A 62,025-nucleotide genomic window follows, 5' to 3' on the forward strand; every position below is an offset into this window, starting at 1 on the left:
CACGATCATTCATCTCTTGAGGGAGTCCCGGCCATCCCACCACCTATTGAGCTGCTCCTGCACACCCACTCAGACCTTTTCACGCCTCCAACAAGTCTTCCCCCTCTGCGGCCAATTGATCATCGTATCACCTTATTACTGGGCACCCACCTAGTGAATGTTGGCCCATATCATTACACTCATGCTTAGAAAGCGGAAATTGAACGATAGGTGGAGGACATGCTCGCTGCTAATGTTATTCGCCCCAACTCGAGCCCTTTTTCTTTCTCTGCTTTGTTGGTCCATAAGGAAAATTGCACTTGGTGATTTTGTGTGGACTACCGCGACCTTAATTTGATTACGGTCAAGTTCCTTTTTCCCGTCCCGATCAACGATGAGCTATTAGATGAACTTCCCGGTGCTACAGTTTTCTCCAAACTGGACCTTAGATTGGGTTTTCACCAAATCAGGATGTATGGCCCCGACATCCCCAAAACCTCATTTCACACACATGATGGATAATTTGAATTTTTAGTGATGTCGTTTGGGCTCTGCAATGCCCCTTCCATTTTTCAAGCCTTAATGAATTATATCTTCAAACCATTTTTATGGTAGTTTGTCCTGGTTTTCTTCGACGATATTCTCGTCTTTAGCCCGAACTTGCAGACTCACCTCACACATTTGGTCTTAATGCTTGAGGTCCTGCGTACTCACAACTTTAAAGTCAAGCATTCAAAATGCTATTTTGGACAAACCATAGTGGCATACCTTGGGCACATCATCTTGGTCGAGGGCGTGGCGGTCGATTCTCAGAAAGGCCAGTGCATTTTGGAGTGGCCTCACCCTCACACGCTTAAAGGATTAAGGGGATTTTTGGGTCTTGCAAGTTATTACCGCAAATTTGTATGTAATTTTGATTTGTATGGCAATTGTGTTTGCGGTACAAAAGTGGCACCCTTACTTGCTTGGGCACTCATTCAAAATTCTGACTGACCACTAAACCTTAAAGTACTTTCTCAACCAACGAATCACCTCCCACACCCAACATAAATGGCTTCTTAAATTGTTGAGCTACAACTACACACTTTAATAACGTTCAGGGTCTTCGAACATAGCTGTAGATGCATTATCTCGGCAACATGAGTACTTGGCCTTTATGGGTATTTCCCAACCCATCTTTGATAGTATTTCAGAGATTTAAGCCGAATATTCCCAAGATTCGGAGGCCTCTGCCATTCTTCAAGCCCTACAAAACTCTAGGCTGACGTGTTCCTATTTTTCTCTCTGAGGATGATCTCCTATATTACCAAGATGGCATTTTTATCGTGGCTTCTTCTCTACGGCGCCATCGCATTTTACAGGAATTCCATTCTTCCCCTATTATAGGCCACTCAGGATTCCTTTGCACTATAAACGAGTTTGCCGAAATTTCAATTGGCGGGGCTTAAAGAAGGCATCGACATGTGATACCTGCCAGGGCACCAACCATGAATCAATTAAGCCACTAGGGTTGCTTCAACCACTTCATATTCCATCTTAAATTTGGACCGACTATGGATTTTTTTGAAGGCTTTCCTTTTACCCAAGGACGCAATGCGATATTGGTGGTGGTCGATCGGCTTTCTAACTATGTGCACTTATCACCATCAAACACCCCTACTCGGTAGAAAATGTGGCTGATATTTTTCTCCGCGAGGTGTTCCGCCTCCACAGCATGCCCGCGACAATTGTCAGTGACCATGACCCTATTTTCATCAACTATTTCTGGGAATCTTTTTTCAAGCTACATAACTCTCAGCTTTGCCGCAGCTCGACTTACCACCCCCAATCGGATAGCTAAACTGAGGTCTTAAACCGTACCTTTAAGCACTACCTGCATAGCTTTGTAGGTGATAAACCCACCTCTTAGGTTGAATGGTTGTCATGGGTAGAATGGTGGTACAAAACAACTTTCCATTTGGCCACCCAAATGACTCCCTTTGAAGTCATCTATGAATACCCCTCAGCGCGTGTTTCCTCGTACTTGCCTTGGTCTTCACCAGTACACATCATGGACATCACACTTCGTGACCATGATGCTTTGCATTCCCTCATTCCTGAAATTTTGCAGCTCATTCAAGATCGCATGCGTCACTGTGCTAACAAGAAGCGCCATGAGTGCGAGTTCACAGTTTGCGATTGGGTCTTCCTCCACCTCCAACCTTATCGCCAATCTTCTGTCCACTACACCAACTACCCCAAGTTGGCACTCAGGTTTTACGGCTCCTACAAAGTCCTTGCTCATGTTGGGAAGGTTGCCTACACCTTGGACCTGCCTCCAGACTTCCGCATCCATCCCACCTTCCATGTTTCTCTTCTCAAGCCTAAGCTAGGCTCTAATATTGTTGCTTCCTTCGCATTTCCTCCTACGTCCGACAATGGACTGGTGGCTTGGACACTGAAAACAATTTTGCAGCACGACATGTTTAAGCGCGGGAACAATGTTGTCATGAGTTGGTTGACCAAATCGTTGGGTTTACCAGAACATGATGCTACTTGGGAGGATGCTGATGCCATTCTCGAACTCTTTTCGGATTTCAACGCTTGTGGGTAAGCTCCTTCTTAAAGGGTAGGATTGTTAGGACATGGGATTATTAGGCAGTTGCTAGTCTATCCTTTATGGTATGTTGTTTTATCCTTTTAAGTGTTGGTTTCATCCAACGGTAGGGAATGTGGTGATGTATTCTAATCGTGAGCACTTCCCCCTTTAGGGTTGTATATAAGCTTCATTTCACCATTTGGGTAAGGTATGAATGAAAATCAAATGTTTTACTTTATTCATTTTCCTTTTTTCTCCATACCCTTTGCACTGTTTCAACCTCTGGTCCTATCAGACATCGCATCTACCATGAGCCAATCTTTTTTTTTCTTTCTTTTTTCTTTCTTTTTTCTTCCTTTTTTTTTCTCTTTCTTTCTTTTTCCTTCATTCTTCACAGGACATCGAACACTTTTGGACAATGAAGTAAAACAACAATATCAACAGTGGGCAAGCGAGTTTGATGGCTTTGCGGCTTTAGGTTTTTAGAGAAACAACGACTTTGCGAAGAAGAAGAGCTTTTTTTTTCAAGTTGTTTTTTAATGACCTAGCCAAAACGACATCGTTTTGAGCTAGGTCAAATAAAAAGAAGGATATTTTTTTTTGTGGAATCAAGAAAATGTTGTCAATGAGACTGAGAAGTACACTATAACACCTCAACCAAAAAAGTTTATGTTGTAAACTTCTAGTTTAAGTGTGATTGTGTAAATCCTAGATTAGATTTGATTGTAGTTATTCTTTCCTATATGGAGTAATATTCCTTGGGGATGAAGGATTTTTTCTCCCCCTTATAGTTATTACTATAAATAAAGGCACTACGTAGGGGGAATAACACACACATTCCTCTACACAATTCCACAAGCACATCTTTCCACAATCTTTCTCTTTGCCGTAGGCCCCCTTCCCTTATCAGTTAAACATAGGCCACAACACGTTATCAACATGTTGCTACCGTTGCGCCTAGGATTCTGATGACAAGGTTTTTTGCATCAAACCAGTTTATCTATATCATCACGCAATCAGGTTCTGCCAAAACAACGGTTTTTATCTTGATATTTTGCAGCCCTAATATCATGAACATTCACCATAATACATGACCCAACTTTACGTTTTTTGAATTTTAGATTCTACATAAATTGTGTATGCATTATATTCAAAATTGTTGAATTGTGTGACTTTGATATTGCCATGAATTGCATCAAATATATGTCCATGCATTAAAATATTTGATTGAATATGCATGCAAATTGAATTAAATTTCATAATCTGGAATTACGAAAAATTATTAGGGTTTGTTAAAAACCTTCCTTGTCATATCAAGAACCGTCGGCTTCCGAGCCTCGCCATCGTGCAAGCTGCCAGCACCAGACCAATAGCCTGAGTTGGCTTGGCGAACCTAGCCCAACCACGAAAATCAAAGCTGTAAGCCCAGAACCAAACTGGTGTTTTTTAGGCATCATCGTCCTCGTCCCAACTCTAGGCCTGAAGCCCAGCTCCTCCTCGTCGATTTTGTGAGTTTTGTTTTTCAGATTCACTCAAATCTCTTCGGTTTTCACTTCCCGACGTTGCGATTCAACCTCCGTCGTCCAATCTTGGTTCTTCGATGAACCAAATGCTTGCACCAACCATGGAACACCGCCTGAAGTGGTGTAGTCAACCATCTCCGAAAGATCCTGACACCCAGCACCTTTGGGGTAGCCTGAAGATCCAACCCAAGCCCTAACAGGCCTCGGATCCTTTTGGTCCATACACACAACACCTTTGTTATTGGGCCTACTTGTGCCTAGAGCCTTGACCCACATCACCAGCCCTTTGGGCTTTAATGATAACCTGACCCGAGAACTAGTTAAGCCCTTTTGGGCTCCTGCTGTTTCTTTCATGCACCCGTGTATACATCACAGCTGATCAGTGCCCTTCACGGGCCCTTCTATTTTGTGCTTGTGCATGCCGCCCACCTATTTTGTGATGTTGAGCCTGTCTACATGCTAGGCTCAATCCTAACCTTGCCTAATATTTGGGCCTAGGCCGCATGGCTTCTATTTGATTAGTCCACCCATGGGTTTTGGCCCCTTATTTTGGACCCCAAATTTAATTGCCTAATTATTTTAGGCCCTATGGGTTTTATATTTTTTCACCCACACTTTAAATTTGGCTCGAAGTCTAAATAATTAATTGCATTATAATTATAGACCTGAAGTTCTATTTGCAGATTTTCGTGTTGCATATTTTCATGTATATTTGTGCTTGTTTGCAGGAACATATGAACCTGAAGTTCAATTATTTCGAAACCTGAAGTTTCTAGAAACATGCCTTGTCTGAAAACCTGAAATTTTCCTTAAAAACATCACCCATGAAAACCCGAAGTTTTTCATGCAAATTTAAACCAATACATGTCTATTAGAACCTAAATGTTCTATTCCTATGTGTATGGATTTTTTCTCCGTTACACTAACCGCCTATTTTGTGATAGAAACATGTTGAATTTGAACAAACTCGATTTTACCATTTTGGAGGTCTTTGGAAGGAACTACCTCAAGTGGGTCCAAGATGTGAAGCTCCACCTCACTACAAAGAATTTGCGTCTCGCCATTGAAGATGAGATGGACAACCCGGTTGGCGAAGCTGAGAAAGCCATTGCCATGATCTTCATCCGAAGACATATTCATGATGCCCTACAAACTGAGTACCTTGCTGAGGATGATCCATGAGCATTAGGGGTCACTTTGGCTGATCGTTTTGATCACAAAAAGGACATCTTCTTACCTGAAGCAAGACATAACTGGCAACATTTTTGCTTCCAAGACTTTAAGTCTGTGAATGAATATAATTCTGAAGTTTGTCGAATCCGATCACTTCTCAAGTTATGTAACTAGAATTTGACCGTATAGATCTCCTGGAGAAAACCTATTCGACCTTATATGCTACTAATATTGTCCTGCAGTTACTTCTTGCTGAAAAGCAAAATCAGTTGTTGATGAAAAATCATCAAGTTCGACCTACTAGGGTGATTGTTGTGCCTGAAGCACACTATAACACAAACCAACGCCCAAAACGCCAAAAAAGGTGTGGTAGGGGCAGCCAGAAGCCACCCAGTCAAGGTCAACAGAGTCAAGGCCCATCTAAGGGAGGAAACAAAGCCCAGAAGTGCCCTAACCTCACTCCCAAGGCCCCAAACTTCAAGAATAAGGGCAAAACACTTGAAACCATGGATGCAGACATGTGTTATGACTGTAGTTCAAAGGACCATTGGTCTCGTGTTTGCTGAGCTCCCTAGAAGGTTGTAGTTGAATATCATTCTCGTCGTAAGAAGTTTGAATCAAACTTTGTGCAAGTGGACGAACTGGAGAGTACGAAGATGAAGGTTTCTAACTTTCAAGAGGTCGTTACCCTTATGGAAGATTAGAATCTTTGACATAAACTATTTTTCTAGTTGAAATTTAGACATTGGGGCCAAATTCCACCTAGTGGCCAAACCCCCTTTGTGTTTTTGGTTAAATTTTGAACAATTTTCCTTTATGTTTGGATTATTTGTTGATGATTTGTTTTTTGGAATTAAGTTTTAATTAATTACCATCTCTAAATACTTAAATTATGTTGAATGGATATTTGTTTAAGAACTTTTACGCATGTGACCGATTTAAATTAATTTTTCATTCTAGGTATGACTATTGGGGAAGTTAGTTGTTTAGAAGATAGTGCAACCATGCACATCGTTTTGCGTGAACGCAACTAACTTCATACCTAAGAATACACCTCTAACAACCCTCTCAGGCCGATCCAACTTGATCGAAGGATACAGTAAGGCACGTATAATGTTGTCCAATGGTACAATTTTGACCATTGATGAGGGGCACTTTATTCTCCATGTTTCGGAAGAACATTGATGAGTTTCAAGGACATTAGAGATAATAATTACCATGCTGAAACCTATGACGAAAACGGAGTTAAACTTTTTGTGCATAATTTCCTATAAATATGGCCAAAATCGTATTTTAGATAAGATGGAGTGTATCCCTAGTGGTTTGTATACTACGACCATACGCCCTATAGAAAGTCACTATGTGGCCAGCCCTACATCTAGGACCGTGCACAAAATCACACTTTGGCATGATTGTTTAGGACACCCTGGATGAACAGCGATTCGCTGTATCCTTAAGTTGTCACACGGGCATCCACCAGGCTCGGCCTAGGCCCAGTGTTGCCAGAGCAACTGTCTGGGGCCCAAAATAATTGGGGACACCAAAATTATTAGGGTAATATATTTATATATGTTTTCATAAGAGTATATGTAACGCCCCGCCAAATTAGTTCAGAATTTATATTTAGTGGTAGGGCTAAAATGTCATTATTACCTTTTGTTAATAACCATTCTAATATTTCTTTCTTTGACGAATTCCCACTAAAATTTAATCTCGTTTATTTTACGATTGTATCTGACTTCTTGTTAGACTGCCTACGTACCCTCAATACAACTCCATCTATATCACATTCCGTTCAAGCCGAAAGACCTAACTACCCCAATCAATCAATCAATAGGACTTAACAAGCAAGAAATTATTAGATTTAGGGCTACATAAAAAACCCACATGACAAACAAAATTTCTAATCCATCCATCATAAAAATCATTGTGCTTCACATAACACCGCAATTCACAGTATGCAACATCTCAAAGAAACATTCAATGAAGCATAATGTTATTCTCTAACCACATTGGTCAACGAGTCTAATAATAATAATAACAATTCAATAGAAATCACATTTAATAAACCAGTATTACTCAATATGGTGCCAGTAATACATAAATCGAGACACACGTCATCATGATGAGCACATTAAGCTCCATGAAATCCCAACAACACTCTAAGATAAATGACACGTCAGAATGATTTGGCCTAGTTAACTAAAAAGTCAACTGTAAATCAAGGTCGAAGGTTGGGTCCACAACCCTAGTAATCTAATCCGGAAGATTAGCCTATCAGATTTCTGATCCGTAACTTCCCAAGGGTCCCTTTAATTTTCTAGAACAATATCTTAAAATTTTCAAAACAACCCAACGGTTGGATTTCTGCCAGTCGCTAAAATTACGTGGTAGCGGACGTTTAGTTTTACAAACTTAGGAAACCAATCCGGGAAGATCCGTACGCTAGATTCCTAATTCGTCAGTTCCTAATATCCTCAAATGTTATGTTCTATTACGTATTTAAGTTTAGTGCCAATCCAACGGTCAGATCGTCAAATCATATAATGTCTAAAAGGCGGTCTCTATCAAAACTATAGTAATACGACGTGATTTCATTAATCGGGCGTCACATATGGAATTAAGGTATCCAAATTAGTCCAGGAATTGAAGGTGGGGTTTTGGCCCATGCGGTGGCCGGCCGTCCTGACTCGCTAGAAAATTCAACTATTTCCAAAAATTACCAAATTTTACAGGCAAGTAGATCTCAGTGAAGGGAGAAATTTTCATACCTAGGCCGAAGAGCAATTTTGTCGAGAAATGCCTGAAATTACCCACGAACCACCGTAACCCTAAAATTAGGTGTGCTTTGATTTGACCTCCATACGTGTTTCGACGCCTCCACCACTATCTGGGCTTTGTTCCTTGGGTTAAGGGGAGCCTATTAGTGGTGGTAATTGGCTGAGTTAGCTTTAAGATTTGTCACATCCCAGTCTGGCTCAGCCATAGCACGATATTGTTCGCTTTGGGCTTACCATTCCCTCACGGTTTTGTTTCTGGGAACTTACGAGAACTTCTCAGTGGGTCACCTATCCGAGGAATGTTCTCGCCCAAACTCGCTTAATTTCAGAGTTCCGATAGAATCCGAAGCCAGTGAGTTCCCAAAATGCCTCGTGCTATAGGGAGAGGAGCATGTACATATAAGGCACATCACCCCTTTTCCGTTGGTTGATGTGGGATGTCACAATCCACCCCACTTAAGGGGAACCCGGCGTCCTCTCCGACACATCCGTACCGAATGGCAAAGTGGCTCTGATACCATTCTATCACATCCCAGTCCGACTCTGCCGTAGCACGATATTGTCTACTTTGGGCTTATCATTCCCTCACGATTTTGTTTCTTGGAACTCACAAGAACTTCCCAGTGGGTTAACCATCCTAGGAATGCTCTCGCCCAAACTCGCTTAACTTCGGAGTTTCGATGGAATCCGAAGCCAATGAGTTCCCATAAATAAAACCGCGACGGAATTGTAAGCCCAAAGCAGACAATATTGTGCTACAGCGGAGCCGTACTGGGATGTGATAGAATGGTATCACCGGTACAATTCCTGCGAATCCAAGGCCAAATTGTATGAATTTATGGGTGGAATTGGTAGAGGGAAGATTAAGGAGTATTTTTCAAGTGGTGTCTCGGCGTAGTTCGCCGGAATTTGGCTGGAAATCCATCGGGTTCCATGGTTTCCAATCAGGTCGGGTGACAAGGGGAATGGGCGGGTGATTCCATGCTTCTATCTTCTTTTCCTTCCTCTCCCAGCTCTCTCCTCTCATTGGTCCCTTCTTCTTCTCCATTCTCCCGATTCGGCCAAACCCTATTTATTTATTTATCCTTCTGTTCCCTCAGTTTCCTCTTTTCTTTCCTGCCACCACCTTCCTTTTTCCCCCTCCTTCCTCTTTTTCCCTTTTTTATTTTTTTTCCTTTCTCTTTAGCCACTCATGTGGCCTCCTTTTACCAAAACAAGGCTCTCACAAATCTGGAGCCTTACATATTCCTAGCAAAATGACTATTTTACCCCTACTTTCGTTCGTTTATAACTTTCGTTATAACTCCGTTTCACAAATGGTTTGCGCCTACGCATTCGTTAGATTGAGTGTCACATCCAAGACCAGCTCTGTCGTAGCACGATGTTGTCCGCTTTAGGCCCCGACTACACCCTTAAGGTTTTGTTTCTGGGAACTCACATGAGATCTTCCCAGTGGGTCACCCATCCTGGGAATGCTCTCGCCCAAACTCACTTAACTTCGGAGTTCCGATGGAATCCGAAGCCAATGAGTTCCCAAAAGGCCTCGTGCTTTATGGAGGTGGGCACATATAAGGCACATCACCCCCTCTCCATTGGTCGATGTAAGATGTTACATCTAGCTCCATCCAAATATGCCAAGATATACGATAGAATATATGAGGATAAAAATACGTCTTCGTATAATTATGTTAATCAAACTAGGGGCATTTACGACATAAATAATAATAAAATCCGGAAGCGAAATTTCACATTTTCCCCATTCGAAATTCATAACAATAAATCGATTTATTTTCGATTTTCTCCACATATTCATAATTATGAATATCAAATTCATATATTTAAAATTTTTAGGGTATTGCAGTATAAATTTAAAAAATTTGGTTCAATGATAAAGAAATTTAACTTGAATTGGTGGTTTTGTTGTTTGAAATTAATGAGGAGGTCTTGGGTTCAAAACACCATGTGTGCTTATTTACCTTTCAATTTTTTACAAATTTCTTTTCATAAGAGTATAAATATATAAAATTTGGTTAAATTATCAAGAAGTTTAATTAGAATCAATGATTTTTGTTGTTTAAAATTAACGAGAAGTCGTAAGTTCGAAATGCTAAGTGCATGTTTATTCCTTTCAATTTTTATGAATTTTTGTTTGGTTGTTAATTTATTTTTAATTAGTAGCTAGTGGCTATGTAGATTATTATTTTTAAACATTTGTTCCAATTCAAGTCTAATCTTCAACAAAGAGTAATGCGTTGACCAAATTGCAAATCATATAATGCGTCATCAAAAAGTTTAATTTAGTACCCATTTATTACTTATACATATCAATTAAGGACTTAAAAATATCATTATTTTTTTAATCCCATATTGACAAGGTTAGTAAATAAGAGAAAAAAAAACACCTCACGATTTATACAAAAACACTTTAAAAGTTTAGATGGAAAACAAAAGTCATATCTATATACTTGTAAACCCGAAGTTTTTTTTGTTTCCTTCTCACGATACAAAATAAATTAGTTTTTTTGTGTTTCTAAATTATTAAGTTTGAAGTGATTTTCTAAGTATAATTTTATCGATGTCTTACGTGTGAAAACAAATAATTTTTTTATATAAAGTGAGGGCACATCTTTTGGCGTTGCCCCGGGCCTCATAAATCTCTAGACCGGCCTGGCATCCACTAACCTGAAGTTTAAGCTCGATTTAAGGAATCGCATGTCAAACCTGTTCTATGGGAAAGCTTATTATTAAGTCTTCTTATGACAAGATTCGTTCAAATCCTCACATTTTTCTATAAAGAAGTCAAGGCGACATTTGTGGACTGATTCACCCTTCATGTGGACCATTTAGATATTTTATGGTTTTGGTTGACACTTACACACGTTTGTCACACGTGTGCTTTGTTGTCCACAAGAAACGCTGCATTCTCCAAACTATTGGCTCAGGTTATCAAGTTCACGGCTTACCACGCTTATTATCCGATCAAATATATTCGATTGGATAATGCTGGAGAATTCACATCTAAAGCTTTTTATGACTATTGCATGTCTGTTGGGGTTGAAGTTGAACATCCAGTACCCCATATTCACACCCAGAACGACCTGGCAGGGGCATTCATTAAGCGTTTACAAATGATTGCTCGATCGTTGGTCATACATACCAAGTTCCTAATCGCTGCTTAGGGCCATGAAATATTGCATGCAACCATGTTGGTTTGCTTGAGGCCTATTGCAACCCAACCAGATAACACCATTCAGTTGATTACTGGATACGAACCCGACGTATTGCATCTACGCGTTTTTTGTTATGCGGTCTATGTGTCGATTTCGCCGCCCTTACGTACATAATATGGCCTCAACGAAGGATGAGAATCTATGTCGGATATGATTCTCCTTCGATTATTCATTACTTAGAACCCTTGACAGGCGATTTGTTTACTGCTCGTTTCGCGGATTGTCACTTTTATGACACAATTTTCCTATCGTTAGGGGGAGATAAGAATGTCAACGTTCATTATAAATGATGCAAATTATTGTGGACGACTCCCACTTTGTCTCATTTAGATCCCTGCACTGCTCAGTCTAAAACTGAAGTGCAGTGCATGTTAGATCTCCAGAGCATAGCTCAGAGCATGCCAGATGCTTTCACCGATCTAGCACGAGTGACAAGATCACATATTCTAGCTGCGGATGTGCCTGTAAAGATGGATGTACCAAATGTACGACGGAATTCCCTCCTGGAGGCTCTGGACACCACTTTGGCCGATCCACGTACATTAGCAGCTAGCCAATCATCTGCCTCTATACACAAGTGTGGTAAACCATTTGGTTCCAAGGATTTACACCCCTGGAAGAGTAAACCCACGGCACAGGCACCTGAAGAGCCTACTGTGAATCCGACTGTCACTTAATCATTCTATCCAACTCATGAGGAAATTCTAGATTATGGAAATGTCCTTAAAGAGACACATCCACCTCCTGAGAATCGTGAGATTTTGGTCTATTATAATAGTTTAGATGATGTTTGGTGTAGAAATGAGATGATCGTTGACAATGCATTAGCATATGTAGTAGCTATTGAGATTATGTTGAACGATAACATTGAACCCCGTTCCGTTGATGAATGTCGATGTAGAACCGATTGTTCAAACTTGAAACAAACAATCCAAGTTGAACTTGATTCACTTGCGAAACGTAAAGTGTTTGGACCTGTAGCTCCTATTCCTCCAAATGTGAAGCTCGTTGGCGACAAGTGGGTTTTCGTTCGGAAGCATAATGAGCAGAACCAAATTGTGAATTACAAAGCTCATCTTATTGCGTAATGCTTCTCACAACGCCCCGGGATTGACTATAACTAAACTTATTCACCCGTTATGGATGTGATTACTTTTCGCTACCTTATCAATTTGGTAGTTTCCGAAAAACTGAGTATGCAGCTGATGGACGTAGTAACTGTGTATCTTTATAAGGATCTTGATACAAAAATTTATATGAAAGTTCCTGAAGGTTTTACATTGATTGGATCAAATATTTCCAAACCTCGGAACACACTCTCAAATCGGCTGAGGCGTTAACTCTACGTTTTGAAGCAATCCAGAAGAATGTGGTATAACCGTTTGAGTAAGTATTTGACTAGTCGGGGATATGTGAACAATGAATTATGCCCTTATATGTTCATTAAGAAGTCACATTCCGATTTTCCAATTATTGTAATATATGTCGACCACATAAATCTTACGGCGTACGATCGGTATGTCCATCCTTATAAATGCATTTGCATCGAGTATATGTGATCTCATCATCTTTGCTAGATTAGTAAAAGCATCCGGCATGCTTTGAGCAATGCTCTGAAGATCTATAATGCGTCGCACTTCAGTTTCAGACTGAGGTGTGTGGGGATCTAAATGAGACATAGTGGGAGTAATCCACGAGAATTCACGGCATTCTATAGGACCGTTAATGATCTTATCTCCCCCTAACAACAGGAAGACTGTCTTATCAAAGTGATAATCTGCACAACATGTGGTAAAGAGATATCTTGTCAATGGCTCTAAGCAGCAAATAATGGATGCCAAACCATAACCGACATAAATTCTCATTTTTCTTTGGGGACCCAATTTGGTACATAGTGGCGGCTATATTGGCACATAGATTGTGCACCTAAACACACGTAAATGCGAGACGTCAAGCTCGTATCTAGTAACCAACTGTAATTGTGAATGAGGTTGGGTAGCGGTGGGCCTCAGGCGGACCAACATAGCTTGCGTGCAATATTGCATGGCCCCAGGCAGATACCAGCAAATTGGTTATCATAACCAAAGTCCGAGATATCGTTTAAAGGTGCTTTATGAAAGCTTCTGTCAAGCCGTTTTGGGTATAAACATGGGGTACATGATGTTCAACTTCAATCCCAACAGACATGCAATAATCATCAAAGGTCTGTGACGTAAACTCTCTAGCATTATCTAGTCGAATTGACTTGATCGGATAATCAGGGTGGTGAGCCTTAAGCTTAATAATTTGTGCTCGGAGTTTCACAAATGCAGTATTGCATGTGGACAATAAGAAGACATGTGATCATCGTGTCAATGCATCAACCAACACCATAAAGTATCTAAATGGTCTACATGTTAATTGGATAGGTCCACAAATATCCCCTTGAATCCTCTGAAGAAATTTAAGGGGGTCGTAATTTAAGGGGGTCATGAATAATCTTTGTAATTAAGGGTTGAATGTTCAATTTCCCTAACGAACCTGCTTTGCAAAGCGAATGGCTGGAATAAGATTTGAAGTGATGCCCATGAGATGCTTTGAGGATACGACACATCATATCTCGTCCGAGGTGTCCCATTCGATCATGTCAAAGCAGTAAAGTGTCCTGGAAGCCAGTACTAGGGCTGGCCACATAGTGTGTCTCTATAACTCGAATGGTTGTTATGTACAACCCACTCAGGAGATGTTCCAGCTTCTAGTGAAGATGCTTCCTGCCATATTGGTAAAAAGTGATACAAAGAAATTCAGAACAATTATTTTCAGTGGTTTCAACATGATATTGATTATCTCGAATATCTCTAAAACTCAGCAACGTTTTTCCAGAACGTGGAGAATAGAGTGCCTCTTAATGGTTAATTCAGTACCATTGGACAACATTATACAGGCCTTTCTGTATCTTTTTATCAGGTTGGATGGGCCTAAGAGGGTTGTCAAAGGTGCATTCTTAGGTACGAAGTTAGTAAAATACTGTTTCTCATGCAATATGGTGTGTGTAGTTGCACTATCAGCCAGACAACTAACTTCCCCATTAGTCATACCTAGAAATAGATTAATTGAATCGGTTACATGCATAAATATAACTCCATTCATTCAATTAATCAATTCAAGAAATAATATCCATAGAAAAATTGTTCAAAATTAAAACACAAGCCTAGAAAATTTAGGTGGGGATTCGACCACTAGGGGTTAAACACCTTAAAAACATGTCTAAAATTTATTCTTCCATAGGAACGGATACCTCCTGAAAATCTGAAACCCTCAGAGTTGTAGTAGCCACTTCGGGGATTTCTACATGCGCAATGTTGGACTCACGACAGGAATGATACTTGGCAATGGCATTGAGGGTAGCTCGGCATACACGTGACCAATGATCTCTTGATCCACAGCGGTAGCACATGTCCAATTCAATGGAATCCGATTGAACGGTATATTTTCCTTTGTTCTTGAAGTTTGGGGCCTTCGAGGCAAGGGGTTGGCGCTTCTAGGTCAAATTTCCTCCCTTGGATGGGCCTCTGTGTGGTGGACCTTGGGCTCGTGGTGAGGCTTCGCCCTTTCCCTTTCCCATGGCCACAACAGGATCTCTATCGGTTATGGCTGCTAAAAGTTGTCGCGTGCGCTTTAGGCACAGTGTTTGAGCTGGTAGGTCGAGCTTGATGATTCTTCATCAAAAGCTGGTTCTGCTTTTTAGCAAGAAGTAGAAGATATATCAAATCTAAAAATTTGGTGAACTTATGTGCCCTGTATTGTTGCTACAGGACAATAATGATGGCATTGAAGATCGAATAAGTCTTCTCCAAGAGATCCTGTTCGGTTAAGTCCTTGTTACAAAACTTAAGCAGTGATCAGATTCTATAAACTTCATAGTTGTATTCATTCACAGACATAAAGTCTTGGAAGCGTAAATGCTGCCAGTCATAACTTGCTTCAGGCAATAAAATGTCTTTCTAGTGATCAAAGCGATCTGCCAAGGCGAGCCAGAGGGTACGTGGATCCTCCTTTATGAGGTACTCAATCTACAGTGCATCATGGATGTGTTTTCGGATGAAGATCATAGCAATAGCTTTCTGAGCTTCGTCGACAGGTGCATCGTCAATTGGTTCCTCAATGGTAACTCTAAGACTTTTTACAGTAAGATAAAGTTTCACGTCTTGAACCCACTTCAGGTAATTTCTTCCGGAGACTTCCAGAGCGGTGAAATCGAACTTGTTCAAGTTCGACATGACCCTAAACAGAGAGTACAACAAAACATGGTTAGTCATCTGGAAAGCCATAGACATAGATTGTAGAACATTTGAGGTTCTATAGACATGTATTGGTTTAATTTATGCATGAAAGTTACAGGTTTCATGTGGTAAGTTTTGAATGAAAACTTCAAGTTTCAAAGGCACTAAATTCGAAACTACAAGTTCGATTTAGTTATGAACGTTTTAGTTCATATATATAAGGGTACCTGCGAGAACACATAATACCATATACAATAAAGTGTAGTGGATTTGTGGATTGCTTCAGGAACCTAAGTGTGAGTGTTTCGGGACTACGAAAGATGGTCAACGGTTCAAAGAGACAAAATAATTTATTGAATCGTTAATGCCAAAAAGTGAGCTTCATGCCAATAATTTCGGATTAATTGTCAGATTAGTGGACTGCTAGTCACTTTAATTAATTCAATAGATTGAGACCATTTGGGGTCGATCGTAGAAGCAAAAAAAATTAGAATGCCAAAACTTAGTATTGGGTTCGAAAAACCATGGTCAAAACATGGTGGGCATGGGTGCTGTGAGTAAGGCAAGGCCCTATAGAGTTTAATGGGCTCAGGTGGCTACTAGGAGCAGCCCTAATCATGGCTACAGGCCACAGGTCCAAGCCCAAAAGGCATGCGGGTGTGCAAAGAAACCCTAACCGCAGCTAGGTTTCAAATGTGGGCTTCAGGCTAGCATGGTGGTGCTAAAAAAAATTACCCAATTTTGGTTTTATTTATTTTATTTATTTTTTTTATTATGCGTAATGCATGAAAAATTATATATATTGACAAAATATATGAACATATATACGATATATATAATTGGAAGGAAAATATAAATATAGGGGGTTCATGCACCATAGGAAATGTTTTCATGCTTCAAGGTTTTTTCAAATATCTTAATTTATTTTAAAAGAACCTGATTGGCAGAAAAACAATTGAGAGCTCTTGAATATGTGGAAGATAGCCTCCTCCTACGATCCTTCAGTTCCTTAGCTTCTGGCAAGAGCGTTTTAATAATGTGTTGTAGGCCTAATTAACTGAGCGATCTAAGGAATAAAGAGAGGGGGCCAGCGGCAACAAGAGAGAGAGAGAGAGAGATTTAATTCTGAGATGTGTATTGTATCACCTCCTTATGCCTAGGCCTGGCAATTTCTGACACGACCCGATAACCCGACACGACACGACACGAAATTAACAGGTGTTTGGGTCGACACGATAACGAATCGGGTCTTATCGGGTAACCCGATAAGCACCTGTTAAGATAACGGGTTGGGTCGGGTATACACGTGGGTAAACACGATACACGATAAGCAGAATATTATTTTTATAATTTTATAACCCTAAAAAAATACTGTAATAATTATATACATTAATTTTACAATTTTATACCCCTAAAAATTATAATAAATATATATATATATATATATATATTAAATTAACTATAAAATTTATAATAATTATTGTGACATCCCGTCCCGGGATTTTTAAAAACGTACGTGTGAAATTACAATTTTGCCCCTAGTTCGATTTTTGTCACGTTGTGGGTTGTTTGGAGTGTTGGGGCATGTGTTTGGAACCTTACACACTCCCACACACACACTGACACTGCTGTCTCTCTCTCCCTCTGTCTTCTCCCTGTCTTTCTCTCCCCCGAGCTCCCATTGCCACTGTATACGTACGGACACACACCAAGAACCATTATTTCGTAGCAGATCGAGGAAACCAAGGGTGGAGTTGTGATCGTGAGGTCGAGGGGAGCACGAATATATCATTTTCAGGTGAGAACATCGACGTTTTCACGTCGATTTCTTAAACTCCGTTTTGAGTACTGTTCATGCAAAGTTTATACATTGAGTTTTAGGGATTTCTGAGCTTGTGGTTGTGTTCGTGAGGTTCCCAGGAGCTTGGGAGTGGCTCGTTGGTTGAATTTGGACGTAAGGATCCTTGGTGGTGGAGTTGGCCGGTTTTGGGAAGCTTGCACAGGTATAATCTAGTGAGTTTTAGACCTTAAAATGTGTTTGGTTGTGTTCTACTAGTTTAGAGCTTTAAATTGGTGCAAGAAACGTGGAAAAAGGTGGGAAAACGTGAGAGTTAGAGCGATTTGCAGGTTTCCGGCGACGGTGCCGGCGACGGCGACGGCGCCGGCGTCGGGGGGCTGGCCGGAGAAGAAGCAGGAATATTCCGTTAAGTTTAACGGAATATTCCTGACGGCAGGGGTTAAGTTTGACGGAATATTCCGTCAGTTTGACGGAATATTCCTGACGGCGTCTGTTGACACCGTCAGTGTGCCTGGCACGTGGCCGCGCGTGGGGGCGCGTGGGTCCGTGCCTGTGCTGGCGCGTGGGGGCGCGTGCGGGGTCCAAAAATTATTTTTAAAAATATGGTTGTGATCCTGAGGTTGTGTAGAGCACGTTGGTATATTCATTTGTCCATTTTGAGCAATGTATGAGAAGTTTTTACGAGAAACGGGTTATGTGCTTTAAAATTAACGTTTTTATAGTTGTTTCGCATTTAGGTGACACGTACCCCGAGGACGAGCGTGCACACGCGAGACAGGGGGGCTACGACCCTTCTACATACCAGTGAGTGGGCTTTTGTTTTCCGTATATACCTATATACATTTATATTCCCAGAAATTGATTTAAAAAGGGTTATTTGCCTTATGCCATGCATGTTATTATTATCGTTTATGCATCATTGCACGCATTAGTAGTGGCATACATACATATATGCATATTGGGTGCTGTGGACGCACAGGTAAGTGCCAGGTAAGTGGTATTCGCATTTACTTTCAGCAGTTGTTTGAGATGTTTAGAGAGCTCATAACCTGCACCCCCGGTGTTAGTGCTCCCGCCCTGAGCAGGGCACAGGCTTTCACGTGATGTTCACCTCTCGCACCTTAGGCTCAGCTTGGATCCAAGCTAGGTGCACAGGCCTGTCGTACAGACCACATTAGGTGGTTCCGACTTGTAGGTGACCCGCGATTATTCGCCCAGGCTTCACGTGATCGTAGCACTTATTTACACCCAGTCCTGTCGTACAGACCACTTTAGGTGGTTCCGACTCGTGGTCAGGTTCAGATATTGAGATTGAGATTAGAGCTCTATATGCAGCCGTACAGGTCACGTTAGGTGACTCCGGCTGCCAGATTACACGATGTTGATAAGATTATACCTGAGCACTTGCATATCTTTATGAGATGTCGGCATGGCATATTATCGAGCATATGGCATATATTTGAGCATGCTTAGCACTTGTACTATGCGTATATATATTTTCTGGGAAGTATACAGGTTTTACGGCGAGGGGTTAGAAAGTATTTTATAAATGGTTTTCGAAAGCTTTGTTTTTGCCCACTCACGCTTTTGTTTTGCGCCCCTCCAGGTTCTAGTTGCTTAGCCGTTGCGGTGGTTTCCCCAGAGGGCTTTTCGGCGTTTCTGACAGACACTCACCCTTGTAGGGTCGCCTTCGGGCATACTACTGTTGTCGTTTTTGTTGGGCTGCTATAGACCTGCTCTGGAATTGTACCGCACATACTAGCACTTATTCTAGTACTTTGTATGCTAGTTTTTAATTATTCGTACCTTTTATTACTACTTTATTAGCTTCCGCACGTGCACATGGCTACGTCACCTTCGTGTGACGGCCAGCACGCTCCGATCTCGGTCGGGGTGTGTCAATTATAATAATTATATATACTATAATAATTATACTCCCAAAATATTAAGTCTATCTATACTAATTATATATATATATATATTAAATTTTATAAAAACTATAATAATTATTAATTAATAATTTAATATGCATGATCATGCATTGCATATTTGCATGATTTTGCATCCATTGAAATTTGATGCGTCAGGACTCAGATGTGATTTGTTTCCATTCTCAAATTTCAATAATCAATTTCTTGCCATTGCCATTTGCCAACTTGCCGCCCTTTTTGAAAAAAAAAATGGAGGGAAAATGAAAATGTTAAGAAAAGTTGAAAATAAAACAAAAAAGTGAGGGAATTAGGGAAAGATGTTAGAGGGAAAAGTGAAAATGATAAGAAAAAGTTGAAAAGGAAACAAAAAAGAGAGGGAAAAATGAAAATTAATAGAAGTGGTGAGAAATTTTTTTTTTTTTAAAGTTATTAACTTTTTATCACACACATGACTGTCATGACATATCTCACTATTTTTATAATGACACACGTGACACGTGATGTATGTACTATTCCGTGTACCAGTCAATTATAATTTATACGTACAAAATAAATAGATTTAAATCTACTTAATAAATATATATACACACACACACACACGGAACTTGATTGATGGCATACGAATTCTCCAAAACTAATTTCAACGATCCCAACCGTCAAACTTGTTTGTATATGCTTTGAGATCACATCAACAAAAAATCATAAAAAATAAACATTCAGAGATCAAGTAACGGGACAAAGCTTTTCAACGGTTATAAACGAAAAATCACAATTTAACGGTTATTTTTAACTCTGATTTTGATGATTTTTTATAACTACACTCCTTGACCCTATATGAATACAATGAATGAATTCGATCTTCAATTTAAAATATTTACACAAGTGGATACCACAAAATCTTTTGTTATACTTAATGAAAGTATAAATGAACTCTAAGTGTTAGTCAATCTATCGTTTTACGAATTCTCCAAAACTAATTTCAACGATCCAAACCGTCAAAATTGTTTGTATATGCTTGGAGATCACATCAGCAAAAAATCACAAAAAAAAAAACATTCAGAGATCAAGTAACGGGACAAAGCTTTTCAACGGTTATAAACGAAAAATCACGATTTAACGGTTATTTTAACTCCGATTTTGATGATTTTTTATAACTACACTCCTTGACCCTATATGAATACAATGAATGAATTCGATCTTCAATTTAAAATATTTACACAAGTGGATACCACAAAATCTTATGTTATACTTAATAAAAGTATAAATAAACTCTAAGTGTTAGTCAATCTATCGTTTTACGAATTCTCCAAAACTAATTTCAACGATCCAAACCGTCAAAATTGTTTGTATATGCTTGGAGATCACATCAGCAAAAAATCACAAAAAAAAAAACATTCAAAGATCAAGTCACGGGACAAAGCTTTTCAACGGTTATAAACGAAAAATCACGATTTAACGGTTATTTTAACTCTGATTTTGATGATTTTTTATAACTACACTCCTTGACCCTATATGAATACAATGAATGAATTCGATCTTCAATTTAAAATATTTACACAAGTGGATACCACAAAATCTTATGTTATACTTAATGAAAGTATAAATAAACTCTAAGTGTTAGTCAATCTATCGTTTTACGAATTCTCCAAAACTAATTTCAACGATCTAAATCGTCAAAATTGTTTGTATATGCTTGGAGATCACATCAGCAAAAAATCACAAAAAAAAAACATTCAGAGATCAAGTAACGGGACAAAGCTTTTCAACGGTTCTAAACGAAAAATCACGATTTAACGGTTATTTTAACTCCGATTTTGATGATTTTTTATAACTACACTCCTTGACCCTATATGAATACAATGAATGAATTCGATCTTCAATTTAAAATATTTACACAAGTGGATAGCACAAAATCTTATGTTATACTTAATAAAAGTATAAATAAACTCTAAGTGTTAGTCAATCTATCGTTTTACGAATTCTCCAAAACTAATTTCAACGATCCAAACAGTCAAAATTGTTTGTATATGCTTGGAGATCACATCAGCAAAAAATCACAAAAAAAAAAAAACATTCAAAGATCAAGTAACGGGACAAAGCTTTTCAACGGTTATAAACGAAAAATCACGATTTAACGGTTATTTTAACTCTGATTTTGATGATTTTTTATAACTACACTCCTTGACCCTATATGAATACAATGAATGAATTCGATCTTCAATTTAAAATATTTACACAAGTGGATACCACAAAATCTTATGTTATACTTAATAAAAGTATAAATAAACTCTAAGTGTTAGTCAATCTATCGTTTTACGAATTCTCCAAAACTAATTTCAACGATCCAAACCGTCAAAATTGTTTGTATATGCTTGGAGATCACATCAGCAAAAAATCACAAAAAAAAAACATTCAGAGATCAAGTAACGGGACAAAGCTTTTCAACGGTTATAAACGAAAAATCACGATTTAACGGTTATTTTAACTCCGATTTTGATGATTTTTTATAACTACACTCCTTGATCCTATATGAATACAATGAATGAAATCGATCTTCAATTTAAAATATTTACACAAGTGGATACCACAAAATCTTATGTTATACTTAATAAAAGTATAAATAAACTCTAAGTGTTAGTCAATCTATCGTTTTACGAATTCTCCAAAACTAATTTCAACGATCCAAACCGTCAAAATTGTTTGTATATGCTTGAAGATCACATCAGCAAAAAATCACAAAAAAAAAACATTCAGAGATCAAGTAACATTCAGAGATCAAGTAACAGGACAATGTTTTTCAACGGTTATAAACGAAAAATCACGATTTAATGGTTATTTTAACTCCGATTTTGATGATTTTTTATAACTACACTCCTTGACCCTATATGAATACAATGAATGAATTCGATCTTCAATTTAAAATATTTACACAAGTGGATACCACAAAATCTTATGTTATACTTAATGAAAGTATAAATAAACTCTAAGTATTAGTCAATCTATTGTTTTACGAATTCTCCAAAACTAATTTCAACGATCCAAACCGTCAAAATTGTTTGTATATGCTTGGAGATCACATCAGCAAAAAATCACAAAAAAAAAAACATTCAGAGATCAAGTAACGGGACAATCTTAAAAACAAAAACTCTTTATCCTTGCACATTTAATATTTGTAATAGATTAGTAGTGTATGTATTATTTTTTTTATTAGGCTTTCATTTTCGAGTGTAGATATAGTACTTGAACGAGAAATGTTTTAATGTTTTCAAGTAATATTTATGTCGCAATGTGTGGTATGTGCAAATTTTAAAAAAAATATATTTTTTTCTTAACGGGTCATAACGGGTCGGGTCACTTTACCCGTTGGGTAAAGTGACACGACCTGTTAAGGACCCGTTAAGATAACGGGTGTGACACGACACGACCCGTTAAGATAACAGGTGTTACACGAAAACGACACGAACACGACAGACACGACCCGTTTGCCAGGCCTACTTATGCCTTTATTTATAGTAGTATGAAGGGTATAATCATTGCCCTTATAGGATTACATCTCTTAATAGGTAATCAACTTCTAATATGTAACTACAAGATACTCCTAGATATACTAGAATTTACATAATCATATTCCTAATCTGATAGAACTGCAACAAAATATTATTTATTATACGTATAAAAGCATATGAAACTGTTCAACTGACAAAAAAAAAGGAAAAGAAAAAAGGATAATAACAACATATTAACATCAACAGGTAACAGACAAATTTTACTAGTTAATGTTTTGCAATCTGTTCCCTGGGATTGGATCAAGAAGTCATTAGGAGGAATGGCTTCTACCACTCGGTTCGGGCCGATCACTTCGATGCCATTTTCTTGTTACATTGGAAAAATAGAGTCTGCACATAGCCTTATTATGCTTGTCTAATTGGGTCGGGTTTCGGTTTGCAATCACAACCCACTTCTCTTTTACGGCCAATCAGATTCTTGATTAAAAATAATAAAGAATAGAGAGAATACTAACATAAATTAAGGCAATGTGAAGACTGGCAATGGGAAATGCTTTGAATAAGTTTTTTCTTTGTTTAGGTAAAATGTGAGGCTAGAAGCCCAATAACAAGTCAACAACTAAATAAATGATAATCACATGTTTACTTATTCATAATCAGAATCAAAATAAGAATTAGAATTTTAATGCAAAATGACAATACGAAAATGAAAACATAGGTGGGCCAACAGAATATGAGGACTCAACTCTTAATTTAACACATGAGAGTGACAGGTATTGATATTCTTCTTTAGTTGTGAGCAATAAATCTTTGCTGCGAATGGTATTCTAATTACTGGAGAAATAACTCATCAAGAATCCATTTCTTTGCCCATTATGCCCCCACGCTAATTTTAAACTTCCAAGTTTGATCATTTCTAACTATTTTAAAACGCTACATTTTAGTAACCAAAAAAGGTTTGACTCTCGTTCAGGTACGTCCCAAGGGTGGTATGAGGGTCTCGAGGCTCGGGCTGTATCCATGGTCGAACATGAAAGTCAAGCAACCGTGTTCAAGCCAGGATTGAATTGCGATGCACGCTTTCTGACGTTACTAGCATGGAATTTGGGAATGAAGAGGTTTTAAATTTGGGCTTGATTTTAATTTTAGTTCCCATTTGTTTGAAAATATAAAAATAGTTACCAAACAAGTTTTCAATATTCCATAAAAGCGAAGGTAAACATGACTTATTCAGCAAGTCACCCGATTACGGATTAGTGCTTATAAATGAAAGGAAATTCCAAGGTTTAGGATTTCGTTGAGTTGTGACTTTATTCAGCTAGTCCTTGGAGAAATGGATTTAATTGGGAAGGCCTTTTAGCCAAACAATGAGGTACTCGTGTTGTCCAGAAAACGCACGCTGATGTAGTTCAATCCAATATGATCAAGCAAAATACAGCTACAAAACGTTGGAGCGTACAAGATTAACAGAGAAAAACCATACATACATGCTGTGTCGTTGCCACGAGGTACCGTGTTTTTACACCGTTAGACGATTGCAGGGACAAACGAACGTACCCATCCCCCCTCCACGATCCAACTTGTATGGCACCCAAGCAAAAAGGAGCCCCGTCTAAATCAAGGGACCCTTACAATAATCACAATTGAAAGCAAAGAAGCTGATGTGCCGAAAAGACGAATGACTTCGCTGATGTGTCGAAAAGACCGAATTACTTCTTTTGCATCAACAATCCAATTACCAAACTTGTCTATGCTTTCACTCATTCCCCAAATTTATGGAACCATCCTTCATCAGCTTTATGCTTAGACTGTTGAATCTCCCTCTTGAGTAATGACGAGAAGCCTTTCTCCAATCTGTCCCGGTTTTCATCATGGCGACAAATTCTTCATAGCTGATACGCCCATCCTTCATCAACAAAACAATAACATCAGTTTGTCATCACAAGTTGGGGAAAAAAAAAAAAAAAAGTTCGTCATCGCAATGTCATGGTAAGAGTGTAAGACGCAATTGCTCCTCGAGTCCTCACCTTGTCTGTGTCCACTTCTTGGAATATGTCATTTGCTACATCTGTACAATCATCCGCCCCATCTTCCATCAATGCATCCCTGAGCTCGTCTGGTTCAATATAGCCATTGTTATTCTTGTCAAAGTAGGAAAATGCCTTGTGAAGGTGCTCATCATTTGCCATTCTCTGTAGGTGGAGGGTAACAGCAATAAATTCTCCACAGTCCAGAGTACCCTTCCCATTAGTATCAACCTGTTACCAACAAACTAATCAAATTAAAACCAGAAAATACAGATATACCTATGGAAATTATGTTTCTCATTCGGTAATTTCGAAAAAGTGACCATGCAGCAGGAACAAAGGTCATTGAGAATCAATGACACAAAGTCAGTGGTAAACTACCAAACACGACATGAAAACAGAAAATCCATATAAATTACAACAAGATATGTATGCTTTATCATCAGCTTCACCGATTGTTCCTTTTCCCTACACCTACATTACCTTTTCCATCAAAACATAAAATTTGCATTCAAAGTGAAAAATATTTGGGTTTAGAAGTCTGGGCCCAAATGGGGAAGAATGTATCTAGTACAGTAGTACAAATCTCCACGAAGGAATAATCTTACAATTTGGACCTACAGATGACTTAGTCATTATTCCTTAGAAGGCCAAATCAGATAAATGATCCCTGTGGTCATAAGGTATTCGGAAGATAGCCCTTGTGCTAAAAAAACTCGGATTTAAACCCCTGTGATGTACTCCATTAGCAAATTTAGTCCAAAAGTGATTTTTACGTTAACTATCTGTTAATACATGGGTAAAATTGTACTTTGACGTGTAAACCCTATTATTTACCCTATTTAAAAATAATAAATAAAAAAAAACCACAAACCCAGAACCTCCCCCCCCCCCCCCCCCCGCGACCCACTTCTCCATCTCCTCCCTCTTCACCTCCCATCCATTCTCTCTCCCCAAACCCACTCCTTCCTCTTCACCCCCAACCCACCTTCGTACTATCACTGTCCATAGAGACAAGGGTATACTAAGTTTCCTAGAGTTCCGTTTACATTTTTCTCACAGAGACAAGGGTGTAAGGTTTCCCTTTACCAAGATGCTTATATCCCAGATAAATTTATTCCTAAAATTCCTCTTGCTGGAGGCAAACGTTACGAGCCCCACAGATGTTGGGAAGACATCTTTGATGCAATTACTAATGCAAAGCACCTGATCTACATTACTGGTTGGTCAGTTTATAACTTTATACTGAAATTTCCTTGGTTGGGTTTGGGGAGAGAGAAGGGATGGGAGGTGAAGAGGGAGGAGATGGAGAAGTGGGTCGCAGGGGAGGTTCTGGGTTTGTTTTGTTTGGTTGGTTTTTTTTTTTTTTTATTTTTTATTTTTTTAATAGGGTTAATAATAGGGTTTACACGTCAAAGTACAATTTTACCCATGTATTAACAGATAGTTAACGGAAAAATCACTTTTGGACTAAATTTGCTAACGGAGTACACCACAGGGGTTTAAATCCGAGTTTTTTTAGCACAGATCTTCCGAATACCTTATGACCACAAGGATCATTTACCCAATTTGGCCTTCCTTAGAATGCATCTTTAGAGTATTGTTTCCTACTGTACACGGGACTAGAAGAAAATTTTGTTTCCTAGGTCTGTCCTTGATCTTATAAAGTGCATTGGTTGAATTTGTTAAATACGTAATAAATGAATATCTAACCCAAAAAATTTAAGCATTAGGTGCGGATATTTGATACCTAACAAATGTTGTATCTAAATCTAACTAATGCGTATTTGCTTTAACACCCCCACCCTAAGAACATGTCTAATTAATATAAGATTAATCCCTTTGAACAGAATGGATTGGAGGATAAGTATTGGTCTATTAACAAAGCGAGAACCATGTAAAGCTCAATATCAAATTATCAATATATAACTTAATTGCTTAATGCATACTAGATTATGTAATAGTTGGTGCAATGCTAGAACTAATTTTGATAAGAGTTAACAATGAAGCAATACTCACTGCTTCAATAAGCAACTGAATGTCAGAATCGGCAAGCTGGGATCCAAAATTCCGAAGTCCAGATTTCAATTCTTCAATTGAAACAATTCCATCATTATCAGTGTCTATCTTCTTAAACATCTCCTTACTGTCTTCAACTTCATCAACGGAAAAGAAATCTGCAATAACCTGTTTGAAGTTCCACGTAAATTAGTACTTGCATTGAAACATAGTACAATACACCAAACATATTAGAAAGTTTGTAAGAGCAGTCAACCAACCCTCAAGGCCTTTCTTTTGAATCTGTTCATCATTGAAAACTGCTTGAGCCTTGACTTGACAACATCTCCAAGGGGAATGTTCGGTGCTTTCTTAGCATTTTGGAGCCAAGGATGCTCTGAAAAAGGAGAAAGTAAGACACATTAGGTACTAACTTAAAGCAAGCAAGACACAACTATACGTTCTTCCTATACAGGACAAACAATACAAAATTCCTATAGTTCTTCAGTGGGAATCTAGGGGAAAACATAAGCTTTCCTCCATTTGGAGACTGGCATATTGTCATCCTTAAGATCAGAAATGTAGCTGTCCACACCATTGCATTGTTTACGCATGTCTAAATTTCTTTCTCATGTACCAAGATACCTATCTAGAGTTTTGTTAAATGCAATACTTGATATATATTTCAAATCATATGAAGAATACATTAACCCTTTTAACAGCATAAACTCTTCATAATATAAACAAGAGAGCTTGCTCAATTGCCACATTAAAATTGTGCAATGGATCCCTATCACAAAGTATATGAACATCACAAAAAGATGCAATACCAAGAACTTGCTTCGCAGTCAATCGTAGCTTTGGGTCTGGCTCCAACATTTGCCTAACTAAACTCTTGGCACTCTCCGAAATATTGGGCCATGGATCACGCTTGAAATCTATCAGCCCACGTAGAATGGCCTGTGCAACCCCTTGTTCAGACTCTGCATAGAAGTACACAATGTAAAATGCAAAGCTCTTTACAGAACAAACTCCCCTCCTCAAGGGGGTGAGGAAGATATTGGAGAGAAAGAGAGGGTAAATGGAAGATATAATTACCAGCCCAAAAAGGGGGCACCCCACACAACAAAATATACAGTATAACTCCTGCACTCCATATATCTATTTCTGGCCCGTAATTCCTCTTGAGCACCTCAGGAGCCATGTAGTATGGACTTCCAACAATTTCTGAGAACCGCTCACCTAAATTTTTTGTAGAAGTTAATAAGAAGATAGCAACATCCATGCATATGACAAGAAAATGTACCTCAATTAGCATAATTTAGAAAAAAAACAGCAGAAATTCATGCTTGCAATGTTGTAGTTACCAATAACAGTAACAAGACTTGGGAATTTCCTGCTTACCACACCCAATAGGCATTAGGAGAAATCTACTTATTTGGACTTCTTGTTCACAGTTAGATGTTATTGTTGTAACTCATAGCCTTTTCCACTTTATAAAGTCTTTATTTCATATCAGAAATAGAAAAATTTATTTCTTCGAATACCCATGTTCTGGTTCTTGGGTATCCATCATTCCATCTCTTCATATATCTCAAAAACCCATGTTCTCTTGAGTATCCATTTCTTCAAACCCTCATGTTCTGCCTCTGAAAAAACTTATTTCATTCAATGTCTGTTTAACGCTAATAACCTGCTTACTCTGTTGGCAGCTAATTGAAGAACTATTTCAAGCTTTGTCATTACTTGAATGAAGGAGTGAGATCAGATTTTTTTCCTAACTCATTTCAAAAGAGAACTTTAACTTCCAACCTCAGATACCTAAGGTTTGTTTAGCATTATTTGCTGACACACACAAGGAATCTACAAGATTCGAGCATCAAAGACAAAAACAATCTTTGGAAAGGATGTAAGTGTGTGACAAGTCCAGACACAAGTGTAAAACATAAGAGCGAACATTGATTGCAACAACAATGCAACTTCTCTAATATGAAACTGGGATAACAAGATTACAAGTTTATCATTAGACCCTTATTAAGTTAATTATCAAAGTCTTCATCTCTTAAACTCCCATACTTTGTTTTAAGTTGGAGTCATTCCCTTAATTCCCTGGTGCATTACAGCAAACCCAGCCAATACATTTTTGCACATATCAACCCTTTAAAATCGCATATCAAAGTAACAAATAAAGCTCATCGTAGTTCATATATTGTAACTTTAACTTGTGCAAAGCTGAAACGAATGCTTTTGCTACACATTTAAACCTTCGATAGTAACTTAACAATGTCAATTTTGAAATGTAACTATTTTAACTAAGAGCCGAATAGGCAGTCACTTGTGCATAGTATTGGACAACTGAATAAACAACAAAAAATGCGAGTGCACTACTGGCTAACTACTATAAATTATGGTCAAACTCAGTCCAAGCATTACGAATCGCACTACATTCTACATAGCAGGCAATTCATTGAAGATAAATACCATAGAATTCATTAACCAGTTATAATAAGCCAACGAAATCGCAAGCGTAGTCACAATCAAAACATTCAAGGAAGATACTATATATATCAGTGAATACTTCAATTTGAAGCTTAGCATCATAATTTCAAAACCCCTAAATTCGAAATTGGAAGCGTACCTGGTTTGAAGAATATAGACAAGCCGAAATCAATGGCCTTGAGAGGCGAATTCTCCTTCTTGTTGGCGAACAAAAAGTTCTCTGGCTTCAAGTCCCTATGAATCACTCCATGCTTGTGGCAGAGCTGTACAACCTCAACAATGGTCCTGGTTACGGCCGCCGCAGCCCGCTCCGTATAATGCCCCCTCGCCACAATCCGATCGAAGAGCTCACCGCCCTCGCACAACTCCATCACCAAATGCACGGCGTTCTCGTCCTCGCAAGCCTCCTTCAAGCTCACAATGCTCGAATTCTTCGGCAAGTGCTGCATTATCGCCACCTCGCGCCGCACATCCTCGACGTCCACGGCAGTCCTGAGCTTCCGCTTCGAAATGCTCTTACAGGCCAAGAGCTCACGACTATGGCGGTCAATACAGAGGTAAGTAACGCCGAACTCCCCCCGGCCGAGCTCCCGATCCACCAAATACTTCTCCTCTATATTCTCCTTCGGCACGCCAGTCAACACCGTCGTCGGAGCCTTCTTCCCGGCGTTGGAGTCCCTCCGGCCGTGATCGTGCCCGGAAAAGTTCGATTTCACGTCCTCTCTGGCGACAGCGGCCGGAGATCTGCAGCAATTTCCCATTGCAACGCCCTCTGTCGGTAGCTCTGCACGGATCTCGCCAAAACCCTAACTAGCCCTGGGCGAGCTAGGGTTTCACATGATAATGCCGAAACCCTAAGCCTGGAGGTAGAGAGAGAAAGTAGCAGAGAACTCCTGAAAGTGTGAAATCAAAGCAAGTTTAGAGAGAGAAAGAGAGAAATTGGTCTACAAAAAGTGGGAGTGACGGTGTACGGTGGACCGTTGCTGTAGAGTGAGAAGAAGTGAGGAGAGTGATAGTTTTTTGGAGATTTATTTATTTTATGAGTTTAAATATTAAATGTTTGGAGAATATTTTCCGTTCTTCCTTGGTTCTGCGATTTTTGTCGGCTAATCAAGCATGAGGGTTTAAACGGTCGGGAGCGGGACGGAGAGTGTGGGAACAACGAAGAAGACAAAGTTCCTCAATCACTTACATGTAACAAGTTTTATGATACATAACATTTAGCGTTTGAATATTTTTCTGTTGGTAGACCGTAACGCTATATGATTGCACAGATTTATAAATTTGTCTCTATACTTTGAACGTTGAAGTCATCTCTAATCGAAATGGTTAAATATAATTTCATTTAGAATTATAGTTTTGCAAAATATTATTTTTAAATAAATAATGTCAAGCCATACTCATTACCATCTCTAACTCAAGAGACTAAACATAACTCCTTTAATAATTTATTAGTTTTAAGTTTACTTTACATTTATTTGTTAATTTAATTAAACTACATTTGGATGTTTTCAAATTTAATCGTTGATTTTTGACAAAATATTGCAACTGACTAACTCAATTCCTTAAAAAGGCTAAGAGGGGGGCTATATTTGGCCACCCTAAAGCCCATTTGGCCAAATAATGCTGATGAGCTTCATAAAATTATAGTCCAATCCTCAATTAGAAATAAGTTTTTAAAAAAATTAAACCATTTTTTAGCTTGTGAACTTTTAGTCCTCTCCAGAGTGTCGTCTATAGTTGTTCATTTACTTGGTCTGGAATTTAATTAATTTTTGTTATATTTAACCCAACGCCTATAGCTAGGTGGCACGGTAGAGCCAGAGAACAGACAATTTGATAGGGTTAATTACAATTTAAATAATCAACTTTATTTTTGTGCCCCTCAACTTTTGGCTATTGATTATTCTGCCTTAATTAATTTATTAATTTGCATTTCTATATCAATTCTCAAATTTTGATCTTTTTGTGTAATATCTCGACCCTATTCCCTCCACCCTCTTATGATGTTCTTCTCAAAATGTACAAACAAGAGTGATCTTTTGGGTTTCTTATTTTTTTTGTTTTCTGTAGAGTAGAATAAGAAAGAATTTTAAAGTGCTCAATTGAATATTACATTTCTTGCTATCTATTACATGTTGATAACGTGATCAGTTATTGTAAAAAAAGATGTAAAAACGTGAGCTAACTACTTCAAGTGTTTCGTAGGAGTTTCGTTCTCTCACCTTATACAACATACGTTTTTGGTTTTGATACAAGTGGTAGTAAAGGAAATGAAATTTGAACATAGAACTTCGAACGCGGCTATAAATGTTTTTAAGCATTTGAACTACAAGTGTATTGAGTTTTATCGTAAAAAGAATGGAAGTGTGGTGGTTCAGATTTTAATAACAAAGTTTTTGAGTGTTTAAAGGAGAATAAGGAGAATAATTTTTGCAGCCTGAGAAAAAGCCAAACACAAAAGAAAGTGAGTGCGAGAATTAAGAAGAGAAGATGCTACTTGTTGTCTGTAAATTAGAGATTAAAGGGGACCTTGTTGTCCCTCTCCCTTTGAGTGGATCTCATTTGACACTCTACCAACCAGCTTTCAACTTTTTTTTTCTGCTTTTGCTTCCAATTATTGCTTAGTGCTTATTGCTTATTGCTTCTTGCTTCTTGCTTCTTGCTTCCCCAGAAGAACTTGATTTGTGGGGGCTTAAATCAATGATGTTCAATGACTAGTTTGAATGTTATGGGCTTTATGTGAATTACTGGGTCCAATATGTTGTATAAAACAAGGTTACATTTTCCAACTTTGATTTTCACTGAAATTGCTGGTAATTATTTGTTCAAAGATAATTATAAACCAAACAGGATTATTGAGTGTGGTGAGTGAGGAGGAAAAGCGATTATGACATAAGTGCTTCTGTAATTAACGTTGGAACGAAAGCATCATTCAAATGTCACAGAAAGCACATAATGTAGTTGAAAAAAAACAGATAACATGAAACTTAAGTCCTCCTCAATCTTGAGAAGTCAAATCCCTCTTCTAAATAGTTCAATGGAAGAAAAATTGAGCTGTCTCGGTTGCATGCACTGCTCGTGTGAATTGTACCTCAACATTTTTCAACTAAATTTTAGACGAAATGTGCACAAGGCATGAACTTATATATCTCGTGTCCACTAAAATTGATAACTTTTATGCAGTCAGTGTATATATATATCAGGCCACCATCACTTTGCTCATCTTTCTCTTCACATGCTATCTCATGCTCATAACACTTAATTCGTGCCATTTCTCAGTTACGTGAAAAAAACATATGTAAGAAAAGAAAAGAAAATGCTATAACATGACAAATGCAGCCCCTACACCGTACCTAAATATTGTTGTGTAAGGATGCAACAACATAGTGTGTGGCATGTGCTTTAGTAGGTCAAATCACCATGGTCATTCCTTTTAAGTTTATAGGGAAGTTCCCCAGTAGAAAACTCGATCTTTATGCAGTTTCCCTAATGACTTGGACTACTTACAACAGAAAACTCGATCAACTTTGTGGTGTTGCCAAAATTCTTTGTTGACTGGAAAAGCAAGGCACGAGGGCTTCTGTGAAGTTGGACAAAGGCAACATGCAATGTCACCAAGGATGTACACAATGCATTATTGCAGCTAAAAACTAAGAAAAACTCATTCGACTCACGGTTAATTACTCTCGAAGCCTTGTCATTTGACGCATTTTTCTATGAAAAAAAATTTATTATATATGTACATGTACACCAGTTAATTATAAACGTAAATGATACCCTTAAAAAAATATCTCCAAGGAAACTCATAAAATATCTATGTAATATGATCAGAAATGGAAGAAATCCTATATCAAATATCAATATTTACGTAATTAACTTGTCAGTGAAGACAGATGCATGCACAATGTTTTCAACTAAGTTTTTATCGAAGAGTGGAGAGGTAACTAATATTTGAATGCGTATAAGGCATAAATTTATAGGGAAAATTAGAATATCCTACATCTTTATTATAGTTGTTAGATTAAATATTCATCCCTTTTAAATATTTGATTAAGGTGCTTTGATCAATTGCCACCTCAATAATTTTTTATTTATTTAATTTTCATGTCATTAATTTAAATGCATTTATATGGAGGCATAAGGTGGCTTAGCAACTAATTACCTATAATATAAGAATTTAATTTCGTCAATCCCCTTCTACGCATTAAATGATATTTTTTTTTAATAAAATAAAATAAAAAATTAATTAACTAATTCCTCCTTGTTATCAGTGTTTAAAAAAAGAAAAAGAAAAATTCTCTTTCTATTAAAAATGTCTCAATAAAAAGTCTTCAATACATATATTTTCACATATAGATATATAAAAAATATACTTAAAACTTATGGTACATTTGAGAACAAAAGTATCGCCTTTTGGTACGTTTAGATTTCAAATGCACTGAGAAACCAAATGTACCAAAAATTCAAACGTACCATAAAACCAAATGTACCCATTGTTATGTAACCCTTTTGGTACGTTTATATTTCAAATGTATAGAGAAGCCAAATGTACCAAAATTTCAAATGTACCATAAAACCAAATGTGCCCATTGTCAGGTAACCTTTTTGGTACGTTTAGATTCAAAATGTACCAAAAGACCACATGAACAAAAAATCACAAATGTACCACAAAACCAAATGTCTCTATCAGATAACCCTTTTGGTACATTTACATTCCAAATGTACCAACAAATACAAAAAATCAAATCCACTATAAAACTAAACGTGTTCCATATTATAGGCAATTAGACGTAGCTATATAATCAAACAAATCTTTATTATGTGTTGGGTCTTCTAAATAATAAAATCTGACAATTTTTTTTTTTATAAATATTCTACTATATTCACAAAAAAAAAAAGTCAAATTATAACAAACAATAAAAAAATGCATAGAGATGGATAATAAATGCATAAATATAGGGATAAGAGGAAAAGAAAAGAAAAAATGAAATGTCCAGGAAAAGTCGTGAAAAACTAAAATTCTAAATAAAATTGAATTTATGTGAAAAACTGAAATTAATAACCAAAATTTTAGGAAAATGTTTGATCAAATTTTCAAAAAGAGTGTATGTTTAGTCTAAAAAATTAAAAAATGAGGCGCCTTTATCAAAACGCCCCAAACTTATATTATGTCCAATGTCATGGAAAATAACTTTCATTGAGTGCATCGGTGCATATGAACCATCACTTCACTTCTCTCTTATTTCATGTGAACTCTAGTGTCCACAACACCGATTTCATGCTGTACATCAATTACGCGAAAAAAGCATAGGTAAGACAAGAAGAGAAAAAAAGTTCCTAAGGTTATGCCATAACAAATGCAATCCATATGCTCCCTACCTAAGTGTTGTTATGTGAGTGTACAGAAACATAGTGCATTGTGTCATAGTCGCTCAGTTCACCATGGTCAAATGCCACACTTTGAGCATTGAATCGGATGAGTTTAAGAAAAATCAACGAACATAAATATTGCAAAAAAAAAAAAAAAAATGTGTGAAAATCATTTCCGTTTCTCTAATGACTTTTAGACTTAACAATGTGAAAATAAAACTGGGTTGAGGCTTACTTTTTTTGATGGAACACATCAAATATGTACAAAACAGTTGAAAACCATATCTAGGGTTGTACTTGTACCGCAAGAATCCGCACTTTATTTTGTGGTGAAAAAGAAAATTTGATAACAATGATTGTTCAGATATATACGATTTGCCTATGACTTGTTTTTTCAAGGGATCACCGGGTCATGGTTTGTTTTTTTCCATCGCAAAATGATATCAAGTTGAAGGCGTTTTGCGACTCACAATGGGTTACTTGTCCTATCATTAGACGATCGGTTACGGGCTATTGTAGATTTTTTTGGGACCGAAAGCCAAAAAAAGTACTGTTGCTACCGAAATCCAAAAAACAAAGTACTGTTGCATGCTTCTCCGCTGAAGCGGAGTACCGAGCCATGTCAAATATACGTTGTGAACTCATATGGCTTCAATACATACTTAAGGAGTTATGAGTTAAACATCTTGAAGCAGCGACTTTGCATTGTGACAACCAACCTTCTTTACATATTGTGAAGAACCCTGTTTTTCATGAGAGAACGAAACACATAGAGCGTGACTTCCGTCTAGTCCAACAACATCTCACATCAGGTTTAATTTCCACTACCTCCACACCAACAAGCTGGAACTTGGCTGACCTGTTTACAAAGCCATTAGGAAAGGCTACTTTCGCAACCCTGCTTGGCAAGTTGGGAGTGTACAATATCTACTCGCCAACTTGAGGAGTCACATTGAGATACGATTAGCCTATGATTATGTCGAGACATAATTTCCTTAAAGGTTAACAGCAAGAAACTAGCTAGGATCTCCTTGTACCATTCTGATTCAATGAAAACTATTTACCATTTTCACAAATGATATGGAAAAATTCAAATAATAATAAGCTTCTGCATCTTTAGAGCTAAATATTTTGGCTTGACTTATAAACCTATTGGACTTTTAAGCCTATTGGACTTTCGGATGATGAGAGGTTAAAAACGTAATTTCAGAAAATGATGAGACCATACACCATCCCTTGTCAATTGAGGAAGCAATAAAGTCAAAGTGTAGAATTGATTAAGATCAAAGTATCGTAATCAATCCAAGTAAAAGTTCTAATGTTGTGCGTATGCTAATTCGTCATATTTTGTGTTTTTTTTTCAAAGAAGCAAAACCTTCCCAAGTGGAAACAAAGGGAAGGGCGCTAGTCGATCAGACTTGGGTGCATGTCGTGTTGTGTCATGTAATTTATGCTAAAACTCAAGTTTGAGTCGTTAACTTATTGTGCCTGAATATATAAATTTAAACCATTTACAAGTTCATCATAGTGTGTGTGTGTGTGTGTTTTTTTATTGTTTAGAAAACATCGACAGTACAAAGATAATTTTATTGATGTCGAAAAAAAGGTACATCTAGTCGCCGGGGGAAGGGGGGGGACATAAACCTAAGATGAAACCTAACCCCTCTAAAACCGAACCTAAATGTCTAATTCAGCAAAACAAAACGAGCAACATCAATTTTATCGTGGCTTGTTATTTAAATCTCTGCCTTTTTTTCCTCTTATCGAATACCCAACTATGAAATGTATTATCATAATTTTAATTTACAACGTAATGAAAACACCTTGGATTACCATACAATTATTCCAAATACATTATACAACTTTGTTTTTTGTGGCTTGTATTAATCTTCTAAGTTAATAAGTTGATGCACGAGGTTGTCACATATTTTGTAAGGTCTCATGTTTAAATGTGTAAGATATTACTTGCATCACTCACTTATAATTTTATAATCATAACCTTTTAATTCTTTTAATCTTCAATTGAAGATCATTCTTACAAAATAATTATTTTAATCGAAAATTGTTTAGTTATCTAAATGTATCAAATAAATGAATGATTCACCACACATATGTACTTGGTACTCACACCGTCGATTTATTTGAATCCGCTCGTAAGAAAAATATCATCCAAATGTGAATACCAACCAAATTTTTTCTTGAGGGTTTCTAAACGGGTCAGGGTAATACTTTGGATTGGACTTTTTTTCTTGGGTTATTTTTGTTCCGGTCCCTAACAATTGTTAGATTGAAATCTTATTGTTTTTTATTTTTTTGATCAAAGTCCTTTGACTTTATACACCTCAGCATTTTAATTAGTATTACTATATTTCCATGTCATCTTTTTGATATCTTAAATAAAAAACTGTAATTTAAAATATTGATTGCAGTCCAACATTTAAGGGATTTAAATCCAAGAATTTATGTAATTCAAAATCCTAGTATTATGAGATTCAATCAATCGATCAACTCTAAAAGAAATTTAAAATTTTTAAAATTCAAAAATTTATGGGATCATATATGCACAAATCTCACGAATTATGAGATTTAAAATAAAAATAAAAACAATTTCTACAATAAAAATTCATGCACACTGCACATATTTTTGTGAATTTCATTGAGTAGTATTAAGGGAAATAATGTACGTCATGAATTCATACATACAAAAGCAACGTACCCACGAACTTATACCAAAAATAATGTATGTACCCATAATATAAATAGCATATGGGTACATACAAGAAAACTCATGGGTTCATTTAAAAACTCAAGAAAAAGAATGTACATCATACCACATTGTTTTATAGACATGCATATGTGGGTACATAAAATGCAGCAACCTTAAAAACCCTTTTACATAATATTCTCCAAAAACTTTGTACCCATATATTTATGTAAAACAAATTTGAACCAACCAAAACATATTATAGCAATAGATATATTTGAACGAAACATGTAGATTAAAAATGTACCCATGGATATAAGTATAGCCAACCAGATATTGAATAATCAAGAGTAATATATAATAATAAAAGGAAAAGAAAATATATAAAGAACAAAAGAAGATGACTTCAGAATGGTACATTTTTCACATAGCCCGCTCACTCTACAGTCTCTGCATGTTTGAATCAACCAGATTCCTTGAGAAAGTGATGCTTGCATTGCCTTGCCTATGCCACACAAATCTCACGAGCTGATAAAACCATTGATGCTAATTTGTATTTTAATCACAATAGGTTTATTCAACATATATGCATTGGATCAATTCAGGAATGGAGAAAAAATGGAGAAAATTGGGTTTGGGGTGTTGTAGATTCCGGATGTGCATAAGGGAAGAAGAAGAATGGAGGAGTTCGAATGGATTTTCCTTTTTTTAAACTTCCTCATATAGTTTATTTTACCTTAAATGCACAAAGAGATGATATTTCATTTAGGATGATGTATAATATTTTAAATACTAAAATGATGATATGGAATAAGTCAAAGAATCTAAAATAAAAAAAAATAATAAAATTTTAATCAATATAATATGAAAATAAGGAAAGAAAACCTAATTTTTTTTTTTTTTTTTTTTTTTGTCCTCGCTGTACGGAAAACCAAATTGACGCCAATATCTTTGATTAATTATTCACTGCGTGAACGCTTAATTTGGTGGACAATTTGACGACACCAACTGAGCCCACGAGGTCGCGCTCCCCATTTCGGATAATATACATGGAAGCCAACCATCGGTTTCTTGCCGCACACCCTTTGAATTTGACTTGTTCACCTTCACCACTTATAATATATATTTTCAACCCAGCACAAGTCTTGGAATTTTGAATTAAAAACTTTGAATTTGAAAGAGTAAAATTATATATTTAGTACGATTTGCTTTAGTCAAAGTCGTTTCAATTTCCAACTACAAATATTGACGTTTGCTAAAAGAAAAAAAAAACTGAAAATATTGTCAATCTTTTGTTAATTTTCCTTTCATTTTCCACTATTATGTAATATAGTAGGTGAAGTGTGTCAACCAAGTTAATTTCTTTACAATTGTTTTGTGGGAAAATCTTAAACATCGGACTTCTAGATTTGAGAATATATAAAGTATGAGAAAATTACCAATCAATTACTGGTATTTGCGGGGATGTTACCGATCTTCTTAGCCAAACCTTTTGTTTCCACCATTTAGGTTTTTACTCTCGTCTTTTAATGTTGCACAATGGTTTAAAATGTTTTCTAATCTACTTTTAAAGATCAACTCTGCAAAGACTTACCTAATAAGAAATCGTGTAATTGTCAATTAACGTTGTCAATTTTAAGTGCTTAACTGAAGAATATATAATTCGTCTATTTATTAGATAATTGTTAAATACTTATATTTGCAATATTTTTGGCAATCTTTAAAGGGTGAACTGTAAAATAGAAGTCTCATGTCATCTTGAAATATGCATGATGAGAAAGAAAATTGGAAAAAGTTAAGCGAGAAAGTTTCAATGAGAAAATTATTAACGCCTTTCAACATCTCATACTTACGAAATAATATGACAAAGAGAACATTAACTGATCCTCTCGACTCATAAAAATTAAACAAATTAGGTAAAATTAGGTTTGATGACAAATTAAACTTGATTAAGGTACCTTTGAGGTCACTGCGAAGAAATTGGCTTCACCCTGGTCTCACCATAGAAATACACAATTACAACACCATCTCCTTCGACAAACGACGTTTTACCACTTTTACCTCCCAATTCAAACTCGTGAAATTCCACAAAATCCACGTAAGTCGGTCCGTCCATCCCTCCACTTCTGCGCCAAGTGTCCATGACCATTTTGGTAATCTTACCGACCAAGAATATGACGTGGCGTGCTGGGCCACAGCAGCCACATGTGTGAACCATGAGACTGGTGGGTCCAAGGTATTCTTGTTTATCATATCTGCATGCAGGCCACGTGGAAGGAGGTGGTAGGGGTCGACACACGAGACATTGCAGAATAACGCGTAGCTGATTAAAATAATAACGGCCCACAAAGAGTGTCTAGAGAGAGTAAAATTTTCTTTTGTAAAAGGATAGTAAATTTTTTTTTTCTTCCAACTTTATGCTATTATTATATAGTTGGAAAAATGAAATCCTTTTTATAATCAAAATTGTACATATATTTTAGTGGACAGTGTGTTGCTTGTTGAGATTCTACCATATGTTTCGGGTTTGAAATTTCATCATCTCCTAAATTATTTTAATACTTTTGAACTATCATTTTCTAATAATAATAAATTTCTTTTAAAATAGTTGTACATAATTGAAAAATTACAGAAATATATACAAAAAGCTTATAAATTGATTTATAAAAGTAGTCAGTACCGTTTCTGAGAATTTAGCAGCTATATATGTGCAAAAATTATAAATAGAGCCCTCTTGATAGTTTTTCAAGAAAATACTAATACGTACGAATCACATATTCACACTATGGAACATGAAATAGGTGAGCCATAATAATTTAGTTTGAACATATTTTTAACTAGAATCTAACTTAAAGCCTCTAATTTACAAGTAAAAAGAAAACCGTAGTATCAAGTTGTCAAATACTATTTTGCATTTTATAGAAACAGGTACTATTTTTTTTTTATTTTAAACATCGTACAAATATTCAATAAGAAAATTTAATTACTAAAACTAACATAAACTTTTAAACCTAAAAACTAATTAGCAATTAAGAGACAATTGTCAAATTCATAAAACCAGTAAAAACATAAATTATACGGACTTCAATCGAAACTGTTAGCATCTCTCACTCCAAATAATTAGTGATCTCACTTATTTCGAGATTTTCTTAGAATAGGAATATGATTATAGGATTATGTGAGAGAATTAATCAAATATTCTTTTTTTATTATAGGATAAATCATATATTATGAGGTGCAAAAAACTTTGGCGGCCTCCTCAGTTCAGCCCTGTGCAATGGCTCACATAGCTCGGGAGTATTTCCTCACTGCCATAATTATGGTGTATGCTTATCATACACCTAATCATATGTTACGTGTTCTTTCACTTAATTCTAATTAACTTTCACATTCAATGTTACATTTTCAATTTTGAAAAAAAATGACCAAAGTGCTAGTCGGGCAATGGGTAGGGATCAAGCGTCTAGGTGATGGGCTAGAGCCTAACGGGTAGGGATCAAGCGTCTAGGTGATGGGCTAGAGCCAAAAATAAGTGCTTATTTTATACAAATACATAATTACATTGGGATATATAAATTGAAAACTAAAATGCCTTATAGATTAAAACATTATAACATATTAAAATATGGGGTCCAAAGCATATAATAAGTGTTCATCCAAGTATTCAACAAGACTCTTTTAATTTATTGAACAAAAATAAAATGCAAAATGAAAGTTAACAATTCTCTATCTAAGTAAGAAACGCAACCTAGGCGGGCCAAGCGGGTGCCTAGGCGGGTTAGGCGGACACCTAAGGAGGTCTAGGTGCCCCTTCTTAATTTTCAAAATCCCCAGGATTAATCAGTGCGTTACCCAGCCGCCTAGCACGTAGATGGCGCTTGGCGGCACTAGGCGCGAATTTTTAAAACAGTGAGATTAGATAAAAGGACACGTGACAGATAATTATTTGTATGTTAAACATGTACTGTAGTTGAAGGCATGCTTCCATATAGCTCTTTCCTAAATCCGCCACGGGGACTGGGAGTAGTTTACATAAATTGGATTTGTTTCACTTATCAAAGAAAACCCCCAAAACAATTGATGCTAATTAGTAATTATACATCGAAAGCTCACTCTTTTTTTTATGAAAATAATAAGAAAGACAAAGTTTCAAGAGTACAAGGGTATAAGCGTTCTAACTATTCAACTAAATAACTTTTAACTTCTCATACACTTTTTTTTTTTATTTCTGAACAACTAAAAGCCGTTTCTTTTTGGTAAAACTCAGCATATTAACATGAAAATACAACATCACAAAAAGAAAGTCCGATCAAGATATACATAAAAGCCTTTTGCACCTTTAGATTTAAAAGTTCATGCAAAAGCTTGCAAATCAAGGCCCTTTGCCGCCTTGCGAGTTTGCGACACACACAGTATCTGGAAGCCTCCCCTTATCTTTGTTGTCACCTTCACACGCAACAAAAAGCAAATACCAGAAGCTTGAAGAGCTAAAATAAAATAAAATTAAAATAACTAAAAGGCTTGGATTGCAAGATTCAACGAAAAACAGGGTGCGGAGAATTTGAAAATTTTCATTATGATCATAACACGGGTGGTACATTACTTCTTTTTATATAAATGGTGATTTTTTTTAAAAAAAAATTATTAACTTTTCAACACACAAATCATACTATTTATATACTATTCCGTATTTTGGTTCCATTGAAAACCTCTCTCAGAGAATAAGACTTTTCTCGTAAGCCTGACGACACGTAAACGCAATGGGAACAAATGGGATCACGTATGTACACAAAAACAAGAAATAGAGAGAGAAAGTAGAGAGAGAAAAGGAAAAGGGCAATGAGTTTCCGCGTAGACAGATGAGAAGCTCAACAGCAAGAAGCAATAAAGATTTTCTTTTCCTTCCTTCCTTCCTTGTCTTTCTTACTTTCTTTTTGTTTTAATTCTTTTTTTTTCAGAAATCTATCAAATCTGAACGAAGAATAATTAAACTACGCCTTCTTTGAAGCGATTAAAGGAAGAGATGATCAAATTCTCTCTCTCTTTTTTTTTCGTCCTTATGGATTCACACCTTCCATTCACACCATCCTTCATATAATCAAAGCTTTATCCTTCTCTTTCTTTGAATCCCATCGGCTTTTCCGAACCCCAAAAGCTTAATCTTCACGAAAGCACTTTTGTTTTTTAAGATTGCGTTTGTGGTCATGGAACATCATCCTCATCATTATCAACGTCATCAGCAGCAACACCATCAGCAGCTTCAGCTTCAACAACAACAGCAGCAGCAGCTTCAGCAGCAACATCTTAGTACTGTGACTGTACACGTGGACACGAGTGATAGGTTCCCTCAATGGAGCGTTCAGGAGACGAAGGACTTGCTTCTGATCAGAGCCGAGCTAGATCAGACTTTCATGGAGACGAAGAGAAACAAGCTTCTGTGGGAAGTGATTTCTACGAAGATGAAGGAAAAAGGTCACCATCGCAGCGCCGAACAGTGCAAGTGCAAGTGGAAAAACCTCGTTACTCGTTACAAGGTAAACATGTTATTAAACCCAAATGAATACTAGATTAATAAAGTTAAACCAATCTAATCAAACTAATTAATCTTCCATCTAATCAACTTACACTTTGAAGAACACACTGATTCATTTAAGGATTTCCTTTTCCTTATTTCCTCAACCCATATCTTCAAGACTTAAGGAGAATCAAACTGAAGACCCTAGGTGTAGGAGTGAATGTTCTTTGTAAGCTGAGATACAAGCCTATTGCAAATCTTCAACACATACCCTTCATGTGTTTGATAAATATACAGTACTATTATGTAGGTATTTATTTCTTGCTTTATGATTATATATTTAGGGTTTTGAGACAATGGAGCCGGAAGCTATGAGGCAGCAATTCCCGTTTTACAACGAGCTACAAGAGATTTTCGCTGCACGGATGCAGAGAATGCTGTGGGCAGAAGAAAGTGGAGCTGCAAGCGGGTCGAAGAAGAAAACGCTTTCTTCAGACGACGAGGAAGATAACGAGGATAGCGAGGCAGAGAATAAGGGAAGCACGGGGAAGAACAAGAAGAAGAAGATGAAGATGAGCAATATAGGAAGCAGCAGCGCAAGCGGAAATAATGTAAGGGAGATATTGGAAGAGTTCATGAAGCAACAAATGCAAATGGAGATGCAATGGAGAGAGGAGTTTCAAGCGAGGGAGAATGAGAGGCGGTTGAAGGAGATGGAGTGGAGGCAGAAGATGGAAGCATTAGAGAACGAGAGGATAATGATGGAGACGAGATGGAGGGAGAGGGAGGAGCAAAGGAGGATGAGGGAGGAGGCTAGGGCTGAGAAAAGGGATGCTCTTATTACTGCTTTGCTAAACAAGCTTAGAAGAGAGGATATGTAGCAAGCGTTATCTCAAGACATGCTTTGAGAGCTAGGTTTGTTTATTAATTAATTCTCAATTAGCTAGAAACTGAATTGATCATTTTGGACATGTCCATTTCCACGATATACTGGTCCATCTTCTTCTGTTTTGCCCACTGAGTCTTTTCAATTTATTGCATAATATCCATTCTTTCGTTTCCATATATAATTTTATGTTTTACCCTAGTAATTGTGATCTTTAATGCACAGCTGTTAACTTTCACCCCAAGTGCATGCTTAAAACTTTCACTTAGAGAATACAAACAATCCGAACAAGTAAAATTCTTGGATTATTTGATTGCTACATGCATGAAGATTGAAGAATTGTAGTTTTCAACATTAGCAGGAAGCACGCGAAGTCGAAATTTCAATCATGCAAGTCACTGAGTCCTACTGCTTCTACTTGTAGTAAGGGTAGATGCGTGCATGAAATATATCCGGTTCTTATATTTATAGGTTTGTCACGTGCATGTAGCATGTGTAGTGGCTGAAGAAAAACGCATTCCATGTGGAAAATCGAAACATCTAGATATCATCTGCATGAATTATGCTGCGTTTGAAATTGTATTGAGAGGTATAGTTTTGTTTCCTCCATCCCTGTTTTGTTATATATTCAAGTACTGTAGTCTGCATATACATATGCAGGTGGGGCTACGGTGGATGAGTTATGAAGATTTTAATGTATTAATACATGATCTAATGCGACTGTATAATGTTCTAGCTATTTTAGACAATTTTGCATATTATGTTGTTATTATTGTATCATTCTAGTCATTTTTTATTTACGTCACATTTCTCTTTGTTAAGTTCTCAATCATGTTGCATAATCGTACTTCCAACCTGGAATGTGCTTTTTCTTCAGTAGACTTTCTCGAGCATATTGGGAATTTCTCGTGGGGTATAAGTGGAGCAATTTTGTATGATCTTAACGTAGTAGTTTCAGTTTGACGGTGTTCATAATCATGGTTATTATCTTCTTTTTTTCATTTGGTGTTGTACGTGTGGCGATCCTGCTTATATCTCATGAAATGTGATGAGAAATTCCGTTTATATCTCATGAAATGTAATAGATAACGTGATGACAGATATAAACATAGTGACAATTAATATATAGCTATATGTCTCTGAAAGTTTTACTTCTCTTAGAAAGTATACACACGAGTGTGAAACTCCAAGACACATTTCCAAGACCCTTTTAAGAGATTCTCAAGCTTTGGTTCCTTTTTGACATTCTATATTCTGGCGTTTTACACGGTTTACACCGCTCGGTTTCAAGCTAACAAATATATACATGTATTTCAACTTTAGCTACAAATTAAATATATACGCGCGGCACATATCAGATGGGCTGTCGATTCGAATTTAAACTATTTATAAATCCCTACTTTGACATCTTACATTCCATGACAATGCCCCACTTTGTCTTGTAATACAAATTCAACGGAAGCCAGCTACTCTATAATCATTTAATTTTTTGTTAACGAAACAACCATTTCACTGCAATTTGGGGAATCCCTACATTTCTTTGTCACATTCTGACTGCCATAAGGTAAACTGAGAATGCTAAAATCACTACCCCAATAAATAAACTATCTAAGAATTCTCGGAATAACGTGGTTTGCGAACGTAATTGAAGAATTCTCGGAATAACGTTGTTTGCAAATGTAATTGCTCCATATATTCCTCTTGCAATTCAAGGTCCAAGCTCCCACTGCAAATTTTACAGCAAATACAAGAACTAGTCATGTGCGATGTGTCATAACCTAGATTCTTCCATCTTCTATAGCAGCAAACAAAAGCGTTAGTCAGTAGGCTTGTCGGTTTGGGGACATATCAAATAATGCTAATAACAATCTTCATCTCCAAGTTTCAGATTGAATCTTTTCAATTGAGGTCCAGCTATTTTCAAACGTACGGTTACCGTGTTTTTCCCTCTCACTGGCTCTCTGCTTCTCTATCTCTAGCTGTCACATATGTTACAAGTCATGACTTTTGTATTTTTCACCGACGCGTATGTGTGTGTGTGTGTGTGTGTGTGTGTGTGTGTATACACATATATAATAATAATGTATGTGCGTACGTGTGTGTGGGTATATAGCCTTTTGTGCCAAATAATTTGGTGTGCCAAATAATTTGGTGGTCCAAATATGTGTGCATGGATGTTTGCTCCGTGCAGAACCTTATTTTTGGTTGCAGATATGTGCACATATCGATCGGATAGAGACCCAAAGATGTAATGACGGTACCATTTCTGTTGGACCACTGATCTCTTTCACCAGTCAATTGGAGCCTACGATTGCCTTTTATTTTGTCTTCCATTTTTGCTAGAACAGTACTCATCGATTAATAACATTGCTTATCGAAAAAGAAAAAGAAAAAAGTTCTCACACGAGTTATCTTCGACGGGAGAAGTTAAATTCGGCGAGTAAAGTTGGTTTTAGCTTCTTCTTCGTACTTCCAGATAGAGGGATGGCGATGAAAGGAGTTTTTAATATGCTCCGACATTGGAACTGTTAAATGGGTTTAATTTCAAGATGTGAAATCTGAATCTACACATTTTTCGGACAACAACCCTATGTATTTACAGACAGTTGAAGCATGAACAATAACAAAAGATGCTAAAAGAGATGATATAGAAGTTCTCATTACATTCCTGGATATGCTCTAAGTTCAAACTTTTATCGTTTTGGAACATTTAATCTGCAGAACTTATCAATAATAATTTGGTACAACGATCCACTTCGCTGCGATGAACTTCTAAGTTTGTGAATTTGTGAGTGAGTACGTAATAATTTTCCTACAGAACATTAGAAAAATTAATTTTATAACGTCTGCAACTATGCAGGCAACTTCTAAATTTGACCAGCTTCTATGTTGAGGTAATTAATCACGAGTCCGGATCTTCGCCTGTTCTTGATCCCGGAAGTTTACAAATTGTGTCCGTTTATCGTATATCGTGTAATTACAAATTATTTTAAATATTTTTATTTAAAAATAAATATAAACAATATTTGACAAAAACTGATCGTATGATGTACAATAAATAGACATGATTCACGAATTCTCAGAATCCTCATCAAAAGTATCCGGAGAGGATTTGTCGGATTAATCACATGATTACTGTCCACTTGTTCTATATAATAATATTAAAAATAAAAGTAAAAATTGGTATCGTATCATCCATTGGTCTTTCTACGAATCTGGACAGTGTACGTTAAATGGAAAATGGGAATGGACTTTTCTTGATGTGCCCCTACTTTTGTCAAGCATAGGAAAAATTCGTCAATTTCTTGGATATTATGTGTTTATTACTAATTAAAGGGAAATTTTATTCAAATCCATCTTTTGTATTTCTACATTAAATTTAAATTTTTAACATGTATTGTATTTTTTATTATATTATATATACAACCATTAGGCTCCACCATAAATGTGAGATTCATTCTTAATACGCCCCATCACGTGTGTTGAATTTCAAGATTAACATGTGGACAATACAAACGGAATGACATGAAGTACGTGTGGCTGTTGGTTTTCACATGTGAGACAACCTACTCTGTTATCATGAAGAAGTTGAGGTCTACCATAAAACCATTTGGCGACATGGAGAGTAGCCCAACTTACTTCTATGCCTTTGCAAAGTCTCTTCTCATATCATTGTGAGATTCATTTGCAAAGTCTCTTCTCGTATCATTGTGATATTCATTCTCAAAACTCTCCTCCAACCCTTCCGGCCAGAGCCTTCCATCATCTTCGTTGAGTAAATTTAAAAGGTTTTGTTTGGTCCGGAGTTATGTATTTTTCAACGTTTTTTTTTTTTTTTTTTGATTTTCATAGATGATTTTTTTATTTTATTTATTTTACGTTTGGTTTTAATCAGGGTTTCTTTTAAGAGAGAAAGAGAGATTGATGCAGCTAGCATGATCGTAATATCAATTATGTAGAAGAGAGTAAATTGTAGCAATGGTTTCTTAACTTTAACTCAATTGGACCAATGGTCATTCAACTAAAAATTCATTACCATTGGTCCTTCAACTTTAATCCAACTAGAGAAATGATCATTCAACTTTAATCCCAATTGGAGCAATGGTCCCTCAACTTTAACCCAATTGTAGCAATGGTCCTTCCAACATAATTAATTTTGACAAAATTCTAACAAAGTTGACGAAAATGACCATAACTACACATTTTGATGAATTAAGGGACCAATGGTAATTGATTTTTAGTTGATGGACCATTGCTACGACAATGGCATACAACGGAAATACATGCCTTTTGAAACTAATGTTGGGCTAAAGATATAATAGTAGACAAACCAAGTAGAATGTGGGTGTGGACAGTAAGTGGGTGTCGAGATACATACTACGAGTTTTGAGCGCTTTTGGTTTTTCAATAGATTTTGTGGATTGGATTCGTTCTATTCTAGCTTCAGCTCATCTCTCTATCCTCACCAATGGTTCAATTGAAGGTTTTTTTCACACATTCTCGTGATGTTCGGCAAGCGCATCTTTTTATCTCCGAACCACCATAGTTATATATGTAATAACCTATCATTATAAATGAGAGCTAATTGCTCAAATCAAGGTGTTTATATATAAGGTTAACATTCCAAGTTGACAAGCCACTGCCATTGACCTAATCGGAATAAGAACAGACAAGATGTGCCTCAAGGGATTCGCCACTTCATTTCTACCGGCATGCTCGACAAATTTAGTAGAAGAGTGAAAAAAGCCATGGAAACACACAAAAAATGCTTACTTGGCCATCCCGGGTATACAATGTTAACGTAGAAAGATCAAGAAATATAGCTAGGGTTTCAAGAACTAGAGAGAGATTGAAGAAGAGAGAAGATTGTAGAGAGAGAAAGAGATTTCACATATACTGTTTCTTATTTTTCTTTCTTACTATACAAGCTATAACATTGGTGTATATATACTGAGAATAACATTTCTAACTAACTAACTAAAAGATAGAATCTTATAACACTTGGCATGATCCTAACCATTCTTTATATTCTTACATTCCTCCGCAAACTCATGGTGAAGGAGACCAAGCATGAGGTTGAAGCAATGAGATCGAAATAAGGGAGTACTAAGACCCTTGGTGAGGATGTCAGCAAAATTGTTCGCGGGAGGATACAAACTGAACAAGAAGCTTATTCTGAGCAACCCGTTCTCGCACAAAGTGCACGTCAATCTCGATATGCTTTGTCCGTTGATGTTGAACAGGGTTGAACGATAGGGCAATAGCAGAGAGATTATCACAGAAAATGACAGGAGCAGTAGTAGGGCTAATATGCAGAAACTTCAGCAATTGCTGAATCCAGTCAAGTTCAGCAGATGTGGTCGACATAGCTCGATACTCAGCCTCGGTAGAGGAGCAAGAGACCGTAGTTTGTTTCTTAGAAGACCACGAGATGGGATTGCTGCCCAGAAACACAACCATGCCAGTAGTTGAACGCCGATCATTCGGGTCTCCTGCCCAATCTGCATCACTGAACGCCTTCAAGGATAACTCACCCCGAGTATAAGAAATACCAACAGATAACGTACCCTTGAGATATCTCAAGATACGTTTAACGGCTGTGAAGTAAGACACCATGGGAGACTGCATAAATTGACAGACCTGATGAACGGAGAAGGCAATATCGGGGCGAGTAAATGTAAGATATTGCAAGGCACCAACGATGCTCCGATATGCAATGGGATAGTTATAAGGGGTACCATCATCTTTAAGAAGTCTGATGTAGGGCAAGCATGGTGTATCACAAACTTTACAGTCGACCATCTCAACTTTCGCCAAGAGATCCTGTATATACTTTGTCTGGGACAAAAATAAGCCTTGAGAAGTTACGATAGAGGAACTCCCAGAGATAATAATATCATCGACATAGAGTAAAAGAATGACAACATCACGTCCAACAGCCTTGACAAATAAGGAAGAGTCAGAATATGTAGACTGGAATCCGAGAGAGGGAAGAAAACTTGTGAACCGTTCATTCCAGGCGCGAGGAGCCTGTTTCAACCCATACAGGGACTTATGCAGTTTACACACAAAATCAGGCCGAGAAGTATCCTCAAAACCCGGTGGTTGAGCCATATAAACTTCTTCATTCAATACTCCATGCAGAAATGCATTCTTGACATCCAACTGGCGAAGAGACCAATTAACATGAGCTGCCAAGGCTAGGACTACGCGCACAGTGGTTGGCTTAACCACTGGACTAAAGGTCTCCCCATAATCCAAACCAGGCTCTTGACTAAACCCCTTAGCAACCAGGCGAGCCTTATGTCGAGCAATGGAGCCATCAGAATTCTTTTTAAGTTTGAACACCCATTTACACCCAACTAGATTCTTATTGGAGGGTAGAGGAACTAAGCTCAAAGTCTGTTGAGACGCCAATGCAGCAAGCTCTTCTCTCATAGCACTCAACCAAACTGGAACTTTTAAAGCAGATTTATGAGTGGCAGGTTCCACTTGAGTGAGATCAAAGAGACTAGAATTAGGAACCGTGCTGATAAACACCTTCTTCTTGATTATACCATTTTTACTCCGAGTTTGCATAGGATGCAAGTTAAGGGGAGCAATAGGCAAGACCATTTGAAGAAGCTCAGTTCTAAAATCAGGATTCACAGGGAGTGTAGGGGATGAGCTTGTAGGGACAGTAATGGACTGAGGTGAAACATGATCAGGTGATAGCAGTGGTATAGGACCAGGAAAAGATGGTATAGATCCAGGAGACTGTGGGAGGGATGGTGAGGAAGTATGAGCACCAGTTGATGTCGAGGAAGAGTGAGGTTGGGATGGTGGGATTTGAACCTGATGCTGAACGAGTAAATTATCCAAAGTAGGAACAGGAGATGGAGTGGAGGGTTGAGACACATGGGACTGGACACACTTGGGTGTAGAAGGCATAGTCAAATGAGGATAAGGAAATCGAGACTCATCAAAAACAACATGTCTCGATATATATACTCTACCCTTTAAGACATCAAAGCAAATGAAACCTTTGTACTTTGAGGCATAACCAAGAAATACACACTCAGTGGTTTTAGGTTGTAACTTAGTGTGATTATAAGGTCGCAACAAGGGAAAACAAGAACAACCGAACACTCTAAGATGTGTTAAGAGGGGAGGGACTCCAAATAATCTTTCAAAAGGTGAACAGTTTTGCAAGGTTGGGGTAGGCATACGATTGATAAGATATACAGCTGCTTGACAGGCAAAGGACCAGAAAGGAGAGGGTAATTGTGCAGATTGTAATAAGGTGATAGTGGTTTCGATAATGTGTCTATGTTTCCTCTCAGCCAATCCATTTTGTTCTGGGGTATGGGGACAAGATATATGATGTAAAATGTCTGTGCTATGAAGAAAACGTTTAAGTTTACCACTGCTATACTCTCCACCACCATCAGATTGTAAAGTTTTGATACACACAGAAAATTGAGTTTGCACAAAGGAATGAAAGGCAACAAAGGTTTCAAAGAAATCAGATTTATTGACAATAGGGAACAACCAATAATATCGAGTGCACTCATCAATGAGAGTCACATAATATCGATATCCATCAATGGAAGTACATGGAGAAGGACCCCAAAGGTCACTATGCACAACCTCAAAGGGAATTACAGATTTATGATTACTAGACTGAAACGGGAGTTTCATGAATTTGCCCTCTAAACAACCATGACATAGCGAAGGGATATCATCATTTTTACACGAAATAGAGGACTTATGTAACATGATATTGATAGTGGTATTAGAAGGGTGTCCTAACCTACTATGCCAGAGATTAGAACTAACACTCTGGCCAAGAAATGCAGAAGCTTGAGAAGTGCTTTGAGGACGAAGGGAGGGATGAATGGCTAGTGAAGGAAGAGGGTAAAGTCCATTACTGCATTGCCCTTTGTATAATATCCTCCCTGCGGCTTTGGCCTGTATCCAGAAAGAATAAGCATCAAAGATTAACCAACAATTGTTATCGAGACAGATCCTGTGAACTGATAACAAGTTGTTGGAAAGTCTAGGGACATAGAGAACTGAATTAAGTTTAAGAGGATGCACAGGTGTTCGAATAATAGAACTACCAATATGAGTGATTTGCAAACCTTCACCATTAGCTGTTTGCACTGTTTCATTGGTAGGATAAGGAGATGCCAACGTCAGGTTACTAAGATCAGCCGTCATATGATTTGTAGCGCCCGAGTCAGTGATCCAGACTTGTGGTTGTTGATGAGAAGTAGATCCTGGAGATGCTTGAGAACTAGATGTGTGCAGTGCTTACATATGAGGTGGAGTAGGAAATGCTGATGCAGAAGAAACGTATGCACGAACATGCGATTGAGAATGATGAGGACCACCATAGTTAGGCCCTTTGTCATTGAAAAAACAATACCAAGTGGTATGATTGGCTTTACCAAAAATATGATAACCCTGTCGATCCATTTGTTTTGAAGTGCAAAATGGAGCAGTGTGACCAAAATTATTGCACAACTGACAAGAGACTTGTGGAGATACAGGCTGACCAAAAAACGGTGGTGGATGAGGACCAAGCACTCCAGAGGAACCATGATTCGAATTAGAAAAATTATTGAAAAACTGTGGTCGCGGATTAGGATTAGGATACCTATAGCCTTGATTAAACTTCCCTTTACCCTTCCTGTTGTTATTAGCTGATCTATACCTGCCTGGAGGACCAGAATAACCACCATGAGGACCAAGAGTATGTGGAGAAAACCCAAGATTAGGACTTGCAGACGGAGACAGACCTGTAGGGAGTTTAGGGCTAGAATTATCCGCAATCATTGCAGTCGTGAATTGAGAGTTCACGGTACTATCCACAATCAGTTCTTCAGCAAGCAGTTGCACACGAAATTCTTTGAGAGAGATGACATGCTTACGTCCCCTTATCACACTACAAAAAATATTGTACTCGGAAGGTAGCCCATTAAGAGCGAGGATAACAATATCCTCATCATCAAAGGTGACTCCAGCAGCAGACAAATAATCCCGAGCCTCCTTAATACGTTGCATATATTGAGACATCGAGTCGGAACCCTTTCGAATAGTCTGAAGATTGGACTTAAGCTGAAAAATACTAGTCCGCGAAATCGCTGAAAACTGTTCTTTCAACCGATTCCACAAATCACAAACACTAGTGCTACCAATCGCACAAGAAATTGCAACTGGTGATAAAGTAGCAGTGATCAGCTGCATTAGAGCACGATCATGCATTTTCCAAACAATGTAGGCTTCATCGTCAGATCGAGGAGAAGAGGTAGCAGAACCTTCAGAAGTATCAGAACAAGTCACATATCGAGGTGGACAAACATGCGATCCATCAACAAACCCCATGATACCGTGACCCTTAAGCAGCAATTGCATTTGAAAATGCCAATTCAAGTAATTAGACTCATCAAGCTTAACATTCACAGAGGTAGAGATTGTAGAAATAAGACTAGTAATCGGAGATTGTAGAATTTGTAATTGCGACGCAGTCACCATATTTGCAGAAGAAAGATGAACAACAAGATAGAGGAACTAGCACAAACACCTTGCGTGCACACTCGTAGAATCGCAGAAAAGAGAAGATGAAGGAATCCAGAAACCCTAGAGCTCACAGAAAAAGAAAATACCAGAAGTCTGCCAAGAACACAGCGAGATTCACAGACGGAGAAGATGAGCGGAAACAGCCAGAAGATCGGAGGAAGCAGCGTGAGCATCAAAGGCGAATGATACCATGTTAACGTAGAAAGATCAAGAAATATAGCTAGGGTTTCAAGAACTAGAGAGAGATTGAAGAAGAGAGAAGATTGTAGAGAGAGAAAGAGATTTCACATATACTGTTTCTTATTTTTCTTTCTTACTATACAAGCTATTACATTGGTGTATATATACTGAGAATAACATCTCTAACTAACTAACTAAAACATACAATCTTATAACACTTGGCATGATCCTAACCATTCTTTATATTCTTACATACAATATCCCTTCAATACGTCTCCCGCATGCTCTAGGGGTTCTCACTAACCATGTCATTTGCAACAGTTACAGCAATATTTTCATTGGAAAGTTTGACCCTCTTTGAAGGGGTTTCTATTGCATTTGTGAATGGCAGACATGCTTTGACGTCCTCATGAGAGGGAAATGTCGCATCACTTCTTTCTCCTGCATAGAATTAAGTCAAAATCTTTGAAGTATAATGTACAATATAAGAAAACTATATGGAATTAAAACCTCCGAAGCAAGTTGAATTTTTTATACTTATCTTCTTCAACAACACGTGTGTGAAACATCCTAAAAGTTTGAAAAAAATCACAAAACTGATCTATTGAAAAATGATGAGTCAGAAGATAATTTAAGAGAGACGAGGAAGAGATCGAATTTTGAAAAGAACACAAACCTTGTTCCTTTTACCCTCTCCTCAGTCCATTTGCTCCCATGCCACTCATTCTTATAGACAAGTTCTCATTAGTTTTTCCAAGTCTCTTTCAATCTGAATTGCACTAATTTTCACTTCCATCCCTATTCTTCCCCCCTTCCTCCTTCATCTTAAATGCTAAAACGCACTTCAGTTTTCCTTCGATTTCTAAGTTGATAACCATGATAAAATGAAAAAAAAAAACTAATTGTGAAGAATAACTATATTATTGACTTCATGTACCCATAAAAAAGTTGGAAGGTATTACTGGACGATGAAACCTATGATGCGAGTTAATAATTGTTTAGCTATGAACTAAGTATTCACTTGTTTCATGTGAACACAAAAAAATGGCAGACTGCATTACATAAAAGAAAAGAACAATGTATGACACGAATTACCTTTGGAGATCACATGATAGGAATATCTGGCTCGAAAAGGATTTCTTTATATATATATTTTTTAAATAGAAAATTTCAAGGCTTAGGACAAACTACCATAAGAAAAATAAAAAGACTTAGATTGCTGGTTTGCAAACTTGGGTTGGGCTCCGACTATATCGTGGAAAACTAAACTTGAAAATATAAAACATTTACGGAAAGTTTGAATCCCATTAGGCCCAACTAATTTGTTTAGAAATTGGAACTATAAAAGTGCAATCTAATTGGCACGATTATGACATCCACTTCTTCTCTTTTCTTTTATTTTTGTTACACCAATGCTATTTTATTAAGTGAAATGATAGATTTGTTAGATTAAATATTATATTAAAGAGCTGATGTGGATGGGGATTTTAGATACATAAACTAATATGCATGTATTAATGATCTTGACAATTTAAATTACCAGCCTGTTAGTATGCTATTGACTTGTAATTCTTACGGCATGTGCTAGATATATTTAATCTTCAAAAACAAATAATTTTTCTAGTTAACAATAACAAACTTGGCCACCTAACGATGGCAAGGTTCGAGTTGATTGAAAAACTGACGACATAGATGTAGACATCGAAATTTCGGTGAAATGAATGTTGACCAATAATTAAAATTTCAACGCTCACGTGTCACATAAATTTTACATGTAGCGTGTGACTCAACGAAAAATCGAAATAAATTGGAAAAGTCATCAAATAGGACACGTGTCATTACCTGGCAGAAATGATTGATTTCATCTGATTATTTAAATCCAAAAATCAAGTTTTGGAATTCTATAAATAGGAAGCCAAGGCATTCATTTTGGGAGAAAGAAGGAAGAAGAGAAAGAAAGAAGGGAATTCACATCACACCAAAACCTTGAAGCTTTGAAACTCTAAAGCTCTCAAGCAAATCCCGAAGGATCAAGAAAACACTCTTCGTTCTTCGTCAAATCCTCCTTCAAGGTCAAGCCCCAACGGTCCTTGAAGAACTTCCACCGACTCAAGATCAAGCCCCGACGGCCCCTTGAAGAAAGTGTTCATCATTCATCATCCGTTCATCCTAAGATCAAGCCCCAACGGCCCTTTGGATCAACAACCTCAACAAATTCACACATCCAATCGTTCTTCAAGATTAAGCCCAAAAGCCTTGAAGATCCGTTCATCCATCAACCTTCAAGATCAAGCCCAAAAACCCTTGAAGAAATCCACACAACCATTATTCAAGATCAAGCCCCGACGACCCTTGAAGAAAGTGTTCATCGTTCATCATCCGTTCATCCTTAGATCAAGCCCCAATGCCCCTTTGGATCAACAGCTCATCCACAAACCTACACCCTACGAAGATAGAATCAGAGGATCAAATTACAAAGAGATTGTAACCCCAAAATCATTAAACACAAAAATATATTTTGTACTCGTTATTCTTGTTTCTTGTTGTTTCAGGAATTTTTCGTGTTTACAATAGACAAACAAAATCATGCTTAAGCTAATTTCACGTGAGGATACTAAAAAAATTTGTGGCAATTGTTATAAGGAAAGTAAACCTGGTTATGGTGCACGTCTCAATAATTTTCAAGACATTTCAATTGATCAATCTTAAAAAGAAAAATAGATCCTTCCAACTAGTTAAGTTTTACCTTAACTATATATTGGGGTTGGATTGGATTGGATTTGGTTTGAATCTGGATAAAGTTCTTATATGTGAACGAATCTGTAAAATTAAGGAAGGTTTGTATCTTTTCCTTTTCAAATGATAGAAATTTATTAAATTCAATGGAAACGTTTACATCAAAGGCCAAAGTATTAACCAACAACTCTGGCTCAAATGGATCCCAGCCATGAAATCCCTTGAAACAAAAGAAGCCACTAAATGTGGTGCCTTATTACAAACGAGGAGCAAAAAGAACTTCTAATGACCTCTTTCACCAGTCAATTGGAGCCTACTATTGCCTTTTATTTTGTCTTCCATTTTTGCTAGGACAGTGCTCATCGATCAACAACATTGCTTGTCGAAAAAGAAAAGAAAAAAGTTCTCACAAGAGTTATCTTCGACAGGAGAAGTTAAATTCGGCAAGTAAAGTTGGTTTTAGCTTCTTCGTCGTACTTCCAGATGGAAGGATGGCGATGAAAGGAGTTTTTAATATGCTCCGACATTGGAACTGTTAAATGGGTTTAATTTCAAGATGTGAAATCTAAATCTACACATTTTTCGGACAACAACCCTATGTATTTACAGACAGTTGAAGCATGAACAGTAACAAAAGATGCTAAAAGAGATGATATAGAAGTTCTCATTACATTCCTGGATATGCTCTAAGTTCAAACTTTTATCGTTTTGGAACATTTAATCTGCAGAACTTGTCAATAATAATTTGGTATAATTAACGATCCACTTCGCTGCGATGAACTTCTAAGTTTGTGAATTTGTGAGTGAGTACGTAAGAATTTTCCTACTATAATGTCTGCAACTGTGCAGGCAACTTCTAAATTTGACCAGCTTTTATGTTGAGGTAATTAATCACATGGTTAGTGTCCTCTTGTTCTATATATAATATTAAAAATAAAAGAAAATATTGGTATCTTATCATCCATTGGACTTTCTACGAATCTGGATAGTGTACGTTAAATGGAAAATGGGAATGGACTTTTCTTGACGTGCCCCTACTTTTGTCAAGCATAGGAAAAATTCATCGATTTCTTGGATATTATATGTGTTTATTACTAATTAAAGGGCAATTTTATTCAAATACATCGTTTGTATTTCTACACCAAACTTAAATTTTTAACTTGTATTGTCTTTTCTATTATATTATATATACGACCATCAAGTTCTACCATAAATGTGAGATTCATTTTCATTACGCCCCCTCACGTATGTCGAATTTTCAAGACTAACATATATACAGTACAAACGGAATGACATGAAGTACGTGAGGCCGTTGGTTTTCACATGTAGGATAACCTACTCTGTTACCATGAAGAAGTTAAGGACTACCATAAAACCATTTAGCGATATGGAGAGTAGCTCAACTTAATATGTATTTGCAAGGTCTCTTCTCCTATCATTGTGAGATTCATTCTCAAGAATCTCAACACTCTCCTCCAACCCCTCCCGGTCAGAGCCTTCCATCGTCTTCGTTGAGTAAATTCAAAAGGTTTTGTTTCGTCCGGAGTTATGTATTTTTCAACGTTTTTGTTTTTTGTCTTTTGTTGATTTTCATAGATGATTTACCAAGTAGAATTTGGGTGTGGATTGTAAGAGGGTGTAGAGATGCATACTATGGGTTTTGAGCGCTTTTGATTTTTCAATAGATTTTGTGGATTGGATTCATTTTGTTCTAGCTTCAGCTCATCTCTCTATCCTTACCGATGGTTCAATTGAAGGTTTTTTCACATATTCTCATGGTGTTCGGCAAGCGCATTTTTTTATCTCCCAACCAGCACACTTATATATATAATAACCTATCATTATAAATGAGAGCTAATTGCTCAAATCAAGGTGTTTATATATAAGGTTAACATTCCAAGTCGACATAGCTACTGCCGTTGACCTAATTGGAAGAAAAGCAGACAATGATGTGCCTCAAGGGATTCGCCACTTCATTTCTACCGGCGTGCTCGACAAATTTAGTAGGAGAGTGAAAAAATCCATGGCAACACACAAAAAAATACTTCGCCATCCCGGGTATACAATATCCCTTCAATATGTCCCCCGCATGCTCCAGAGGTTCTCACTAACCATGTCATTTGCAACAGTTACAGCAATATTTTCATTGGAAAGTTTGACCCTCTTCGAGGGGTTTTCTATTGCATTTGTGAATGGCAGACATGTTTTGATGTCCTCATGAGAGGGAAATGTCGCATCACTTCTTTCTCCTGCATAGAATTAAGTCAAAATCTATGAAGAATAATGTACAATATAAGAAAACTATATGGAATTAAATATCTCCAAAACAAGTTGAATTTTTTATACTAGTCTTCTTCTATAACACGCGTTTGAAACATCTTAAAAGTTTGAAAAAATCACAAAATTGATCAATCGAAAAATGACGAATCAAAAAATAATTTAAAAGAGACAAGAAAGAGATCGAATTTGAAAAGAACACATTCAATCAACCTTATTCCTTTTATCCTCTCCTCAGTCCATTTGCTCCCATGCCACTCATTCTTATAGAGAAGCAAGTTTTCATTAGTTTTTCCAAGTCTCTTTCAATCTCAATTCCACTACTTTTCACTTCCCTCCCTATTCTTCTCCACTTCCTCCTCCCTCTTAAATGCTAAACAACATCTCAGTTTACTCTCGGTTTCTAAGTTGATAACCATGATAAAATGAAAAAAAAAACTAATTGTGAAGAATAAATATATTATTAACTTCATGTACTCATAAAAAAGTTGGAAGGTACTATTGGACGATGAAACCAATGATGCAAATTAGTAATTTTTTTTGCTATAGATTAAGTATTCACTTTTTTCACATGAACACAAAAAAAATGACAAACTGCATTATATAAAAGAAAAGAACAATGTATAACACGAATTACCTTTTGAGATCACATGATAGGAATATCTGGCTAGAAAAAGATTTCTTTATATATATATTTTTTTAAATAGAAAATTCCAAAGCTTAGCACTAACTACCATAAGAAAAATAAAAAGAATTAGATTGTTGGTTTGCAAACTTGGGTTGGGCTGCGACTATGTCCTTGAAAACTTGAAAATATAAAACATTTACGGAAAGTTTGAATCCCATTAGGCCCAACTAATTTGTTTAGAGATTAGAACTACAAAAAGTGCAATCTAATTGGCACAATTTATGACGAACAAATTTTTTTTTTACACCAATGCTATTTTCTATGTGAAACGATGAATTTCTTAAATTAAATATTATATTAGAGAGATAGCGTGGAGGGGATTTAACCTAATATGCATGGATAAATGATCTTAACAATTTAAATTACAAGCCCGTTAGTACTTGTAATTCTTACGGCATGTGCCAGATATATTTAATCTTCAAAAACAAATCATTTTGTTTTGCAGAAAACTCTACAATTAACATAACGATGGCAAAGTTCGAGTTGATTGGAAAACTGACGATATAGTTCGGCATACAAAATCATGCTTAAGCTAATTTCACATGATGAGGATACTAATAAAATTTGTGGATTGTTAAAAGGAAATTAAACCTGCTTATGGTGCACGTCTCAATAATTTTCAAGACATTTCAATTGATCAATCTTAAAAAGAAAAATAGATATTTCCAACTAGTTAATTTTTACCTTAACTATATATTGGGGTTGGATTGGATTGGATTTGGTTTGAATCTAGATAAAGTTCTTATATCTGAACGAATCTGTAAAATTAAGGAAGGTTTGTATCTTTTCTTATTCAAATGATAGAAATTCATTAAATTCAATGGAAACGTTTACATCAAAGATCAAAGTATTAACCAACCACTCTGGCTCAAACGGATCCCAGCTATGAAATCCCGTGAAACAAAAGAAGCCACTAAATGTGGTGCCTTATTACAAACGAGGAGCAAAAAGAACTTCTAATGACCTCAAATGCTTTTGTAAAGGGGTGTGCTATCCACACATTCCAAATTACTTCTCACACATCCATTGTTCATTTCTGTCCGTTGATCTTCTTCAATTCATTTGATTTGACGGCCGAAAATTAGAAGCGTGTGTGAGAAGTAATATGGGGTGTGTGGATATCACACCCCTTTGTAAACTCTGTATGTCATATAAGAGACCTTCAAGCATAGCGTCAGGATGCATTGCACCCTTAATTCCAACTGACCTCCAGAAAACCTTTCTCTACGCATGCCAAAATTAAGGAAGGTTTGAATCTATTCAGGAACTCTTTTATGTCGACTCCCATTCACGATATCACTGTGGTTGAATCATACAACTTTTTTGTTGTCCTTTCTTATTTGAGTTATGTGTAGAAAACAAAAACTTCTTCCATTTCGAAAAAAATAACTAAGGTTGGAGTCGACAATCGTTCAAATGTATATTTCTTTGAAATTCTCTTTTGAAGCTTTTAGCTAAAGTGTATATGCTCTTTTAGATTTCTATAAGATTAAAAACCTCTGCGATATTACCTCAAGTAATTTTTACTTTCAAACTCCCAAGTGGTAAATCACGATCCACAAAGAAGGGTGCGGATCAGTCATCAAGTATTGGAGAATGGAAGATATAGCTGGGTTTCTACGAAGAACTACGAGAAGATTATCAGCCACAGTTCAAGGGAGCAGACATTTTGATGTTTCCAAATTCTGTCATGGTTCATACATCGTTTCTATTTTTATTTATGTGGTAACTTTTTACTCTAGAAATGGTGTAAATTTCTTTACTAACAAGTACATGAGCAATATCCATTGTCGCATTTGTTAGCGTTGCATCCAGATGGGCATGTTGCCATGTGCTTGCACTGCCAGTCCCAATAACAGAAGTGGTGAGGGTCATCAGGTCCACGTCGACGTCGACGTTCAACTCCTGGATAAAAATTAAGAAAAAAGATTAATATCATCAAAAAATTAAGCAGGATAGTATAGCTAAGTCTCTTAATTAGTTACTATTAAGAATTTATAAAAAAATTAATCTTTTACTGTTTCATACCAGTGATTGCTTCTGCAATGGCGTTGTTGTTTGCACAGCCACAAACACATCGACCAGTTCTGCACTTGTTGGCTAGGCACCCATAACACAAGCTTATATAATCAACAGGGCGTTCACATTGCATTGCTGTGTCCTCCTTTATTGTGTCTCTTGCTTCAATTTCTTTTGAAAATCCTGCATTCGATTAACATTTTTCATCGATCTTTAGATTTTTCATTCAGTTTCTAAGCGTTATGATTTCAAACTTTGTGTGCATGTATAATGGTAAGGGCACGGGTCATGGACTCATGGGCTAAAGATAAAATCTCGCCCCTCAAACTAACATCATTCATGAAATTTAGCCTTTCAAATTTTGTGTTGTTTTAATGGCCATTAAGGTTAAAGGATAAAAAGTGTTAGGTGACTCGTTTTCATTAGCTACATGTATTGTCCAAAACATAAAATCTTGGACATAACCTGAAGGAGCCTTAATTGGGCTCCAACTAGCCTAGGCTGATTAGGTGCGTTAGAAAGCTTTCTTTGCAACTTGGGACTAGATCTTCTTGTCTGGGCTAAAAGCCATGTGTTATATATGCTCTTATTGTTTAAAAATACTATTCAAACTAAACTATAGAAAGAAAAAAAGAAGGCAGGTAGGGGTTTGCGGTAGTGGTTTGCAGTAGTGGATAGGGCCTTTCTCCTCAATTTACTTGTAGCGGTAACTGTACATTTTTTACAATGTTCATTTACTGATCGCACTCGATCCCAAAGAATCAAATGTTTCAAGTACCAATGCCATTTACTTTCTAAG

General features: G+C 37.0%; 2 protein-coding genes across 2 annotated transcripts; one reads left to right on the forward strand and one right to left on the reverse strand.

Moving 5' to 3' along the window:
- Positions 1-24,160: 24,160 nt before the first annotated feature.
- Positions 24,161-30,470, reverse strand: LOC137723045 (calcium-dependent protein kinase 13). The gene is made up of 7 exons (XM_068462196.2): positions 29,424-30,470; positions 27,884-28,027; positions 27,616-27,768; positions 27,067-27,182; positions 26,807-26,974; positions 24,788-25,018; positions 24,161-24,666 (listed from the first exon to the last, which is right to left on the reverse strand). The coding sequence occupies exons 1-7, from the start codon at positions 30,043-30,045 to the stop codon at positions 24,517-24,519; spliced, it is 1,584 nt and encodes a 527-aa protein (XP_068318297.1). The 5' UTR covers positions 30,046-30,470; the 3' UTR covers positions 24,161-24,516.
- Positions 30,471-42,140: 11,670 nt separating this feature from the next.
- LOC137723590 (trihelix transcription factor GT-3b) lies at positions 42,141-43,946 on the forward strand. Its single transcript, XM_068462786.2, has 2 exons — positions 42,141-42,895; positions 43,221-43,946. The coding sequence occupies exons 1-2, from the start codon at positions 42,566-42,568 to the stop codon at positions 43,755-43,757; spliced, it is 867 nt and encodes a 288-aa protein (XP_068318887.1). The 5' UTR covers positions 42,141-42,565; the 3' UTR covers positions 43,758-43,946.
- The last annotated feature ends 18,079 nt before the right edge of the window (positions 43,947-62,025 follow it).

This window comes from Pyrus communis, chromosome 4 (assembly GCF_041283825.1).
Source record: "Pyrus communis isolate YQ-2024b chromosome 4, ASM4128382v1, whole genome shotgun sequence".
Taxonomy (NCBI): domain Eukaryota; kingdom Viridiplantae; phylum Streptophyta; class Magnoliopsida; order Rosales; family Rosaceae; genus Pyrus; species Pyrus communis.

Coding starts and splice junctions, on each gene's coding strand:
- LOC137723590 (XM_068462786.2), top strand. CDS start 42,566: ATGGAACATCATCCTCATCATTATCAACGTCATCAGCAGCAACACCAT. Junction 42,896..43,220: donor ACCTCGTTACTCGTTACAAG/GTAAACATGTTA, acceptor TTATATATTTAG/GGTTTTGAGACAATGGAGCC.
- LOC137723045 (XM_068462196.2), bottom strand. CDS start 30,045: ATGGGAAATTGCTGCAGATCTCCGGCCGCTGTCGCCAGAGAGGACGTG. Junction 28,028..29,423: donor GTCTATATTCTTCAAACCAG/GTACGCTTCCAA, acceptor CAAAAAATTTAG/GTGAGCGGTTCTCAGAAATT. Junction 26,975..27,066: donor TCAAAAGAAAGGCCTTGAGG/GTTGGTTGACTG, acceptor AACTTCAAACAG/GTTATTGCAGATTTCTTTTC.